This window comes from Trachinotus anak, unplaced genomic scaffold, assembly GCF_046630095.1.
Source record: "Trachinotus anak isolate AG129_WGS33_773 ecotype Australia unplaced genomic scaffold, CSIRO_AGI_Tana_v1 ptg000028l, whole genome shotgun sequence".
Taxonomy (NCBI): Eukaryota; Metazoa; Chordata; class Actinopteri; order Carangiformes; family Carangidae; genus Trachinotus; species Trachinotus anak.
Genome location: NW_027273879.1, coordinates 6570914 through 6641545, shown reverse-complemented (window position 1 = coordinate 6641545; position 70632 = coordinate 6570914). Strand labels below are relative to the sequence as shown.

The 70632-nt window shown below is 40.0% G+C and overlaps 5 protein-coding genes across 9 annotated transcripts in view; 1 reads left to right on the top strand and 4 right to left on the bottom strand.

Annotated features, from left to right (window-relative positions):
- aff1 (AF4/FMR2 family, member 1) overlaps positions 1 to 13500 on the bottom strand; it is an 18680-nt gene extending 5180 nt beyond the window's left edge. For both annotated transcript variants that reach the window (XM_071465454.1, XM_071465455.1), the window contains exons 1-9: positions 13300 to 13500; positions 9577 to 9697; positions 7594 to 8445; positions 5281 to 5322; positions 3400 to 3486; positions 2689 to 2722; positions 944 to 1037; positions 596 to 737; positions 1 to 464 (exon numbers count right to left, since the gene is read on the bottom strand). The exon at positions 1 to 464 is cut by the window's left edge and continues 550 nt beyond it. In XM_071465454.1, coding sequence (XP_071321555.1) covers positions 1 to 464; positions 596 to 737; positions 944 to 1037; positions 2689 to 2722; positions 3400 to 3486; positions 5281 to 5322; positions 7594 to 8445; positions 9577 to 9697; positions 13300 to 13352 — 1889 coding nt within the window. In that variant the 5' untranslated portion in view covers positions 13353 to 13500. The remainder of the gene's footprint in view (positions 465 to 595; positions 738 to 943; positions 1038 to 2688; positions 2723 to 3399; positions 3487 to 5280; positions 5323 to 7593; positions 8446 to 9576; positions 9698 to 13299) is intronic.
- A 6190-nt stretch (positions 13501 to 19690) lies between these two features.
- gsdf (gonadal somatic cell derived factor) lies at positions 19691 to 22181 on the bottom strand. Of its 2 annotated transcripts, none has more exons than XM_071465456.1 (5): positions 21966 to 22181; positions 21281 to 21438; positions 21040 to 21117; positions 20806 to 20936; positions 19691 to 19975 (listed from the first exon to the last, which is right to left on the bottom strand). In XM_071465456.1, the coding sequence occupies exons 1-5, from the start codon at positions 22061 to 22063 to the stop codon at positions 19832 to 19834; spliced, it is 609 nt and encodes a 202-aa protein (XP_071321557.1). In that variant the 5' UTR covers positions 22064 to 22181; the 3' UTR covers positions 19691 to 19831. The 2 variants fall into 2 exon arrangements, with proteins under 2 accessions (XP_071321557.1, XP_071321558.1); XM_071465457.1 differs by having other exon boundaries at positions 21040 to 21114.
- Positions 22182 to 26044: 3863 nt separating this feature from the next.
- LOC139611598 (serine/threonine-protein phosphatase with EF-hands 2-like) lies at positions 26045 to 33522 on the top strand. Its single transcript, XM_071466392.1, has 18 exons — positions 26045 to 26523; positions 26898 to 26967; positions 27070 to 27087; positions 27328 to 27455; positions 28518 to 28572; positions 28749 to 28924; positions 29057 to 29171; positions 29266 to 29312; positions 29393 to 29559; positions 29662 to 29698; positions 30605 to 30754; positions 30833 to 31216; positions 31310 to 31495; positions 31706 to 31848; positions 31965 to 32071; positions 32223 to 32386; positions 32504 to 32591; positions 32857 to 33522. The coding sequence occupies exons 2-18, from the start codon at positions 26916 to 26918 to the stop codon at positions 33039 to 33041; spliced, it is 2202 nt and encodes a 733-aa protein (XP_071322493.1). The 5' UTR covers positions 26045 to 26523; positions 26898 to 26915; the 3' UTR covers positions 33042 to 33522.
- Positions 33523 to 34807: 1285 nt separating this feature from the next.
- Positions 34808 to 42257, bottom strand: nup54 (nucleoporin 54). Of its 2 annotated transcripts, XM_071466393.1 has the most exons (15): positions 42154 to 42257; positions 41590 to 41697; positions 40639 to 40722; positions 40448 to 40483; positions 39816 to 39902; positions 39248 to 39406; positions 38413 to 38639; positions 38102 to 38289; positions 37788 to 37984; positions 37623 to 37677; positions 37373 to 37466; positions 36668 to 36775; positions 36325 to 36444; positions 36043 to 36153; positions 34808 to 35433 (listed from the first exon to the last, which is right to left on the bottom strand). In XM_071466393.1, exons 1-15 carry the CDS (start codon positions 42194 to 42196, stop codon positions 35305 to 35307), a joined length of 1746 nt encoding a protein of 581 aa, XP_071322494.1. In that variant the 5' UTR covers positions 42197 to 42257; the 3' UTR covers positions 34808 to 35304. The 2 variants fall into 2 exon arrangements, with proteins under 2 accessions (XP_071322494.1, XP_071322495.1); XM_071466394.1 differs by lacking the exon at positions 40448 to 40483.
- A 915-nt stretch (positions 42258 to 43172) lies between these two features.
- LOC139611279 (lysosome membrane protein 2-like) lies at positions 43173 to 62297 on the bottom strand. Of its 2 annotated transcripts, XM_071465798.1 has the most exons (13): positions 61795 to 62297; positions 55726 to 55883; positions 54876 to 55023; positions 54489 to 54680; positions 54271 to 54362; positions 53589 to 53708; positions 50097 to 50275; positions 47715 to 47833; positions 46704 to 46777; positions 46521 to 46572; positions 46064 to 46216; positions 45855 to 45896; positions 45292 to 45537 (listed from the first exon to the last, which is right to left on the bottom strand). In XM_071465798.1, the coding sequence occupies exons 1-13, from the start codon at positions 61915 to 61917 to the stop codon at positions 45427 to 45429; spliced, it is 1563 nt and encodes a 520-aa protein (XP_071321899.1). In that variant the 5' UTR covers positions 61918 to 62297; the 3' UTR covers positions 45292 to 45426. The 2 variants fall into 2 exon arrangements, with proteins under 2 accessions (XP_071321900.1, XP_071321899.1); XM_071465799.1 differs by lacking the exon at positions 45855 to 45896 and having other exon boundaries at positions 43173 to 45537; positions 61795 to 62228.
- Positions 62298 to 70632: the final 8335 nt, after the last annotated feature.

The window sequence follows — 70632 nt, the reverse complement described above, 5'->3', positions numbered from 1 at the left end:
GTCTTTACCTTGGGCCTATCTGTGAAACACGGGTCTTTGTCTCTTGTGGCTACAACTTCCTCACACTTAACACTAACAGCTGCTTCAATGTGATCTGGGCAACTTTCCTTTGCTGGTTTTGAAGAGTGCGTGTTGCAAGACAGTTTCCTGAAATCAGCGGAAGGTGATTTTTGGCTACTCTGTTGGTAACAGTCATTCTGATGGCTTTCTCTGCGCTGCTGGGGTTTGGAAAGGTTGTCACCTTGCTCTTTTTGGTGAGAAGAAAGCTGAGGCTTGGACTCCCGGGTGGGGTCAACCACCTCTACACTGGAGTGCTTGGAGCTTTGAGTGGGCAGGAGTTGTTTCTGAGTGGGGCTCCCGGAGACATGAGTACCGCCTTGACTCTCAGAGATCCAGTTCGGTTGGTTGGACCTGATCCAGTTCCCCAACTGCCAATCACCATGGCTCACTGCTGGAGTTTCAGGCTATGAGAAGACACAAACATTGTGATTCAAAGAAATAAGGAAGAACAAAATCAAACAGTTCAGAAAATGTATGACCATGATGCCCTTACGCAATATGTATAGATATACAAAGGGGACAAGCAGCAAATTACCTCAGTTTTAACTGAGCAGCTCGCTGTGGGCTCAGGTGGCTCCTCTGTGGTGCTTTCACCATCCGACTCTGATCTCGAGCTACTCTCTGAGTCGCTGGAGCTGCCAGACTCCACCCCGCTGGAATGTGCTGCTTCAAATGAACTACAGTGCGTGCGCACACATACATACACATACACACACACACACACACACACACACACACACACATTAAACTATAGGTATGCAACAGTCTCTCTCAAGTTCAGTAACTGTCAGTGGTCCTTGTGGCTCCAACTCAAGGTTCAGTTGTGCATCTTCTGTAATGTTTTGAAATGACAGCAAACAAAATATGTCCTTTAGTCACTTACGATGAGGACCCCTGCTGGTTGAGCTGGGATGGATCTGGAGGAGATGGATCTGGAGGAGGAGGATGAGGAGGAGGAGGAGAGGAGTCATAGCTTTCTGGAAAAACATTAACAAACACATGCATGTTACTCAACACTACAGAGATCTGGCACCAATACACAAACTAATCTGTGGTCAAAAGCCATGCTTCCTAATGAAGCACATGCTTTATTTGAACTAGAAGTAATACAGCTCAGTCTATTTGAATATAAAATGTAATTTATCACTGTTGTTAAAAGAAAAAAAAATGTAAACAGCTGTTGCTGCATCTTATTTAGTTGCTGAAGTCTTTAATTAAATCACATTTCCCACATCACTCATGTCAAAAAGATCAGACTGCTGCTTCATTTCAGTAGAACACAGTAACCTGCTCCTAAAATATCTTGTTAGCATTTCCCAAACGCCACACGTCCCTAAATTCCACACTTACACAAAAACTGCTTTTCGTGCTCAATGCAATTTTAAACAGAATACACAGCAGACACACACCATTTTTGTCATGCATTAGATTAGCCAGTGCAGCTACAAAAACTTACTGTTTAAACATTGGCCCGACTGTAAAAACTGGTCCAGCAGACAGTGTCTTGCTATGTAGTGAATTTACTTTCTGAAAGTGTAATATTGCACTGACTGACTGACCTAAGTTTGGCTTTTAAAGCTCACTTCTTACACTGTCCCATTTACACTTATGGTGGCCAATAAATTAATAAAACATGATCTTTTGTATTGCATTACACATCATGCACTATTTTTCTGGTCTCTGAGGATTAGCTTTTTGTTTATGTTGGTAAAGTACAGCACAACCTTATTTGAACTTACTTTCTGGCAGGCACTTAAGCAGCTGAGTGACTAATACCAGCAGTCCTGGCTCATTTTCTAATGCCAGACGCACTTAAAGGAGCTACTTGTAAGTTTTGCTAATGCTACACAGCCAACATTAGCAGCTATTTACTTATCAGTCTAGAGGAAATGTTCTGAGTTCAGCATCAAACTTGCCAAGAGCTGTCTCCAGCGGTAGAGAGCAACCCTTTCGTTTTGCTTCTATTTGATAAATATTACTTCTTTTCTTCTACTGTAGTTAGCATGCTAACCAGCTAGCCCCAGCAGAGTCGGCCTGTCTACGCTGGCTATTTGGCAATAACAAAACTTAGAAATAGCTCCCATAAAGTCAATGGATAAATAAGATAACATGGGACAGAAACTAATGAGCTAAAATAGGTTCATTTAGTGATGGATGAAAACAAGATACTGGTGAAAGAAAAAAAAACTGAACATGAAGGAGAGTAAAATACACTCTTCTCTGCTACATGTCTGTCTCTTTCCCTCTGCTGAGGTTAATTTGAGATAAAATTGTAGGGTTGTTTCTCTCCTCTGACATTTTGTGGTCAGTTCACAGAATAGGGCACACTGGTTGTACAAGTTGCCATAGAAACATTGCCTTGAAGAAGAAAAATACACAGGACTAGAGACTAGGATGAGAGGTGCTGCTTTCATTCAATGAATATTAAAAAATGAAGAGGAGAGAGAAAACAGAGAAGAGGAGAAGGTGATGTTTAGGTCAAACCAACTTTCACTGATGATGATGATCAAACTTCCAAGTTTATCTACAGGCTGTAGATATTTCATAACAGCTCAATCTGCCTGCTACCAACACCTACAGACATAACAGAGTCTGACCCTGGTTTGCATTCAGTGTTCATTTACTCACTTTGTCCCGGACATGAAGAGACATGCTCCGCTTCCTGTGAAGACAAAAAAGGTCCTTTGAGTTACAGCTTTATACCTTGGCAGTAGTGGGTTGATGAAACATTTGAACTGCGGGTGGTGAGGGAAAAAAAAAGACATGAGGTCATTCAAATCAACCCCCCCATGAGGGTCCCAATCAAACTACATGTTAATCTGCATGTGAGATAAGGAGACATCTTTTACAGTTGAGTAACTTAACCTCACTTATTTTAACTGATATTTCTCCACCCTGAAGTCAGCAGCTGACAAGTTAAGTTGAGAGAGACATAGGTGGAAGAGCTCACTATGGGACCAACACTGGAAAGGGTTCATCCTTGTGCTCAGTATATTTTCTGATAATGGAGAAGGCTGCAGTGTTTCCAGCACACTGGTTCTGGCACCAAAACCTACAGGCAACTATAAGAATATTCCTCCACCACATCACAAAAAACAGAATAAGAGAGGGACTTACGTGCTAAAGAACTGTTAAAAAATAAAGTTTTCCATGGACTTAATTGAAGCATGTAGCTATATCTAAAATTACAATAGTATTTTTTCGTGTTTCAGAAGAAATGTGATGTAGCTCTCTGTCATCTCTTACAATGTATTTAAAAAGTTTCCTCCTATGTGCATTTGGATAATGGGCATAAAATCAAGATAGATAGATAACAATTCTCAACCTTTAAGTTCTTACCTTGGCTGAGAATGGGGACTTGGGGGGTTCATCTGTGCAAGGTGTGTGAATAGCCGTCAGAAGAGGGGGCCATGAGTGGGTCATCTCCTGTGGAGGGGAATAAACAGTTATGCACTAGGAGCCTACCAGCATAGCCCAACTACAGCAAAACTACAGCAAAAAACTACAGCAAAAGGTGCCACTCTGTATGAAATGAACATTAATGCATGCAGGTGCACTCTCCAGTCACACAGTCCCCATATTTACTTCAGATATAGTATGGAGCACATAATATATCCTTTTCTTTGCAACTTGAAGACCCAGAGGCTACCAAATGAGAACCTCATATTTTACATTTAAATCAAAACTTATCATAATGGTTGCTCTAAGAAATAATCACTTCATTTTCTTATTACTTTATTGTAATAAGATAATTTCATAGCTCAGCAAAAACTCAAGGAAAGTAGAAACATTTATGTTACTTTCATGTAAAATGAGCTGAAAAAATACAAAACTGGCGTTTCATCTGACTGTGCAAATGTAACCCATATATTATGCATTATAAATGTATGGTATACATACAGACACAACTAGCTTCTCAGAACATCAACTGGTGAGTCTGCAACTAAATACAAGAAGTTCAGCTCCTATTTGAACTACACAACCCAATCAACAAGATGCACACTCTGAGGCGACTCTCTGTTAATACCGACTGGGATTTTCATTCAGCATCATCACTTTAAAAGGAAAACTATAAACAAGATGCAGTCAGGGGCATTTCTATGGATGAAAACACCTTGTCAATGAGAATGCCCAAACTTTTTCATACTAATGACAAGAGGAAAAATTACACAAGGCATGAGTTCTCTGAATGCACCTCACATCAGACCATTAGGTCGATGGACTACAGCAGCAGAACATCATGCTATGTTCCACTATTCTCAGCTACAAACAAGATAGAGAGTGGGAAGGATCACCAAAACTTTTCATTGATGTGTGGGGAAACCTGGTCTTGTGAATCTTGACTTCTGGTGCATAGTTCTAGACATGTTCATAGACATGGCAGAAGGTTTCTATACAGTGTAATATATTGTTTAACTGTCATGTTGGTCAAACAAAACAGTAAAAACAACAAGCCAAACGGGCAAAAGAAGGGGCATTACTGAACAGTCTTATTCATTCCTTCCCCAGCGCTGATCAGTGGCCCACAGCTGATCTATGGAAACTCAGTGGAGTCGTATGAGGAGGATAAACACACAGAGAAGCACTGATAAAGAAGATACTGTGGAACCGAGCAGAAAACTATTGTGAGAAAGCTAAAGAAAAGTTGGTTTATCAGCAGTTGCTCAAGCCCACAGAAACATGTTGCTCAAGAATTTGAATTTCAATGCAAAGCAAACTACAGCAGTCTAAACCTCTACCTAGTGTAACAAATCAATGCAGAATTAGGTTTTTTTAAGAGTCAAATATTTTGTGTATGCAATTATTTTGGCAAACAAAATCTGTTCAGCTGGTAATTGATGTAACTTTAATATCTGCATAAGTTTTATGTGAATGGCTACTTCTGTAAAATTGATCTGTGCACTAGTAATATTTGCATATGCATTGCATTTAAATAGATTTTTTATTTTTTAAATATGCCATAATATGGGCATCCAGGATATAGAAAATATTTTGAAAAAAATATCTTACATAGAAATATAATAAGTCCATACTTAACAGCCATTAATTGTGTGCACATGTAAATGTGAATGCTACTTGGGTGGGCTAAAAATCAGTAGTCATGTATATTTGTGTTAATAACAAACAGTTTTGAACAGAAATGTGAGATATAAATAAGCCCATAACAGCATTATATGACAACAGTCAGCTGTAAATGAAAATGTTAACAGTCAGACTTACCCTCAAAATATCCTCGACGCACTGAGCTTCATCTGTCCTTGTCTGTAGAAAAGAAAGGAATTAGTTTCTGAAATGACAGCGTAAAAAACCTGTATGCATTTATAAAATGAAGACATAGGAGAGAAACTTTAAAACAAAACTTAAACAGATTTCTCACTTTGTGTTGTGCAATGCCAATTATACCTCACTCCCTCACTACTTTATCTATCCCGGGTAAATGGCACTGCCAGTTGTCATTTATCCTCAATCCCGCCACATCATCTGTAGGTATAATTTGTAGGGAATTGAAAATATGTAGATCACAGTAAAACCCCAGATTGCCATAAGACGTTGAGACAACTTTTTTTTCTTCTGGCAAATATCAAAAAAGCCCACTTTCATCTTTGTCTTACAGGCCTAAACCCACTGAAACAGTCGCCTTCAACAGTTGAGAAAAAGAACAGACCAACCTTAATAAAATGGAGTGGACAAAACACTAGAAACATCTGTCAATATATTGCAGTCCTATACTAAATCTCTACTCGCTACAACCTCAAACAAATGAGTGACGCAACAACCCGTATCAGGCAGCAACATAGGCCAACGCCAACATCAGATAAATAGTGTGTGTGAATGAGTCAACAGCCTGCATTTCAGTTTGTTTTCAGACCTCTCTTTCAGTTTTTCCTTCTGAATGGACAGTGTTTGAGATAAGGTCAGAGTGAATGGGCCCCCAGAGCAGTTATGTAAGTTGGTGACAAAGCTCATTTATTGTTCTGCTGAGCCCAGGGGTGAAGGTATCAGAGGCAGCTGAGGTCACATATAAAAACATAAACCACAGGCTGCTTGCCACACACACCATGTCATGCACCTGAGTGAAACATGAGACTATGTGCTCAGATATGCATGTTGGATTATAATGTTTTTGCAGGAAATGCAACAAATAGTGCAGTTCCGTGGCTCTACAGTGTAAAAGTATAAAACTACAAAACTTGCCCACATACAACCCAGTGCACATGTAGAACTTAACTCAGGGGCCGAGGTTCAGTGAGAAATAGGGGAATGAGTCAGGGCCTAGCTATCCTGCACTGGATTAGTCCCAGCAGTGAAAACAGCAGCACATTCAACACTGCTGTACTGCTGTACTGCTGCTGCTGCTGCTGCTGCTGGAGGGTAGAGGGGGAGGGGGCTGGAGAGCTGCAGGTGCATGGATTGTGTGTGAGTGTGTGTTTGTGTGTGACAGAGAACAGATGAATAGAGTTGAACTGGAGTTCAGCCAAATACTCCAAAACAAAGACAGTCCAAGGCCTTTTTCGACGCCTGAACAGGTCGAGCAGAAACATCAAAACTAGGTTTCAGAGAACATCCTGAGATCAGCAGACACACAATCCTCTTAGCCCATAGCACAGAATATTCAAACCTGAGACAAGAGTGCTGAGAAATGATCAGTATGTCCTATCATCTGCATCACAGTCACTGGAAGCACGACACAAGAAGCTCAGAAGTACATCACAGTCATGTACACTACATCACAATATCTATGTTACTCAATGGCTAAGTTTACTCCTACAACAGCGGAATCAGTTTCGTCAAGTATAGTAAATAATACTTCAGGTCCTACCTTTATATTTCACAGTGTAATAGTGTTTAAATAGTTGATTGTATCTGAACTAAAAGCCAAAGTAAAACTGGAACTTCCAGGTTCATAACTATAAAAAAAAAAAAAAAAAAAAAAAAAAAAAAATCCAGCCCTGCAACAATTTCTCAGACCATTGCGGGTTTAATGTCATCAGTCTGACAGAAACAGGCCTGTCGAGTGGTCATGGCTGGCCCAGGAGTGAACATTTCAATAAAAGGAGCAGTTCAATACTTTTGTAAAACACTCATATTCACTTTCTTGCTGAAAGATCAAAATTACTCTCATGTCTGTATACTAAACATGAAGCTGTAACCAGTCAGCAGTTAGCTTAGCTTTGCATACAGACTGGCAACAGGTAGAAACCGCTAACATGGCTCTGTCCAAAGTTAACAAAATACACCTCCCAGCACCTCTAAAGCTCACTAAGTAATACTGTTGCTCTGTTTCCCGTCTTTATGTTAAGCTAAGCTAACCGGCTGCTGGTGGCATTTTCATATTTACTGTACAGATATCGAGCTTCTAAACTAATTCACAGCAAGAAAGTGAATAATCTTAAAACTAGTCCTCTAAAATATTTCTTCCATTAGTGTATCATTTTATAATTAAGTACTGTTGTCTTACCTTATATTATAGATTACATTTTATAATAATATGACATTATATGACAGTTATGATATCTAAGATAATACACGCACCTCCAAAAATTGTGGCAGCATCTTCATTTTGCCCAGATTAGACTTGCTGATTAACTCTGGTAGCGGGACATATGGCTCTGGTGAAGGCTTAAGCTCAGGTGACTCACTGACCACCTGATCCTGACCATCCATGGGCCGCACATAGGCTGTTGGCTTCTGGGTCATGACTACGCTGGGCTGCTTAGACGACAGGAGAGGAGGGAAGGTCTGGGAGGGTAGTGCGTTCGTCTTGGTGGTTTGGGGCAGAGATGGATCTTTAGGGGATTGCTTAATGTTCAGTGTGGAAACATCCATGGTGCTGGAAGACTCAGAGGGGTGGTCTGAGGCCTTTTGAAGCTGATGTCTATCAAAGGTGTCCTTAGTGTCCATGTCAGTGTTGTCATGGTTCGTGGAATGTAGGAAGGCTAGTGGCTTAGCATCAGGAGACTGAGCAGACATTTCCTGGGGAAGACTGACGCGCTCCCTGAGATCTGAGAAGGCCTCGCTCTTCTTTTGTTGATGTGCTGAGTGTCCAGGCTGACTGCCCTGACTGTGGTTCAAGGAAGCCTTTGAGAAAGTGGATGAATGTCCATGTTGGTTAGGAGAAGAAGCAGCCGACGCCCTCATGTGCTGAGAGGAGTAACTGTTATTAGGGGGGCATTTCTGGTTTTGCGTTGACACGTAATGGACCTGGTTGTGGAATGGAGCTTTGGTTGATTTATCTGTGTTTGGCTGACCCTGATCTGACTGTGAAAAGGTTACATTAGTAGGAATGGGTAAAGGCTCAGTGGTAAGGGGATAGGGGTTATTCACATCTTCGTAACTGCCCAGCATCCTCTGGATTCGATTGGAAAGCTCATCCCCTTTGTTTGTCTAGAAAAAGAAGAAGTAAACATTTTACTGTGTCAAAAATGGACAAATATCACGGCTTTCAAAACCTTCTTTTTTAAACATAATTACACAGAACCAATTTAACTATTGGTAATAAGGAAACAAGTAACGCTAGCGATAACAACAGTACATTATAACAAAGCAAATAAACACTCAAGCATCAAGCCCTAATGATGTTTTCTTTCTCTAAAATTCTTCCAGTCAAAAAGATTTGATCAGTATTTGAAGTCTCTGAACACTTTTTCCCTGACTGACTGTACATAATCTATAAGCACCATACAGATCATAATCAAACACGGTATTCTTAACAGATATATATCAGGAGAAAGCATTTTCTAAGCAAAGATTTGGGTGTTATCGAGAAACAATGACGTAATCTCCACTGGGGATGATACCTGCATGTTCCCCTCACTTTTCAAAAATCATTTTCATGTGCCCTTTTTACAGTTCCAGGTAGATTTTCTTCATAAAAATATCTCCAAAATCCAGACGAGAGAAGAGAGGAGTTGATAAAAATGTTCATAAGTTCATCTGAGTCTCCTTCATTATTATTGTGCACTTTATGAGCAGCAGCTAGTGATTCTGTGACCTTGTTTGCCCCAGGTCTTGCCTCACAGGCTACATACATGCTTCCCTTTAGAAGTGTAGACACTACTCAAGGCTGGAAAAGAAAGGCCTGCAATCCCCTCTGCATGTTTTTTTCAGGTAAAAATATCATATAATCTTTCTTTTTATTAACAGCTAAGATGCAACACAACATTATCTATCATGGTCTCTATCAAGGAAACTATTAGAGTTGTGCATTAGGAGTGCATTTATTTACATTACATTTAAATTAGCAAATTAAACTACCATTATTAGCACAATAACAAATTTCATAATTTGATAGAAAGATATAAAAGTGAATAAATCAAGCAAATATAATTTTCTTTTACTGACCTCATCTTCATTCATCATTGTATAAGCTGTAGGACAGTAAATATAACTAATGTACTGGACTGACAATCATGAGACTAAGCAGCTTAAAACTGTTATGTAAAACTGTACTGTTCTGGTTTTGAACCTTTACAACAACAAAAAAAAACAAACAAATCCAAAATAGGTTTGACTTACCTTGTATGGTTCTCCAAAGAGTGGCACATTCTCAGGGTTGAGTTCTTTGGCTTGGCTGGTTTCTTGGTTCCTCTGTTCCCACGCTCGGAGGCGAAGAAGGTTCCTTTCTTCATTGTATACACTGTAAGACATGACAGAGAAAGAAAGCTCTTAGATGAAATTGCATTTGTTAGTGCATCGTTTCCGCTTTAACACTAAACATGACTACCCAGTTAAATGCCTGTGGCAGCGATACAGTAAGTTCCCAAGTATTAAAATGGAAATCCCCCCATCATGCAAAGATTAATTACGTGCTCCACTGCTCTGTTGCTGAGTTTTCAACACAATCTGTTTCTTACATCTGTATGTTTTTGATTTTCTATGATTTTACACGTTTACGAACTCCAGAATAATTAATGTGCCTGATCATTATGATAAAATCAGTTTTGGCTGAAGACACCGGAAAATTCAGAGACCTCACTTTTATGGCATCTCTATCACAGACTGATCTACCCCAGGGGCAGAGCAGCAGTGTCCAGTGGGAGAAGATGGTGCCAATCATATCTACAGACAAGCACAATTAGAATCACAGATGCCGTGAGGATTCACCACAACATTCACATCTGTTCTCTCTAGTCCCTAAAGATGACACGCAACCCATACAGACATCAAATGGATAATTATGACTACTAGTCCTGATATGGTGCCAATGGCAAAAATAATTTGTTTACTCTGGTAAATTATATTGTGGAGCAACAGCTGGCCCTCTGGGCTCAGGCCCTGTTTAATACTTTAAATATACTAAAGTGAACTGATTACTCATCTATGTTTTGAAATTTTGTGGGTTTTTTTTTTTCTAAAACAAAGTGTTGATCATCCTCACTGACAGCAACCCCAACGGGATGCTACCATAGCAACAAGTGTAGCAACACAAATTTGGGACCAAGCCAAACAGATGAGCACTCACTCATTAATGTAGCAGAGAGCTGGACAGACTACTGGCACTGCCCAGTCACAGGCTGTACACCAGTATTACCCAGGAGGAAAGCCTCATACTGTGTCTGTATTAAACTTACACACACTTACTCTTCCAAAACATGAAACAAAGGCTTCGTTGCTAACTGTAAATGTTGATTCTGGATAAGTGACACAGAACAAGCACCATTCATAAATAATTACATACAGCTCCTGAGAACAATATGACGGGTTGAGTTATTCATGAGGCTGAAACATAAACTATCAGAATTAGTGCTCACATCCACCAGTGATTTGATCTTAGATTTGGTCAACATATAATCATTTAATAATAGTTAGAGCACAACATAAACACCTTTGGACCACTGTCAACTATTGTGAGCAGTAGAACTAGAGCTATTGGCAGTTTGGCAGACAATTTTTAAAATCTTTAAAACAAGTCATTACTTGCTGTACTCTGTGTACTATCCAGGGTTTCTACAGTATTCTCCCAGTTGCCACCTTTTTTTCATAAGGTGGTCAGGAACCCAGTAAGGACAATAAGGCGTACAATTATTTTGAATTATGAATTTATTGAGCTTACTAGCTAACTAATGTTATTCTATAAAACAGGCAAAAAAAAGAGGCAAAAAAGTTAAAGACCTTGGTAAATGAAATTTAAGACCTTTTTTGACAGAAGTGAAAAAAAAACAATGCTTTACAGGACTTTAAGACCTGCAGATACCCTGACTATCTTCAACTATGGTGATCAAAATAGCTGTGGGCATGCAAAGTTGTCTGCTGCAGATGACCATCAGAAACCACCAGAAACTGATCTACTGAGAAATAAAAATGTGACATGACAACCTGTCCACATCACAGAATAATCCAGACAAAGCAGCTCTGATACTGAAACAGCCAAACCCAAACAGAAGAGAAGTAGAAACTCCCATCGCTGGGAGGCAAAGTATTCCTGCATTTTTGACAGAGGTGTAAATCAAACAGAAAATCCTGCACAGTGTAATTCCATCAGTGGAAAAATAAGTGCTTGTTCAAAAAAGCTCAACATTTAAAAAACCAACTTGTTATATTCAGAACAGCATCAGATGGCAGCCACAACATCTGAAGAGACAAAGCAGCACGGGCACACCCATAAAAGGGCAGACTGTAACCCAGCTATCACAGATATATGACCCAAGTCAATTAAGACATTTGACATAATTTTCTGATTTTAAAAGAAGCCATTACAGCCGATGTGAAAGCACCTCTGAGAGAGGAACACCAAAATTAACTTCAAGATTCTGTTAGTGGGATTTAACAAAAATTTAGATTTCATGTAAAGCAACCCTGTCACTCTTGGTTTTTGAGGTTTTCAGGTATAAGCGAAACTGCCACTCAACAACAGTAAGTTTTATTTGTCGCATGCCAAGGTGTGTGTGTGTGTGCATACACACACACACACTCATATATATATATATATTTTTTTTTTAAAAACAGGACTGCCATTAACATTTGCTCAGCTTGTTTCTTCGATTTGACTTAAAAACAAGATGTCTGATGACTAAAATCCTATTTAAAAACAACCAAGATCTAAAGAGTCTATAGTAAAAATGCGGCTTAAAAATAAAGAAATAAATTCCTATCTCTTGCTGAAAACATTTGGGATAACGCAAGTGCACAACTCATCAACATCGATCTATTCATTTTTAGACATTTAATGCAAAAAGGAACATATTATACCCACATGTAGAATTTGTCCTTTCAAAATCTTCCTTCACTAACATGCTTTGCATGATGTTCTCCTTTCAAAAACTGATGCCAATCAGTCCACAGAAATTTAATCTGCTTCCATTTTTGCAATCAATTTTTCAGCTAAATTTGCTGATTAAAACCAAAATGTGAGGGTTCAATCCATTTTTTGTTTTACGACTATTTTTACATCACTATTTCTGGATTTTGAACTGTTTGGTAAATTAAAAAAAAAAGAACACATCACCCTGGGCAGCAGTAAATAATAATGGGTATTTGTCACTCTTTCATAGACCAAAATGATTAATCTAGTAAATAACTTGTAGCTTAATCAATTGTGTTGAGCACAAAAACAACTTTAAGGCAGACAGAAAGTTTTAACTGTCAACAAACTGGAGATATAAATTATATTTAATATCTCCAGCTCAGATTGTTTTTAATCACAACTTGTATGTCGATATTACAGAGTGAGTGATTTGTGACTGCTCCTCAGTCACCATCTCCTGTCTTTCTCAGTCGTTTGACAGGAATATAGGTTTAAATCAAAGTAATCCGGACACCAAGGACTGAGCCTAACCCTGAGTACCGCTGCTATCCAACTAAATCCAACTTGGTCCAACACGACGGATGAGGCTTGTCAGGAATTATTATGTGCGGAGTCGTAACGTTTACTCCAAAACTAACCATGTAAACCTTAACTTACACAAAGTAGCTGTTGTAAACACAGCAGCCCCGATGACCAGCTGGTAAAAATCACACCAGCCTGCTTTTTCCAGCTGATTCCACCTCTTCCTCGAACTGCTTATCGAGCTAAAGCCCTGCCAGTCAGTTTTCCATTAACCACAGAAAACCACCACACCCAGATGACCTTCCTTCTGATACTTTTACAGAGTTTCAAACTAAAACTTTACACCGAGACGGTGTCAAGTGCACGGCTAGTTTGCAGGCTAACCACATCGGACTAATTACCGTCAGTTACCCAGACGGGCTGAGACGCTAGCGCCCAGCTGCTAGCAGCTAGCTGCGGCTGTGTCTTCCTACCTTGGCTGAGATGCCATGGTGCGCCCCTCACAACAACCAAAGTTGGCTGTCATGTGTTTCTGACAGTCCTCAGCAAGGTGTTCTTCTCACTCGGTCACATTGTTTGACGGCGAAGATCATTTGTTCATTTAAATCACTGTCAGGCCGCCGTTGTTTGATAGTTGTCTGCTAACCGTGCTTGTTTGGGTCGTCCACTCTCTGCCTACTGGATTGTTCTACTCTATTCAGCCATCCGGGGACCAGGCTCAATTTTATACACTCAATGCAGCACAAACTTGTTAGACAACGCAACTAAAGCAGTTCTGTTACACCGAAAGCGTAAATTTAGCATACATATAACCAATAAGTCCATTAAAACTTCAGTTATTTACTGTTTTTATTTTATCGCTGCAGTTTGACCAAACTTTACACCATTACCCCTGCGTCACAGACATGGTACAGTCATCTGTGTTTACATGTGTGTGTACCGCAGAGTGGTGTTGTGAGTCCTGGCTGAAGTTTTGGCTGTTTGGTGCATGACCGCCTATTTAAGGCGTGTTTGCAAATCATTTTATCATTTTAATCACATGAAGAAAGAAAAATAGATAGATAGATAGATAGATAGATAGATAGATAGATAGATAGATAGATAGATAGATAGATGGATAAGTTCATTCAGACTGTCTCTCTCTCTATCTCTCTCTCTCACACACACACATAGACACACACTTTCAATAGCCCCAAAAAGATGGAAAATTCATTAAAATGCCATCAGAAAGTTAATGAAATCAGCTGTTTAGTTTTAAGCAATAACTACTTATCTATTGGGATTCCTTCCAGAGAGAATTTGTCTGGTACGTGACAGGGTTCATTTTAAAGCCAGTGTATGTTCATCTGCACAGTTTGCTTGATGGGCAAGATTATTTTATTCCACAAGAAATCAGAACACCAGTCTTTACTGTGATAACATCTGTCATGCATTGTTGCCACCTGGTATCCAGTGGTAACCTACTTGACGATGATGGCGCCAGTTTGGTGCCAGTTTTGATGGCTGAGTTCAGATTTGATGCAGCAGACAACAGAGAAATCATTTAATACATTTCAACAAGAACTTGAGGATAATACATCAGAAAAGACTTCTGCCTGGGTCGAAAAATCAAGTAGCTTCTATGTCTATGTCTATGTCTATGTCTATGTCTGTTGCTGTGCTTGGAGCACAGGCTATGGAGAAAGGTCTGTTACTGGACACTCACCCTGGGTGGTTACGTTACACTGCTACTGGTCGTCTGCCAACAGAGCACACCAACACCACCTTCCCTCATTTAGATCTAAGTGGAGGCTCTGGACAGCTGAATGAATCATGAGACAGTAATAAGCATGATATAAAATTTATAATACTATATAATTGTTAAACCCCAACAGAGTATCAAATAAAATGTGACTTCAGTGACTTTTCCAAACTTGTTTTATATCCAAATATATGTTTACATGCAAATTAGTGTCCCAGTTCTGACTCTTATCCTGGTTTTGATCACATTTGTGATATATCATTTACATGGAACATGAAAACCTGGTTATTCATATTCCTGTATACAAGAAGTATCCAGGTTCCTGATCAACTGTTTGCAGCTGTGTCTTGGTTTCACACCATCTCAGTCACTATATTCTTTACCAACAAAGAAAGTTCAGAGAGCTGGATAATACGTTTACATGCTACAGCATCCTGGTATCTATCGGCGTACTTTAGATAGCATATCAAGGTTTCTCAAAACCTGAATAAGGCCTTAACGAGAATACTAGTGTGCATTTTAACACACTCAGTGTACGTTGACAATTTCAGCACTGTAAGTTCGCTCGCTCACTCGGATGTATATATTCTTGATATTCAGGTTTAATAATTGTGCAGGCTAATAATTATAGAGCCTGGCATTTATTATAAAATATCAAAACAATTCCTCAAAACAAATTAAGAGTTTCATTTGGCTTTATTGAGCACATCACAAGTTGTGATTATCCACTGTGTACACTTCTCAGTCATAGAGTCTGTTAAGGAAACTGCGCCCATCTAGTGTTTGACACACCTCTTTGGTGGTATGAAGTGACTCAGTTATTGTAATATACAAATATTTAGTAAATGTTGCAACTGTTTCTAATTTGAACACATCACTCCAACAATGAGGAATTTCATTTTCCATAACACACTCACACACACACACGCACTCACACACTACCCTGTGGCTAGTTTGCCATCCAGTGGTTGGATGCTGTAGAGGACAATATTCTTGTATTTCCATTAATTTCCATGACAACCAGTAGGTGGCACTATATCATTTCTTGTGTAGTAACAGAATAAAAAAGAAAACAAAAACATAGACTACACATACATCATTTTGACCTCACAATCAGTGGCAGACAAAATGTGTCCTTGGTAAATAATGGAAACTTCATATTATATAATAACCAGATGAATACATATTGACACATGAGCACAGGAATCAGACAAGCACACACAGGATGCACGCTGTATGCTACATATGGTATATATTAGTAGAATTCTAAATATGATATTACTCTGTATCTCCAACAATCCTTGCACAATTTGTCCAAACAAACTTGTCCTTAAGGTTTGCAGTTTAGGTAGCGCACATAGTTTATGCTTATTCTGTTTTGCATTCATTGTAATGAGAACTGGGTTTGCATTAGTAATAGTGATGCCTGTTAAAACGAAAACAAAATGTTTTAATATTGCCATAAACACTTACAACCATTAACATGTAATAGCTATACTCTTCTTTTAAAAGAGAACTTTTTCATCTACATTAATTCAACAACAAGCCAGTGGTAAATAATCATGAACTAGTTACACACTATTGAATGTATTATGGTTATGAAATGAGCAGGACTTACAAATTCAGATGCAGCTTTAATTATGGTAACAACTTATATAAACCATGTAGAATCAACCACACTGAACCATCTTTGTCACTAAACCTCAAAGGTTTTACAGAGGTGGAATACCACTAAGTACATTTACTCAAGTGCTTATGTACAAATTTAAGGTATTTGTGCTTGAGAATTCCCACTTTATGATACTTTATACTTCACTATATTTCAGAAGGAAATGTTGTGCGTGTACCCCTGTACATTTACCTGACAGCTATAGTTACTTTACAGATTAAGATTTTTGCATAGAAAACATTCTGATGGGCTTTTCTCACTATTTTTTTTTCCTGCTTTCTATTTTTAAGCAAATCATCAAAAAATGAATCAATTAATTTAGAGAAGAATCAGGTGATTAATGCATGATGAAAATCATCGTTTACACCTCAATGAAAGAAGTGGCGACTTACACATTACTGCATGAGTAATAATAAGATATATACAAGATATTATATGAGTTAGTATAACAATCTTAGAGGCCATTTTTCTGCAGGGAGTACTTTTACCTCTTGTACTTTTAGTACATTTTCCTGATTATGCTTCCTTATGTTTACTGAAGTAACATGTTAATGCAGGACTTTTACTTTTAATGAAGTATTTTTACTGAGTGGTAGTAGCACTTGTTCTTAAGTAAAAGGTCTGAATACCTATTCCACCTCTGATATTTTATCCACCACCTTGTTGGTTGGACTGATTTGGATTTCTCTGCCAGAAGGTGACCAGATAGGGAGGACATTTAAGAATGCTGTCACCCAGGATGTCCTCCTGGGTGACAACCTGAACACAGAACGACGTCCCTGAATTCTGCGTGCTGAAGTGCTCTGTGACGTCATAACGGAGGCCGCAGCTCTCTGCGATTGTGGTCGGGCTGCTGTGCACATGCAGTGTGGTGGCAGTGGGGACAGTGGCTTTGACTTTCAGTTGCACGACAGATATATCCACAGGCAACACCACATAAGCATGCCGAAAGCTCTCCCCAGTGGTGCACTTGAGCTCCATAGACCAACAGTATTCCCCAAGGTCTCCTGGGAAGAGAAATTAGTTTATGAAGGCCTATACACAGCTGATCATTATACATACAGCATAACATGAACAGGGCTTGGTCAGTGATGGGCTGGCATAGGAGAAGCAACATTTAGTTCAAGTATTGTTTTTAGAACAAGCACAGCTTGAGAAATTTCATTTTGCAGCAAAGCCTCCTTGAGCTGAAAATGCCACTCTGTGGCTCCTTACCTTCTGTTGAGTCTTTAAACCGTATATTATGCTGGTCCTGCAGTTGCAGCTTTTTGATGAACGTCATCCCGGTGCAGTCCATTAAACAGTCAGTCAGTTGTGTCACCATGCTGGGGATCGGTCTCGGTCTCAGCAACATTTCCTTCTCTGAACATTCAACTGCCCCTACAGCCAGCAGGAGTGGGGGCAGTACAGCAAAAGAGATCCATACAATGAAATACTTAAACATTCTGTTCAGTATTAATAAAACATCAGATTGCTGGCAGTGCTGAGCTGCAGGCCCCAGTCTTGCTGAACTCTTGTGGAGTTGTTGTTTCAATGTCGTCCTGGATTGATATCTTTCTTGCACAACTTGAGAATCATCAGTTAAAGCTCAACTGCTGCCCGAAAAGATTTATAAAAGCCCCGAGTCCAAATGCATGCACAGCAAAAATGATGAAGGCTCGTCAGAACATGTTGCTCATACCCTGACTAGCGCCTGTTTTCTGAAGTACAGTGCCAACATTTCTTCCTCTGCTATTTTCCTCCCTCTAGAGTTAGCATGTCACATTCTGGCAGGGATGAAATCCTAAAAAACTCTCATAAGGAACTGCTTTAACAAAATCATACTAACCTTTGTCCAAAATAAAACTTCCCAAAGCACAAAGCTGTATATTTCAATCATTTTTATTCAAACAATTGTGAGGATGAAAACATTACATTTGTACAAATGATTAAGACGGTATCATGAGTACAATAAAATACTCTGCATTTGATGCAAGTGTATTCATGGAGTTTAGCTGATATATCATTCTGCTATATCGCATTCCACTTGTGAAAAGTACTTGAAAAGTAAATGGCGAGGTAACTTGGTAAAGTGAGTGTGAACATACAACCAAACAGACATAATGATTGTTAAAATATAAAAAAAGAATCACAACTGAGAACTGTAACTGATAATAAGTAATGTTCAGAGACACAGAGGAAGAACTGTGCTGCCAAAAAAATCAAAAATCAAAAATCACACATTATGTAAATGTTTTGGATTAATACATGACCTAACTAAAATAATAACAGAACAAACCCTGAAATGCAAAAAGTGAAAAAAGTAAAAATCTGAATCTAAAATATGAAAGTAAACAATCAACTGGCCATTTTTATGTCAATGTTTTAAATCACAATTTTATATTATATTATATATATTTTATATTTTGTCTCCCAGGCTTTGAGCTTTCTAATTAGATCTTTAATCAAATGAATTTAGTGGCTGTAAAGTACTACAATGTGGTATAACAAAATATGTAGAGAGAAAGTGGGTCTGCTATGATTTTTCTTTCTTTATTTTACTTATACTTATTATGTTTTTTTATGCCCACAGCATGATACCAAACTATGCTTTTTTTTTTTCGTAGAAAAGCATGTGTTTCATTTAAGCAATAAACAGTTTAATTGTCCACTACAGAGTTATTTGGGTTTGCAGGGCGGAAGTGTCCCCTTTATCTTTTCTGCCAGTGGAAACATGAAAATGGAGCCTGGCCAATGGAAGTTTGTGGAAAAGCACAGCACAGATGTTGTTGTAACTTTTAGGTGCAGGGAGTTTAGCTGGTTAACACAATATTCTCTTATTAATCTCCCTACAAAAAATGTTAATGCTCAAAGCAATTTTACCACATTAAATGAATTTTGATGTGACCTCATTTTGCCTTTTGGAATTAAAGTGAATTCTTTTTCCATAAGAGGAAACAGTCGTTTCACAAATCAGACAAGAGACAACTGGCCTGTGAGAGGATTTGGCTCTCAACAGTCTCACATTTTTGAAGGGAACACTTAGTAACACTTAGTAACTTTAAATAGCACTCTGTCCTCATGAGATTTATTTGAAGATAAACTGGCAGCATTTATCACACACGTGTCAGCTGCACTTCGCTTTGCTGTTTCTAAGCCTTGTTGCTTGGATTTATCAACAGAATTGCAATTTTCTTTTTTTTGTTTTTGTTTTGTACAAACTTGATTGGCAGTAACAGTAGCAATAGCACACAAATCGAGATTGTAATTTGAGAACAGTAATGTGTGACTGAGCCCAATAATCCCCCCCGAAATAAGAAAAATGCTAATAATTGATCAGTTTTATGGTTGGTTGCTTCAACAAATCTGTGCTGCCGCTTGTATCATTCTTTCTGGTGACAGTAGAGAAACAGAAATGCAAAATTGAGCCTTTGTTTAGGTTCCCACGCTCAGTGTTGAATACACATTGTAATGGTCTAAGATAACACCTAAAACCCAAGAGAAATAGTCTACAGAAGCAGCATAAGTGTTTGTGAGAGAAGATAGGCCTGCATATAATGATCTGTGTGCCAGGTGGCTCACAGGTCACACATACTCAGGGTGGTATAGCAAACTTTTACTCTCTGCTTGGCTGCTGGATGTCTCCAGGTCCACAGCCACAGCTGCGGGTCAGCTGCACAGAGGAAATGACAACAGTGGTGGATTCATCCACATAGACGACAGGCACCGTTTCCTGGGAATTGGGCTGACAACATGGCACCTGCAGAACGAGAGGAGGAGTTTGATACTTCCATTGCAGAAACTGTCCCACAGGACTGAACAAATTACTGAACTGAGTTTACTTTTACTTCTAAAATACGAAGTCCAGTTTATAGAAGCAAAATTTTTAGGCAAGATGAAGTAATAGACATTTACGCTGGCTGCAAAAAAGAAAGCAGGGTATTACTTAACAAATAAAGAAAGACAAAAAATGAAAAAATAAAAAAAAAGAATAACAAAAACACAAATCCTTCATAAGACTGCTTACATATATCAACAGATTATTATTTTTTAATGTAATTTTATGCAAACCTTTCATAAGACTGCTTACATGTTTCAACAGATTATTATGGAATATTATGCAGTCAATAACATAAGGATGGACATATGATATGAAATATTTGTGTAAAAATTAATTAGAAATAAACCACAAACTCCCTCACAGTTCACAGTGAGTTCTTATGCTTCAGTTATACACTTATACCAACTTCTGTTTTCCATAATACAGTTCTGCCACAACGTTTTGGTTTTCTGGTTGACCAGTTCTGGGAAGTGCATTGGCTTGTATTTATGTGCATTAAGTGCATTTATGTTGGCAGTGAGAAGGAGAAAACAGGCTTATTTATTGTCAGCTCTTTCACCTCCATGCTACCTGCAAGCATGTAGCTCCACTGAAATTCAGAGTGGTTGAAAATAACCAAGTATTTCTATTTAATGCAACTTTGTGCTAAAATTTACTATAAATTCAGAAATGTAAATAGACACAATATTAAAAAAATATTTGGTTTGCAGACATTCAGGGCACTATTTAAACATCCTAGAGAATTATACCTGAGAGTCGGCATCCTGCGCATTGGTGTGGGACGATGGACATTGCACAGGGTTCACATCAGGGTTGCAGAGCGCACACTGAACGATGGTGAGACTGGAAGGATGGATCACCCAGGAGTCCCAGCCCAGATCTAGAAATCATTAAAAAGGATATTTACGACATTTTCCATGCATAATTGCATGTCTGTATGGATACATATACACTGCACACAAACATCCACACATGTTGCGTACCTTTCACGGAGATCTCAAAGGCCATTGAGCAGCACCTCAGACTTGTACTGTTTCCACCATCAGGTGACACAGAGACTGCTGCAGATGGAATTAAAATTAGAAGAAAGCAGTAAAAGTGATACAAGAAGAGTGATTTAGACTCTTGGCTGGGCTTCACTTACAAAAAGCCACAAAGGATTAGGCTTAGATTGGCAAAATGAGGGATCTATAGGTGTTTCTAGGAATTTGGTATTCCACTAACCTGCCGTGTGCTTGGCTCTGTGAGAAGTGGGGCTGAAAGTCCTCTGCCACTTTTCTCTGACAGTGTCCAGCCCACCAGCAGGCAGCCATGGCTCAGCCTGCAAGTTGAGAGCTCTGAGGAGACCCTTCCTGATGGACTGCAGTGACTCGGCATGGCACCTGAACATCACATACAGAATCACATTGAAATATAATGTTAAGAAATAATTAAACAGAAACAAAACAGCAATCTTTTCAAATACGTGTCAGATACAGTTGCTAAATCTTAACAACACACTCTCTCACTATCCTCAATTATGTGTGGGAGCAGTTTAGAGACACTGGCTGAGCCAAAAGAGGTGATTGATGACACTGCTGAGCAGTGTGTTACATCTTTGCACATTTTCTTAGAAAACCAAATCACACACAGAGTCTAGTTCATACCTTTTACCCCTGTGAAAAGGCCTCAGCACACATGCATCCACACAGATCTCATGATATGTAACCTGATAGGCACGTCTGGGGGAGTGAGGTTATTTAAACTATAGTAACCTCTTTGACCTAATAAAGATGTTTCACAATTCTTTTGGACAATATTAAGAAAGATGGTTTTAAAAGTCGCTACTAACAAAAGCAAAACACTGCATAGGCACACAAAAGTGTTAGAATCTGCCAGTGAAGGCTTGTGTAAACAAATTGATACTGACCTGTGATGGGAAATTGGGTGATTGGATGGCTGCAAGACAAATGCAATCACCACTGAAGAGCCCAGAAGCATCGTCAAAACAATGAATGCAAAGGACATGGTGGATGAGCCGGGTGGTCTAGCTGAACAGGCTGCTGTTGGTTCTGTGCGTCTGGTGTGTGGAGGATTCAGGAGTGATGAGACAGGGATGCTGTTCTAGGTATTGTTTGTCAGGGCCTGGGAACCTGGGTTTTTATCTTCCTGTACCCCAGCTTGTCCTTGAGATACTTAACATTGTTGTCTTCTCCCCTGTTCTGTGTGAAAGAGTAAGAGGAGGATGATCCAGCGGAGGGCAAACAGCCAGGATTGAGAGGTGGGAAGGAGGCAAAAAACAAAAACAAAACAAACAACAACAAAAAAAAACCAAAACAAAACTGTATGGTATATAGGCTTACCACATTATGACATACTGTACATATCTGATCATTTTCTAGTGGTGGTTAGTCACAACACTGGTGAAAACAACTGACTGATAAAACTTGTATACTTGTACTTATAGATTTTTAATGAGTTCCTTTTAACATACAGTTTCTCAATTCTGATGCCATTTATGTACTGAAGCTTTAAGGTTGCCAAAACTTTATTACTTACCACCACTATCATATATTCTCATATATACATCTAGAGCATTATGATGTTTATTCTGAGCAAAACCAGGACATGTGTGCTACAGTGATCAATCAAATAAAACTACTCTAGATGTCTTGTGCATCGTTTTTTGCACCTTTCCCTAAAATCTACCCTGACATATTTGGTAAGTTTGGAAACTTAAATTCTCCTCAAGAATTTAAAGCAAAGCAGTGTTGGTTTGAACAATGTTTGACCCTCCAGTGGGCCGCTATCAGCATTCAGAGAGGGCACAGGCTACAAAAGCAGCATCTGAAGCATCTGAAATGGTAGCTGAGAGGTTTTTTTCTTTGCTTTTTTATCAGCAAATCCAGAGGAGTCTGTGCATATTTCTTTTCTTTTCTTTTTTTTTTTTTTTTTTTTACATGTTTTCACTTGCAGACCTCAAAACTATAAAACACAAGCTGTCTGCATATGGGTAGTTATCAGTTTCTATTACAGCTCCCATTTTTGGCCTGACATGAAAGGCAGTAGTCTTTCCCCTAATAGACATTATAACAATAGTATTCCCTTACAGTTGTCATTCAAGGATGGGACCTGGAATGAAGAAAGCAATAGTGGGTGCAAGAGATGCTAATATCTGGATGTGCAGAGCAAAAAAACTTGGAAGAGTTGACAGCTGTGGGAGCCAGGGAGGGTCAGAGACATGCAAAGAATGGTAACTTCAAGTCCTGAGTTGCCCTCTCCTCTCCTCTCCTCTCCTCACCTCTCCTCTCCTCTCCTCTCCTCTCCTCTCCTCTCCACTCCTCTCCTCTCCTCACCTCTCCTCTCCTCTCCTCTCCTCTCCTCAATGAGGCCTATAGTGGGTGTCAGTGAAACATTCCCATTTGCTGCAGCTGATATTAAACCATAATTAAATTTCTTAGTACAAGCTGATACAAGACTTGCAATGCTCTCTTTTGCAGTGAATATAAAATGACAGGAGGATTCTGAAGTGAAGATCATGTTCATTACTGTACGTTTGCATCTTATATCTGAGAAACAGACCTGCAGAAACTAAAACTGCCTTTCTCAGCGAATGCATTGATTCACAAGTGCACTTGGCATAGTCTCTGCAGGTAGAGAGCAAATAAGAAAGACAAGTATAGTCCAAATATTTCCATCTCAGCTCCCTCAAATACTGTACTTGAGTACAGTTTTATACTTGCACTTTACTTGAGTACTTTTTTTCTCCTACTTTTATAAGCTTATAAAATATAAGATTTTGATTAAAAGCAAAACAGTAGTTGCCAGCCTTTTTGGTTGCACAATCCGTGACATGCTCCTTGTCTTGTTTCAGATGTCTGTGAGCTGTTACCCAGTCGACCAAGGAGACATATTTCCTCTAAATTTGCTTAGATGGGTTCATTTTAATGATCCGCTGCTGTCTTTCAAAACCCCAAAACACTTTGTGTCCTTTATAACCTATCTTGTATCATAACACAAATATGTGATATGAGATCTTGCCAAAGTTGTTTAACAGGTCTCAACAACAGTATGATGATCTCCATCACATTCAGTTAATGTCAGGTCTCAACTTCTCAGTGCTGGAGCACTTCCAGACATGAAAACCACGACTGATGCAGAATCTTTTTTGAAAAGTTTCTTTGTAGAAATAATGACTGTTACAACATATGTAATACAAAAATGGTTCCTGTGGCCGATTCATTAGTAGATTGTCAATGCATCAATGTGTAAATAGCATTTGAGTGTTTTTTGTTATTTTGTATTTTATATATATGGCTTTCCTGAAGTTGAGTACAGGTACCTTAAAACTGTACTTAAGTACAGTACTTGAGCAAATGCACTTCGTTATAGTCCACCACAGCTAGAAAGCCACATTATTTCACTTTTCCTTCATTATGAAGAACACAGACTCTGTCCTGCTGCTGGAAATAATCACTAGTGCACCAAATGTGTATTCATGCACTGCTTAAAATAGTCCCCAACAAATACACTATGTATTCATGTTTGAGTAATGTTTCCTAAATACTACAGTGTCCAGATGTTTTAGGAGATTTTTAGGAATGTTTTTGTCTTTAAATCTAAGTATATATCAGTAATTTACTTTTTTTTTTACATGTGCATTTTCAGTGGGAACAGATGCTTTGGGTTGTAAAAGTTTGGTCATTTAACTAACACTAACAAAAATAAACAGTATCTTCAGTCATATTGTTTATAAGCACACACACGTGCACACACACCTGAGGTCACTGTGGGATACTACAGCATTAATCCTCCTAACCCATGCATGAATGAGCACAGTCCTTGAGTACCAGACATCTCCCACCATTTCCTTGTTGCTGTTCGGCTGGGAGTCACACTGCTCCTGGCTGGGATTCACAAAGAGCCTTTATACACAGATGAAGGATTGCGGAGGATGCATGATGCAGATGTTCCACAAGCAGACAACAGAGATCACATTCTTGAAATGTATTTCAATGCACAAAAACACAAGGGGAGTTTTACGGGCTATTTTTGAAAGCTGGTTACTTTTCATTATTAAAAATGTAGCAGGATTAAATGTAGCAAGATAGAGAAGCTACATCAACAGAGAGTCATCTGTAGGAAATATTACCATAGTGATGCATGTCTGCACACCAAGACATAAGTATGATTGGTGCATTCCCATTGTCCTGCTAAGAATACTACCTTTGTAAAAGGTAAAACGTTTTGCTTTCAAAACTGAGAGAAAGATTTGTATTTGTTCATTTCTTTTGAAGCTGAAGATGAAGATGTGGGTTTGTTGTATTGGATTACACTGTATTGCAGGTTGTCAGCAGGATTATGCAAAAGGTACTGCATCGATTTGATTTGATGTGTTTCCTGAATGCCCGTCTAGTTATATGTATATTTTCAAACACAGTATTTAAAGAAACGTGTATAACGATGTATAACTATCCATGTATAACTTTTATAGTGCATATATTGCTTGTCTTCATCAAATATTTGTTCTATCAATATCTTATTTTTCTTAATGTCTTTATATGCACAGAATGAGCACAATTACAGGCATCCTTCCGCAGGACACAGGTCTCTAAATTCTCTCACTTATTGCATTCAACAGCTGTCCTGTTTTTTTCTAAATATTATCTTGGGATGCCTTTTTCCCCACTGTTTATTGTGGATACATATTTATGTGCACCACCTGTTGAGATGTGTGAAATGTTCAAAATCTCACAGTCGAAAATGTTATCAGTAGGGTCAAACTGAGTATCAAGGTCAAGCAGAACCAGACCAGGACACCACCATCAGCATCTGCTGCTAAAGCATCTGAAGCTTAAGATACAGTAAACTGAGCTTCTGCTATGTTTAGAAAGAAGGAGTCAATTAAACTGTAATATCAGGTAATTGTAATTAAATAATATTCTCTGCTACTTAACTTTTATATTAATTTCGAAATACATCTGCATTTATTGAGAATAGTATGGTCAGATTAACCAGTGGGGGGTTAACTGTTAATAGAGACAGTGAGGGTCTATTGAAGGTAACAGCTGTCATATTAGTCACAACGGTGACAAAGAACTTGAGCCGAGGCCAGAACCTCCTTTCAGAAACAGTTGCTGCCCTTTATCAGAGCCCTCATCCGTTGATTCAGCGGAGATGCTGGCCGTAGTAAGGGTTTAATCCTAATCCACTTGCATCTTGTTTTGTTTAAGTGATCACGAGGTCTGTCCAAGACACTCGGCTCTGCTGCTCACAAGCCTTTTATTGAGAGTGTGTAGTTGCAGAGAAGGGACATCCAGGTACAACATTAGAGACACTGGGACATGTGCTGCTGTGCCTGGGAAATGGAAAAGTCTAAGAGATAATGTGTGGCTGCAAAATTTGTAGCCAAAAAAAGAAATGACATGGTGTCTCTAAAGCTGCTGAAGAAGTGAGAGGAGGTGATGAAAAGAACGTAGCGTGGCCAGGTAAGGTTACTTTGGGCCATCCAAGTGCTTTGTTTTTATTTGGCTATGGATTGTTCTATTTTGGTTCAGCAACATTTATGTTTTTTGACATTAAATGGAGTACTTATTCTATGCATTCTTTTCAGTAATTATACGTATAATATTTCTAATTATAGTTCTCCAAATTATTTAGATTTGTTTATGTTGTTGTAGTTGTTTATGATTAATTATTATTTATAATCAACACATTTTCGAACATCAAAATGTGCGGTGAAATTGATAAAATAATGAAAAAAAGGTGTGTAGAGAGATCTATTATTGCATTACTCCCAGGTTGCAAACCACAAGGTCAGATATCTCAGACTCACACATGAAAGTATCTTTGTCTCTGACAGTGAAAACAGCAAAGGGTCATGGGATGTGGCATGGGAAAATCAGAACAAAAGCTGAAGAAATGTGACAGAGGTGCAGCCTTTATCAAATAATTTAGTGACTAGTCAAGCTTTTCACAGAAATGTTCCAAATTACTACAATAATTTGATGTCTGTCGTTTTTTGTCATTTTCAGTGAGAATCTCAGTTCCAGGTAAATACCTGTTTTATTGCATTGTGTCTTTACACTTAATGACTCGTGTTCAAAAATGTCGGTGAAAAAAAGTCTCAGTTACCTCAAATAACTTTTATTTTTTATGCACCCTGTGAAGCTGCCACTGGTGAGTCTTTCGCTCTAGATCTGACATAGTGAATTAATGTGCTGGTGGTGAAAGAGGAAGATTACCTCAGCAGTTAAGAGTACTTTCTCTTACCCTCCTCTTTTCCCTCTCAGCAATCAGAGCAGCTCTGTTGATCCAGCGCTGGTACCGTCAGTATGTGGCCCGGCTGGAGATGAGACGCAGGTGTACGTGGAACATCTTCCAATCTATTGAGTATGCAGGAGAGCAAGACCAGATTAAGGTGAGGTTACACAGTTTGCACAGAATGAATATGAACTGATCTTAAATGTGACCACAGTGACACAACAGGCTTTTTTAGCCACGCTAGACGGCAATGTCTGTAAGTCCACTACTTTGCCAAGAAATATGGTACAGATATCCATGGTCCCCAGAGGATGAACAACAATGACTTTGGTGGGCCCCTGATTTCTCCTCTGGCATAACCTATGTTGACATGTGTGGTTCAGAATAAAATGTTTGACAGCTATTGGTACAGTCATTTAAAGTCCATAGTGAATAAGTCTTGATGACTTTGCTGATACCCTTGACTTTTCATCTCAACATCCACTAAAACAACTGGCTCAAAATGTTGTATTTCACACATTCACGGCTCACAGATGGTAATTTCACTTGAGATGGCTAAGTCTAACTTTTCTTCTCAAGCCACCAGCTGGTTGAAGGTTCATGGATGGACTCACAAGACATTTGGTGCAAACATTCATGGACCCCAGGGGAGGAATTGTGTTTACTTTAGCGGCATCTAGAGCTGCAGTGATTGACTGATTAATCAATTACTTCATCAAAAGAGTATCAATCAGCAACTATTTTTGATCAGTCCAGGTTCTCTTAGCTGCTTTTCTTGGTCTTACACTGTAATTTGAGTTTTGGGTTGTTTGAGCATGTCGCCTTGTGCTCTAGGATATTTCGATCAGCATTTTTCATTGTTTTCATGCATTTTATAAACCAAAAAATTCGATTTATTTCAGAAAATCATCGGTTAATTGATAATGACAGTAATTGCTAGTTGCAGTCTTAGCACCGTCAATACTTTGGTTTTATTTACCAAATAAATTAATAACATTCCCATCAGCATCAGCTGTACCTCCTGCTCAGTGCTCTTTAGTATCAAATGTGAACATGGTATCCATCATATCTGCGAAACATCAACGTGCTCACATTGTCTTTGGGCATAATGTAGCCTGCTAATGTGTTCATCTAGCATGCTCACATCCACATGGCCGTAGCTTCACATGAATGTTTTCTTAATTTTCAATTTTCAAATACTCTCTCTTTCTTCCTGCAGCTGTATAATTTCTTCGGCTTCCTGATGGACCACTTCACTCCAGCCAGCAGTGAAAGTAAGAGATTGACTCTCAACTCCAGTTTTAATTCACTGACTTGTAGATTTCATTAGATTACTGACAGTGAGATAATCTGAGCTCACCCGCTCCACTCCCTGCTGGGAAACGTAAAGTGGCTCTCTCTTACCGCACTGATCCACTTCCCTTTCTTTCCCTCTCTGGCTTTAACGCAGGAAACCTAATATCTCACATCTTTCGTGAGAATGAAATCTGTCGTGACACAGAGTGGGAGAGATACTTCTGCTACAAGAGCATCGAGGTACCCGACAGCTACAACGGCCCCCATCTGACCTTCCCCATGACCTTCTGTGGGGTGTCGAAGCTGGTGGAGGCCTTCAGGCACAAACAAGTAGGCACGCAAGCACATAAAGCACACTCGTGGAAGATTTGAAAAACAGACAGGGCAGCAGAAAGTTTCTAATGGTTGCCTTTACCTTCAGCACTCATCAGTTTATTCATAGTTGTTTTTTTTTCCCAGTAGCAGCTCCACGCTCGATATGTTCTGCAGCTTCTTGGAGAAACTTGGAGATGTCTAAGAATTCACCAAAATATCAATCATGTCTCCACCTGCCATACAAAGGAGATTACCATATGCGGTACACAACAGCAGCCTCTTTTCATTGCCATTGAAACATCCAGCACGCACTGACAACTGCCTCAAATGTTAACTCTTTATCTATTCCTCCCCAGGTGACTTACATGGGCACCTTGAAGACCTGCTGCTGATATTCTATAAGGTATTCACAACATGCAAATCAACATATTGCCAGTGAGTGATGTCCGTGTTAATTAACAGCTTGAACTTAAATCTGTCCAGAATGGTTTGCCATCCTCTGAGAAGCCATACGTCTTCAATGGAGACTTTGTGGATCGTGGTAAAAACTCCTTGGAGATCCTGCTCATCCTGTTCGGGTTCCTGCTAGTCTATCCCAATGACGTCCATCTGAACCGAGGGAACCATGAAGACCACATTGTGAACCTGAGGTGCACTAGGCTTGGCTCACAGTATGCATGCTGCTTGCTTATTCTTAAACCCCTGTTGCTATGGGTAAACTAACCTACTTCTTCATTTGGTGTTTTCTCTAGATATGGTTTCACTAAAGAAGTTCTGGGAAAATACAGGGTAGGTCTTGTGTATTTTGCTTTAACTTTAGTATTACAGTATGTTGCTCTCAGCCAAACTTATCCTCAGTGGTTGAAGTATTCTTGTCCATTATTTAAATAAAAGTAGCAATACTATAATTAAAAAGTACTACATTGTAAATACGTTATTCATTCAAAATATTAAACCAATCATGTAAATTGCTCCTGTCAGTATTATATTGACATTACTTTGTTGTATTATCATTATTGATGCATAAATATCTTAAAGACAAAGCTGGTTGAGATGCAGCAAATGAATTGTTTATATACCTGTATATAAACAATTATATACTGTTCAATAATCCAGTAACATCACTGATGTTACTGGATTATTTAACCAAGTGCAAGTCATCATATTTTAAAAGCTCAGCACATGTTTTGTACCAAAAATCATAATGTGCAAAGTTACTAGTAACTATAGCTGTCAAATAAATGTAGTGGAGTAGAATAAAGTACAAGTCAAGTAAAGTACAAAGCACACGCACTTCTATTTTCATCTCATTCAAACCTGTATGTGTAAAAGTAACCTTCAGACTGTAACTTCTTCAGTTTGTGAAATTGTGACATTTCACACTTTTTGATAATAAGTTTGTCTGTCAGCAGCAATTTGATACATGTCTGTCTCCCATCACGGGCTTTATGGGGGCAGTACATGCTAATTAACTGGCACAAATAGCTGAGGGTTAAAGGTTACTCTGTATTTTTCTTATTATCAGCAGATGCTATGAAAAGACCAAAATCAAATGAATGGATCTTACTGTCTTTGTATTCAAAGCCTGATGTAGTGTTTTGCTCTGTGCTGTGTAAGAATTGCCCACATGAATAAGATATGGAGTTTATAATAATAACTGAATATAAGTCATCATAAGCTTGACTTGGTGTGCAGTTACACGGGAAGAAGATCCTAAAGCTTCTCCAGAAGATCTTCAGCTGGCTGCCTCTGGCCACAGTGATCGATCACAAGGTGCTGATTGTGCACGGAGGGATCTCTGACGCGACAGACCTCGACACACTAGCCCGGGTGGACAGACACAGAGTAAGAGGGGCTTTCAGCATCAATGACATGAGTGAATTTTGTGCACCAAATCTAGACATATTATCATAAATGATACAGTGTGCGTGTGTTTTTGAATGTGTGCAGTACGTGTCAGCCCTCAGGCCTCCTAAGCCGACCCATCACCCATCAGTCAACGGCAGCAAGACCCAGACCATGAACAACAATAACAGGGGGTCTGGTGGACCAGCGGAAGGCCGGCGTCGAGTGTGTTCTCTGACTCACAACAGCTCGGCACCGGCTCAAAGCCACAACCTACCCCGCCGCTCGCTGCACAACCTGCCCATGAGCAGTCACATCAACTGGTCAGTGGAGGAGGAGCTAAAGCGGAGGCGCAGGCTGGCTGGGTTTGACCAGTGCTATGGAGAGCTGCAGAAATCTGACTCGGACTCGGACCCGGAGCCTGGAGAGACAGTGGAGACGGATGAGCGCGAGTGGAAACAGGTGAGTGATGGAAAAGCACCTCTTGGCAGAGTAGAGGGCACACGTTTGAATATTTTTTATATTGTTTTTACTATAACCGCTTCATCCACCCAGATAGTGGATGTGCTGTGGAGTGACCCCATGCCTCAAAACGGCTGCCTTCCCAATGAGGTGCGAGGTGGAGGCTGCTACTGGGGCCCAGATGTCACCGAGAAGGTGCTGGGAAGACACAACCTGCAGCTCCTCATCCGCTCCCATGAGTGCAAACAGGACGGCTACGAGTTCTGCCACAACCGCAGGGTGAACACAAAGGGCCACATAAGGCACAGATTTAGGAGGGAAAGTGGAGTTTAAGGTGGAATGCAGAATGGAGAAGCGAGTACTTGCAGCTTTTGACTGGTCTTGTTAAGAAAGACTGTAAGAGAGGGAAGAGCATGACTCATCTCATTTAGCTCAGTCCGTCAGCTTTTAGTTTTAGAGAATTTACCAACTGTCTTCTGCTGCATTCAGGTGCTGACTATATTTTCAGCGTCTAACTACTATGAGGTGGGCAGCAACAGAGGGGCCTACATCAGAATGGGCCCCGATCTGGTCCCACACTTCATTCAGTATCAGGCCAGCCGGACGAGCAGAGAGCTCACCCTGAGACAAAGGTAAATAATGTAAAAAGAAAAAAATTAAAAAGGAAACGTGAACACTTTCAGTGAGGTGATTGGGGTTTGTGTGAAGAGCGATGCTTTTGATAACAAAGTGATCTACTTTTCGTCAGTGTTGGGTGGACGGAGAGATCAGCCCTGCTTGCGCTGAGGGAACAGCTGTTCGTACATAAGTCAGGTCTCATCAGTGCCTTCCAGGAGTTTGATCCTAACAACACAGGTACTGCTGTACAGTTCGCTGAGCAGCAATAATGAGCTTTAACACTCATACAACAGAGGATTGCTATTTCCCCTTCTTGTTGCAGTGTATCAGAGTGTGAATTTCTGTTCAATCACAAGAACCCCACCGTGTCTTCCTGTCTGTGTCTCAGGGATGATCAGTCTCAGGCACTGGGCCAGCGCCACCGAGAGTGTACTGAAGCTGGGTCTGCCCTGGAGGGTGCTACGCCCTCAGCTTGTCAGCAGCACCCAGTACGGCATGGTGAACTACCAGCAGTGGATAAGGGAGCTGTCCATCACAGAGCCCAAACTAGAGGTGGGCCCTATCCCACCAGCATCAGTGTGTTGTCTTTGTTTGCTTCTCATCCTGCCTCCCAATCTCAGACACACAGAGATTTGCAAAATCATTATGGATTTGTTTTTCCCATTACAGATATCTGACACCAGCATCCTAGAGACTATATACAAAAACCACTCCAACCTGGAAACCATCTTCCGAATCATAGACACAGATCACTCTGGTCAGTAAGCAGCTTAGCCTAATTCTTTTGCTCCCTTTTCCTACCTATACACTGAGCTCTATTTCTTTCACTGGCTGGGAATATAACACCCCCACATGTGAAGTACATTGTAGAGGTATAAGTGGTTGACATGCTCAATTTCTCAATTAAAAGCCCTTTAAGACTTGGTTAAAGTGAATCCACAAAACACGCAGCACTTGACACAGCACAGACTTTCTACCGGCCAGATTAAAACTATGGCTTCTTCCTCTGTGTTGCTGTCCAGGTTTGATCTCTTTCGAGGAGTTTCACCAGACCTGGAAACTCCTGTGCTCTCACCTGAAGACAGAGATCAGCGACGAGGCCATCGCAGACCTGGCCCACAGCATTGATTTCAACAAGGACGGGAGCATCGATATCAATGAGTTCATGGAGGCGTTCCGGTTGGTAGACCTCTCTGCACATACCTGAGAGCCTGGACCAGGAACCGAAGCTGCTGTAGTTGCCGATCTGCTGCATAGAGAACACCAAGACCTGTCTGGATACTCATTTGAGGATATTAGAACGATCAGTAGTATCTTGTCCACATGACCTGGGAGGACTGACAGACAGCACCGTTGTTTATCAGGTGCAAACTAGATCTTTTCTACCTCTTAGACTTTTGGCTGTTTTTTTTTTTACCATATAAATTTTTCATTCGAGTTTATTCAAGAAGTGTAAGGTGTATTTTTAAGATTGCGTATAACTTAATGACCACCTGGTTAATAATGTATTAAAAAGATGTCAAACATATGTGATGCTGTCTTTGCCTTTTGATCCTGAGTGAGCTATTTATCATGTCTGCCTCAGACAAGTTAGGAATTAAAGGAACTGCACCGATCTTACACATCAAAGTGTGCTAACAGGTCCTTCAGAGTAACACTGCATATGTGATAAAGTTTCATAAACATTTTGTTGTTGTTTATCACTTCCTGGATAAATTGCCTTAACTCAGTGCGAGTTGAGCCATCGGAGGCTGCATCTGAAGACTGCCAGTTTTGAAAATGAAAAAAATCTTGGGGTGTGGAGTTATCTAATCTCTGTAGTCCACACAGAACCGTGTATAGTCAGGTTGTCCTCTGGGTAATGTGGGCACCAGGTTTTGAGAAGGTAGAAGAATGTATGGGATGAAAAAGAATTATATCTCTGGTTCTGCTGCATTGATTTTTATCCCTTCTTTCCCCCAGCTGTCCATCATGAGTCCGACAATGTTACAGGAGTGCAAACCGACCAAGCAACAATTTTAAAGCTGAAGCGTTTTAAAGACACACAACAGCACAGTTAGACTGAATTAATTGTTAATATCCTCATGAATATGGGGCCCACATCATGTAGCTTGACAGATATTTGATTAAGGATTCAAAGTCAAAATAGAATTCTACAGCCTGCAACAGAATGTACAAATATCACAAACATTATTGGTGCTGAAATGATTAGGTGATCAATAATCAATTGACGGGGGAAAAAAACTGAAAAAATGATATTTGTTGACTTCATAGATCTGGAGTACTCACTCATTTCTAACATTTCATGGACTAAACAATCAATTTCAAACAATCAAAAGATGAATTAATAATGAAAATAATTATTAGTTGCAGCCCTAAACATTAGAAATAAAATATATTACCGAAAGCAAAAGTAGGTAATTCTGAACACTGCATCCTCCCAGGGTTTAATCAATCCATTACTGTGATTTGTGTGATTATAGAGGTATTAGCAATTAATCTATTACTGTGAGTGTTTTTCATTTTGTGGTCTACATTAAGCATTTTGGTTGTTTCAAGTAACAATCACGCATCATGTTATTCTGCAGAACTAGCGACTTCAGTCATCAGTCACTACTTCCACAAAGGTGTAAGCAAGTACATGCATACTTCTTTATTTCTACCTGTGCTCTCAAAACCATTGTGTAATTCAGGCCCTTGGGATATGGGTGAGCCTTCTGCACGAGGGGATATAATCTTTCTGAAAGCTGCTTAATCAGTTCAACTGCCAATCAGTCTTTCATCCTTGTCAGGATGTGAATCCAGGACATGAATCCTATCAACTCAAGCCCTGCTTTGATGAGATGTTGGAAAAGTCTGAAGAGGTAAACACAGGGACCACAACAACGCTCCTGTATGTAACCTCCTCAGATTTAAAAAAAAAAAAAAAAAAAAAAAAAGTACGTCCATGAGGAAAGAGATGCAGTATAAAACTTGTTTTCAATTTAAATGAAATTTTATTTATATTCTAACAGCATAAAAAAAGAAATACAAAGATGTATTTACAATGTATTCAATCACGACACACTCAATCCCATGACTTGTTTACATGCCAGTCACACATCTATAATCTGCTGTGACATGAGGGAAACCAGCTATTATTAGATGATGTTGAGTCTTTCCATTAAGCTGTCTATATCAGTCCAGAAAGATTAACCAGTCATTGTGCTGCTGGTATAGATAATGGGAAAAGTCCTGATAAACCTGCCAAACTGATGATAAAAAGAGTAATTACACCATATTGATCTTTCTAACAAATATGTTCAGATGTCCTCCTGTGATCAAACCTAAAAAAATGTTGTTTCAAGATGAAACCAATACCATGACAAAACGGACATGTTGACTTTGTTTTCTGAGTGACAGGTGTGTCTCTTTTCAGGACATTGACCGTGACAATAAAAGAGTCAGAGCACATGTGTGTACTGGTAGACTCAGCTCAGGATGCCTCCTCTCATGTGTCCACTGTCGCTCAGCCCGTGCTCTATAAGTTTGATGTCCTCCAAGTCGTCTTTGATGACACTGATCAAATGACTTAAACCCTCCTGCTGCTGCTTCAAGTGCTGAAAGAGAGAGACAAGTAAACAGTGGTTCAGTAGATGCCAAAACATTGGTCTAGAAGTCCTCAATTATGCACTCAGAGGTCTGGGCCTTCATTTATCAAGCGCCTCAGAGCTGGAAGGGTCCAGAGCTAAGGGGCCGAACATTCTCAATATGACACATTTTTTAGGAGCGTTTGAGAAGTGCCAACAAGTTAGGAGTCACTAAGAGATGGCTTTTGGCAGATATCCCGTGACAGGAGAGATGCTTTTGCAATGCTTGATGACAGTGAGCTTATTAAAACATCGTTTTGACAAAATTCTTTTTATGGAGTGTGTGGGAGACACACAGGAGAACACGTCTCTTCAGAATCTACGTCCTCACAATGTAACATGGGAAACGCACCTGAGCCACAGTGATTATTCTGTCAGGAACTTTGATCACGCTCACAGCACCTCATAGAGCAAACAAAAACTTGACTGCATGTCACCTGCTCAAGTACACTTCAAGTACACTTTGAGTACTGTTCCTCTGATCGATCTTGAGACACTTAATAAATAAAGGCCCTGGACAAGAATTACAGGAGATGGATGTGAAAATAAGATGCGTTGTGTAAATTTTCTGACTCTCACCTGTTTGATTTCTCTGAGAAGGTCTGCGTCGACACTGTAGCGCTCTTCTGATCTCACAGCTCCAAAGTGGTTCTGCATCCGGATTTGGGACATTAATTCATTCAACCGACCCTGAAAGATTCGACAACACAAATACTATAAACAATGATATCATACAATTTTAAAATAGGCACTGAAGCCACTTCACCCTGATTTTAAGTCGAATAATGTGGCTACATGAATGAAGGAATGAGCAACTTTGGCAGCGTGCACTTGCAACATCTACGGTTTAGACACACTTGCCTTGAACTGCGTGGGGGCATTGAGTTCAGACTGAATTGTGTCCAGCTGCACCCTGAGATGCTCCTCATCCACTTGGATAGCATAACCACTTTTCCTCTGAATCTCCTGTTTAATCAGCACCTGCCAGGAGAAAGAGGAGGAGGAGGACGAGGAGGAGTGATAAATATAAAAGAATTACTGAAGCAGGAAAGATAAAGCATGGAAAACTACAGTGGGTGTTAGGGCATTCATTCAAACTCCATGAAATATTCAGATGGTTGTCATTTCACTATTCTTGGAAAAGGAGAGCTAGAAAACAATAACACATTTTCACAAAAAGCAGTTAGAGAAACGAGGCTGCTACCTGCAGCACTCTGTGAGAGAGATCCATCAGTTTCCTCTTGTACTGGGCAATCTTTGCCACTGTGGTCGCCTGGTTCTTCTGCAGTTCACTGATGTCATTGGAGATTATCTGCAGGGCCAAATATGTGTGAGAGTGAAAACAGAGGAGGAAAATTGTTCCCATGTTTAGCATTTCTCACAGATTTCAAGTTTTATTTTAGCCCCATGAAGCTGTAAACAACCCCTGCTCTGAGGCCCTACCTTAGAAATATTTTATGTTTTGTTTTTGTTTTTTTTCATTTTGCTAAACAACGTACTAAGACAGAACAGATATACAGCATAATTTCAAATAAACTTGAAGTTGCATTTTCGGGTAATATTAGCTATCTGCTGTGGTAAATATCCTCACATCCAAACTGAGCTTACCAGAGAAAAAATAATTATGTGACTGTAACTGAAGGGGATTTTCCCCCCCCCACCTCATTTATTGTACTTATATTGTCCTAATATATTGGCTTTCTGTTATATAAGACAGAATTACTTTTCAAATATCTCTGAATTCTGCCACTTGCAGCTGCATGAAGTGGACATCTGTGTACTCTGTCCTTGACACCACTAAATCTGCCTCAAAATTCCTTTGTTGCTAATCAGGAGGCACTGCGCCCATGTCAAAAGATTTTTTTTTTTTTTAGAGACTAGAAACAAGAGCAGCAGTGTTTTCACTTACATCCACTCTGGTCTGATGCTGTTTGGTCATCTGCTCCTGTATCTGCAGCCTGCAAAGGAGCTCCTTGAAACCCACCATAGGCACTGGGATTAACCTGAAGAAAAACATTAAAAGACACTAATGACAACAAGCAGTTGCAACCAGAGCCAGGAAAATTTGTGGTGTAATGTCCATTGGCCAGGAGACACGCAGGGTCATATTTGTTCTTTTGTTAAAGTGTCATGTTGTCATATGATCTTAACAAACTTACTTCTCTGGGTCAGGGTTGTCTACCTTGGCCTGCTCCCAAATGATAGGGTCCACTCCTAGTAAGGGGAGACATCATCTCAGTTACAGCTGAAGATTGTTAAATCACAGACCAACAATCTGTTGAATTCAGAATGAAGATGACACAAACATGAAGACACACATGTACCTGCGGGAGCATTTTGCAGCAGCTGCTTGAGCTGTGCTGGAGACAGCTCCGTGCGAGTGACAGACATGGCCACTCCAATCTGTGTGAGCTGGACCTTGATGTTTGCCTGCTCCAGGTAACTGAAGAGCGTGGTGGCAGGAATCCGCTTGCAGGTGCCATTAGCAGAACGCTCCACCACGTAAATGATCACCTCCGTCCTGAGAGACAGGAGACACATGAAGAAGACCCCTTGTTTGTTCATGATGAATTTGTCTGTTATCTACATTAGGAAGTAGTAAACTGTGTATATAGTAGTGGTATTGTATGACACTTACTGGTCACTAGGCAGGGCTTTGACGCCATCTACATTGACAGTGATTGTTTGGTTGCTTCCCAGGACCTTATGGAGAGACTCCACCAGCTGCTGCTGCTGCGCTCTCACATCAGCTTCCTTTTTATTGAAAACCAAGACCACTAAGCCATCCTCATCCTTAGTCACTGGGACGCAGCTATAGCCCACTGCCTAGAAAACACAAGACGCAAATATATTATTTGATATATAATATTCATTGGATTTTATATATTTACAACATCAAATGAACCAAAAAAACACTTCAAACCTCTCTAATAAACTTTGCCTTTTTACCTTGAACCTGCAGAATGGGTTCTCCTGTGTAAAGTCCACAGGTGGGTTGTTGTTGCTGTAGTAGCCCTTCCCTGTGCCCCAGTAAGCCTGCAGCTGGTTCCATTTAGCTAAGATGGAGTCGCGCTCATCACCCAACAAGGTGGGAGCTGACAGAGCAGTGACCTGCTGGTAAAGCTGGGTGGGCTGAGCCTGACCCTGCTGCTGGGCCTGCTGGCTGAACAAGCCTCCTGGTATGGGGAGGGAGAGGTAAAATTACTTTTTCTGAGACAACTTAAATGTTAATGTTATAGGGCAAATCTACTCATTTAAATCATTGTTATTTTTACAATTTGTGGAAGGTCGTCAATCCTTTTCCCCAACTTTATTCTCTCTGTAACTCCAGTCTTATATTTCAGCCTGTTAGATTGCTGATTAAGTTTAAGCTCAAATCTGTTGCTTTCTGCTTGTTATCGCCCTCTGCAGCAGTGAGAGGTGTACAGCACAGTTGGTAAGGTTGTTGTGGAGGATGCTGGTGGAGCTTGCTGTATTTCTGAATTTGTGCAAAAATGCTGCAAAAATACAGCTAACACTTGAAAAAAAAAAGTGATATTTATGAACCTTAACTTGATTTTGAAATGGGAAAATTACAAACATGGTGTGAAATGAATTGTTTCCTGTGTTTAAAACAGACTTTTCAGGCAAAATCAACCTGGACAGACTGATGAACATTTCTGCAACTACAGTAAACGTGCTTTTAAATGTGATTTTTGATGGTCCTACAACCCTCTACAAGTCACGATTTTCTAATCTTCCCACAGAAACAATAAAACTGTTATTTGGAACTTTGGAGTCTTACCTTGCTGCTGCTGAGTTGACTGGATATTAAAGCCTCCAAACCCACCCAGGCCAGTTGTTCCTAATCCAGCCCCAAATCCTGCTGTCCCAGCAGCGGTCCCAGCGCCAAGCGCAGAAGAGAACCCAAACCCTTTGTTCTGTGTGTTACCAAACAGGCCTCCTAACATAGAAGAGTGAGAAAATATTATCTACAATAATGCTACTGAATACACAGAAATATGCTGCCAGCTTTACAAAAGGATCACTGCAGGAATGGAAGGACAGATTCATGTTGTGGTAGAGTGAGCGAGACATCTTGTGGAAGCTACTGTCAGTGTCAGCATTTAAACACAAAGCTGAGTGTGAGGCTGTAGCAACAGCAGTTTTAGGAGGACAGTCTAGAAAGACTGACAGATGTGGCAACGCTTTGTCTGAGTGGAGCAAAATGGCCGAATTCTGTTTTTTTAAAAACAAAGTGATGTGTATATGCATATTTTCTGTCTTGCACACAAACATTAAAAATAACAAAAAGATGGGAAAGGTCTTTTTTTTTTTGTTAAAACTGAACAGAAACTGAAACTACTACTGACCTGTGGTGTTGGTTGGAGCAGCAAAGCTAAAAGTGGACCCTGTTCCAGCAGCAGTTGTTGTGGTCGTCCCAAAGCCACCAAATGCGCCTGAAAAAAAAGCAAATGATGTTCACATCATTGACAGAAGATGGGACAAAAAAAAAGGTGAGAGAATGAAAGGATGAAATCGCTGGGTACTAATTGACATATAGTAGAAGCGAAAAATCATGACTAAGCCTAAGATTAATAGTAAGGAAAATTTAATTTTCTTTCCATCTAGAATTGGTTCTTTTGTTTACATGTAAGGTGAAAATGTACTGACTTTCAACAGGAATCAAATGAATGAGTGCATAATTTAACATTTTGTCTCCTCATGCAAATGGAAACAACAACGCATCACGTGTTATAAGATAAATCACTGGGTGGGATGAAAAAGCATTGCACCACATAGATGTGAAAATGGATGAAAATGTGTGTTTACAGACACAGACTGTACTGAGTAATCAATCACAAAGGTCATCTACCTGTGCTAGCCAGGCTATTACCAAAATTGAAAACAGTGCCAGTGGTGGTTGCTGTACCAAAGCACCCCACATTAAAGCTGACTGCTGCTGGGTTGGCATTTAAACCAAACCCCCCAAAACTAAACCCACCAGCCGTGGTGTTTCCAGCTCCCAGCCCCCCAAATCCTGCAGCCAGTGAAGGCAGGTGGCAAGAAGGAGAGAATGACATGGAGGAGTTAAATGACAGGAAATCAGTCTTAGTATGGACGCATTAATTATAAAAAGAAACAGTCCTCAAGTGCCTTAAAAATGATACAAAAACAACATGCTTTGTATCTTACCAGTGTTGGTGGAGCCAAAACCAAATCCTGTGGCTGATGCAGCAGCAGTGGTGGTGGGTGCCCCAAAACCAGAGGCTGTAAGAGCTACAGAGAAAAGTAGAAACAAAGTAGACTGTCAGTTGATCTGGCACACAATTAGATTTGTGTAGAGCAACAAGTATACCAAAAAATAGTCAACATAATTTAAATGCATGACTTTGCATTGGGGAGTACAACAAAACAGAAGTATCTAATACAGAAAGCAGCCCCTCTTCAGAGTCTGCTTTCAATGTAACTGATAGGTGGAAAAAAGGGCCTTGTTCTGTGCAAAAATGTATTGATAAAAGTATCTGAAGCCAACATGAGGTTTCAGTTGGCCATAATAAACAAATCAAGTGAATATCTTTAAAGGTACAGTATTATCTAACAAAAAAATAATCAGTTTTTGTTTCTATGCACTCAAGAAGCAAATTTTAGTCTCAAAAGACTAAAGCTGAAGACTCATGTTAGCCTCAAATAAATTTCTGAATGCACTTTGCACAGAGCAAGACTGTGGATTTATCTGCTCTCACATACATTGATAGCACATTTAAAATGCCAGTGGGACCAGGAGGAATGATTAAAGCAGGCAAAACCAGTTTTAGTGTTCATAAAATATAGCACTGGTTAAGGACAGACTTGAAAAATGAATGAACCCATCCTTTAAAACTCGTCGATAAGGCAGATACACATCTGGTCAATTCCCCTGGGGGTTCCATATAGGTAGAGGGATAGCTGGCCAGATGTTGACCAGTATTAAGACGCAGTAGATTAGACAGTCCCAAACGGGCTGAACAAGCGCATCTCTCCAGTGACCACTTGTCAACACCAGAGCTGAGCAGCTGAGAGTACTACGGGTCATGAGTGAGCAGAGGGGCCCTTGTCAGTGAGGATCGGGGCCCTTGTCAGTGAGGATCGGGGCCCTGGACTTACTGCCGAATCCGGATGAGGCAGTGGTGGTGGTGGCTGCGGGGGCAAAGCCAAAAGATGTAGACGCTGTGGTCTTGGCACCAAACGAACCGAAAGAAAACCCGGGGGCACCTTCACAAGAACACAGAGACAGCTGTGGGTGTTGGGACAGTGCAGCTAAAACATTTTTTAAAATTTTTTTATCGGAAACAACCGTTAGCTCACATTGATAAACACCAGCTGGTGCGGACCGGTCATTAGCCTCAACAGCTAGCCAAAGCAGCACATACTGACAGTACACATACAGTAATGGCAGTTATCTAGCCTACTTAAAAAAGGAGTCACATCATTTCTGGCTCAAAAGTTTGCGGCATGACTTTACTTTACTGCGAGTATTTCTCATTGAGGATATCATTAGCCGGTAGATGTCATGCTTTCATGCTACGGCAGCTTCCTGTGAGCTATCAGCCGACTATTTACAATTATCCTTAATGTGTGCAAACCGAAATAACACTGCCTTTACACCAAATATGCGACATATTTCCAGCTTCATTAAAATATTCTGAAATTGAACAAAAACACCCATACTTGCCGCTGTGTTACCCGTGGCGCCGCCAAAACTGAACGCCATGTTGACTGTCACCGGAAACTGTTCTTCTTCTTCTTCTTCTTTTTGAGATGAGGCGGATATCATCCAGCACAACGGCGCTTTGCCGCCACCTAGAGTCAGGACAAGAGATGACCACTAGCTACCGCAGGGGTCAGACTGGATGTGTTAAAGTATATTTCCACTTTGTGTCAACTCTGAACATAATTTCTGCCCGGAGATAGGCTTGAAAGGCAAATGCCAAATAGTAGCATGTTAATGGTAATAAATTTATGATTAAATCTTATTAATGAAAGAGGAAATCATGAAATATTAAAAATAAATAATAGATCTCCTCAGTGCCCAATAATGTGTTCTAACCAAAAGTGCTTTATTAGAAAAATGGAATTACGAAACTATTTAAGATGTTCAACTAGTCTCTAAATCATGACAAATATTTGTAAAAAGCAAATCCAGGGAAATACTTGTCTGTCGGTTTGTTTGCTCTTTATTCTTAAAAATCTTTTCTGTAGTGTAACTCATGGCATTCTGCAACCTTTTAAAATCTCTCCTCACAAATACCAGTAGGATTTACTCTAAACCCAAAAACAGGCTGTAATCCTAAAAAAAGCACCTAAGCAGGCAGACTGTTAACAGTCCGTGTATCCAGAATCAGGCTTCTGCAGCAGCATGTCTTTGTTTTTTCCTTCACCCAGCTGGTTGTACTGTTGCCATATTTTCACTCAACTCCTTGTGTAGACTTGGGGCGACAGATTTAAAGCCAAGTAGATTAAGGTTTAGTTTTTCCTATGTCCGAACATGTCAGCTCTTCAAACAGCCATGTTCAGTCAGGTGAGGTGGTGCAATTTGAGAAATCGAAAATTACTTGATAAATGACAGGCTGGAAACAAATGTTTTCCTCTTTTTTCTCCAACTAGGCATGAAATTGCATGGATTTCTAACACGTCCTTAAAATGAGAACCAAATGCTGACAAAAAGACTTAAATGATGAAAAGGCACATTAACTGAAACTACTTTTTATTTTTTGTGTACACAATAAAATCAGCATTAACAGTAAACACTTCAAAACAAGCTGACGATTAGAAGAAGATGCAGTTTTACAATAATTTCTGAAAGTAATCAAAGCATGGCACAAAACAGCCCTGTGCACAATCCACGTTGTGCTTTCTGTGTTTTGGTTTTATCAGTGTAACAAAATAATTCATCCTCTTAGCTACCAGATTCATATTGTGTAATACTGCGTTTTCTTTTTTATCAACAAAATGACGATGATGATTCATCCACTCTCTCAAGAATTTATAACACTATTTTATGCACTCTTCAAAAATCTTTTCTATTCTCACTGAGTTTTATTATGAACTAAAGTTTACATACAAACACAAAAAGTAAACTCAGAAAAAAATAAAAATCTCAAAGTGAAATATGTTACTGCTTCTCCACTATTGTCTGATATAGTCAGTGCTGATTATTACATGTGCGTGTAATAAAGAAGTAGTGTGAAGTAACTCATTCATCCTTACAATGTTACAACGAACAGCAAGAGCAGTAATAAAAGCTGGGCTCATCACAGTTCAGTTTTAGTAATTCTGCAGCATTACATGGCACCTGAAATCTATTTTTACCAGCCTGTAGCTCTGTACAGCCATTGACCATTCAAAGTGCAGTGTGACCCTGCTGGCTATAAAAAAAATAAAAAAAACTCTAAAAACTTCTAACACTTCCAGGCCCCATTTTTGTTTGGTAGCTGGAAGAAAACGATTCGCACTTGAGAGTAGATTTGTTGGTGTGACATAGCGTTCTTTTCACAAAATATGTGAAAACTATAAAGGCAAAAAAAAAAAAAAATGCGGTAAAGATTGATTGTTTTAAAGGCACAACTACAGCATTTCTTCATATTGAACAATCATGAGTTATGAGTTGCAATGGCTGGACACCTGACAAGTCTGTCATACACAGGGTAGGGTAGGGTGTCATATTCAGCACCAAAGATGCTACTAAGGCAATCAACAACAGCATCATAAAAGCACATTTTGAATTGATAATAAGTTGAATTACATTTTGACATGGCAATGTCAGTTAGTATAAGCAGTTATACAGGGCAAAAATACTGTCAACTGTACTGTATGAATCACTGTTTCAACCATAACTTCCTGTCACATTCAGGGCTTTAGATGGTTGATTAAAGTGTCACTCATTATGGCACTAGAGGACATTTGTGAAGTTCTAACTTAAGATGTTCTTCATTCAAACATTTCTATATTTCTAACATTTACAAAAAAAAAAGAGAGAAGGACTTATTATTTTACAAAAATCTAAGTATCCAAAATATACAGCGTTTTTATCTGATATTCATTCCCATCATACACTGAGAGGAATGTAAGCAGTTCAACACATCTTTCACTGTATATACACCCAAACACATGCCGTACTCTGAAGGTTTTTCAGGTACGGTGACAATGATGTGCACAGATTATAGCAATAGAAAATAATAATGAGCCATTATTTTTAGCCATTATTATCTACTTTAGGATGAAATGCAAATCAAACATTGTAATAGTGAGTTGATTTAAATGCTGTATGTTGTGCTCCTTTCTCTTGCTTTGATAATATCTAAGCAGAGGCCCCCTGAGAGTGAGGTATGTTATCCAAAAAACTCACATTGTATGGATTTCATCACCCTGGTCCCAAATCACCCTCTATGCCCTGTTCTATAACAGTCAGTCGCTAAAATCTGAGAGTACTGAGTTTAAAGCACGACAAGAATCTAATGTAGGCAAAGAGAGACTGAGGTGAGGCCACATCCCACACCTCGGGTTGGAAGGGTGGGTTTTGATCATTTACCACCGCCACAACTTGTGCTCTCCATCAGACCTGCAGCCTGTCGGCAACTGAGGAGAATCAAACAGCAAAATAAGCCCTTCACACACACACACACAGACACACACAGACACAAACTTTTTTTCTGGGAATACTGTGCCCTACATTTGGAGTCTCGGTAACTCTCCATGAGTAAAACTAAGAACAAACGGCACAGGATGTTTGAGACTAAAAACATGTCCCCGTCCTCTACCCCTCAGCCCACCCCCCACCCCCACCAGGGTAAAACTTTAAAAAACAGACAGATTTACAATTATAAAGGATATTGGCAATTTTTTTTCTTTTTTCTTTCTCTTCAGAAAATCCCAATCTCTCTTTGTTATTCTGAAGGTTGCGGATGTACAAAGCTTCTTTCTCAACCATCCTCTCCCTTCTTCTCAAGCCTGTGGATCGGCTTTAGGTGTCAAACCAATATAGGTTCCGTTTTGGGGATCATCCTTTTCCTTGTCATTGACTGGAGAGTAAGAGGTGTCGTCTTCAGCAGAGGTCTGTAAGCGGGAGGTTGAGGTTTAAAAAAAAAAAAAAAAAAAAAAAAAAAGAAACAGTATTAGACAGATTGAGGATAAAAAACAGTATCAAAATCATCTCATTTTACTTACATCATCTTACTTATGTTAATGTGTTAAAACCAGACACAATACGTTTACTGTACAGCACCAGAATTATTTCAGAGAGGGTGAAAGTCATCTAGCTGCATACTGAAAATGCAATTAAAGATGCATATAGACAATATGTAATACATAAAGTAAGACAGAGGTTTGAATTAAGCACAAATAAAAACGATAATCAAAGCATAAAAACTTACAACATAGGCAGGCTTGGTAAACACAATGCGCTTAACTTCATTCTGCACAGAGACAAACGGCGATAAATACACATGCACAGTGACATTAGTGTGCGGTTAAGCAACTGAATGAATTACACGAAAATGAACACCAATTACTTATTAGAACAAAGCAAGCAAAAACTGTGAGTTGCTTATGAGTGAAATGATGCCCGGACGTGGTGTCGTACCTTCTGCCTGCGGGCCCGCACCAGCAGGATGATGAAGACTACGAGCATGATGACACCCAGCCCCACGATGATGAGCGGGAAGTTGGACACTACAGTGGCAATCAGCAGCAGCTTCTGCACTCGCGCCGCAGACGCATCATCGATCACCACACTCTGTTTATCAAAAAGACAATTTAAAAATTTACATTATGGCAGGAAAATTCACAGCATCTTGTATATAAAAAAAAAATCGTGGCTTAGTCCTGATTAGTGTTGTTAAAAGTTCTTTTCCGATGCATAAATATTTTGTATGTATATGTCTTTTTTTATACACATATATATCTATATATATTGAAAGATTTTCATCAAGAAAATTGTGAAAAACATAAATGATTTTCTGTACAACAACTTCATGATGATGCGCTAACTGATGTTCAAGCCTACAGCCTGCAGTTAGAGGATACAGGTGTGTTCTTACCTCATTGAGGAACATAACAGGAAAGACTGTATCATTCAGGGTTCTTGTTTTCCTGTTGTGAGAACAATGAGAAGAATGTGAAGCAGCCATATACTCTACAGTACACACACACACACACACACACTCACACATCAGGACTACAGAATAACAGTGTTCAGCTTGTGTTTGGATGCAGACACTCACGGGAATCCAGTAACTCTGTTGAGCAAGACGTTAATCTGTGCTCTCTTGTTTGCTCGTACGATCACTCCAGTGGTCTGGGAGCAAAAAATAAAACTTAGTGTTAAAAATATTATATAAAAAGTGTTTCACCACACAGACAACAAAATGAAGTCTGGTACCAGTGTCGCACGTATTCAGATCCTTTATTTAAGTACTAGTGTAAAAAAAAATCTATTACAAGTAATAATCCTGTATTTAAGAAAAAGTTCAAAAGTATGTGAGAGAGGTAAAAATTTCTTTTGAATACAATTTTTGTACATGACCTGTTTTATTTTTTTTTTTACATATTATTATTTATTGTGTCCTTAAAATCAAAATAAACCAAATCACAAGAAATGAGAAAAGTAGAGAAAATTAAAGAAAATGACCACGAGGAGTTCTCACATTTGACCTTTCTAACTCTCAGGAAAAAAAAAAAAAGAAGCAACCTGATAAATGTAATAATTACAGTAGCCGTCGTTATTATCATCATTGAATAATTCTACAAACTTATTTGGTAGTTTAGCATATCACAATGTATGACTTTCATCATGATGGTCGTTATACAGTAGGTTTTGTATGTAAAGCTTAGTTTACATAAAAACCTTACTTATCTTTATTGTAACTACTGCAGTAAAAAGTTCAATATTTCCCTCTGAAATGTAGAGGAAGTATAAGGTGGCATTAAATGAAAATACTCAAGTAAAGGACAAATACCTCAAAACTGCACTCAAGAACAGTATTGGTGTAAATGTACTTGGATATTATTGGTGACACCAATGCAGGTGATAAACATCTGCACTGCTACTAATGCGCCACTAGGTGGTGCGGCAGTACATCTCAATGTCCCATGGTGCTCCTCCTCACCACACAGTGCCACACATGCTGCGCTTTGCTCCTACGTGAGCATGAGTCACAGAATTAATGTCACTAATCATAGCTGCAGAATGAAAAGAGCGTTTAAGGCCGATGACCTGCGGCCTGGTGGCTTACCGGGTTAAGGTCGAGGAACGTTTGGTGATGCTCTCTTCGAGGGGACATTCCTCCAATGGCAGCCGGGTACATATCATCTGCCAGGTAGAAATGAGGGAAGGAGGCGACCACTGGGGCACCTGTGTGAGGGGAGGAGCATTGAGGGCAGAAACAATGAGCAAAGTGCCCCCCTTAAACTGAAGAAAAAAATCAATCAAAGCTGTACATCTGTCACAACAAGAGTCCTCCCTTTTCTGCTTTATTAAGTGACATAAATGTCAACCATGACAAATTGTGCGCTTCGTCCTCTGTGACAACGTCGCCCCATTATGGTTTAATGAGACGTGAATCATAATTATGACAGGAGGGACTGTCAAATGTCTCCATAACATGGAATTGCTCATTCATTTGGCTAATTCCCACATTAATTAGTGATTATTATGTTTTCAAGAATTTTCCTAACTAGAAGTCGGATCAGAGCATCTGTTCTGTGCAGGGAACCGTTAGAACAAGTCTATAGTTTCTATAATGATCATTCTTGTTCATGGTAGTGCATCTACACACAGGTTGACCGGGACACAACACAGCGACAGCGCGACATAAATACCTCCATCATGCCTGATACAAAGGTTGATTACGTGATCAAAGTAGGCGCACAGAGAACAACAACATTTTTCATCCAATGTCACATTTCCTGCTGTTTGATGTATGATCTTATCAGAACCCAAGGGAGTCCCTAAGATAGGATGATGAGATATAATCTGACCTCCATTGTAGGACAAAGTGCATGTTGCAAAGGGTCAAGCTTCCAAAGAAAATAAACAACAAGTACATAAATGGACCACAGCCCCACTTGTTGACCTACTTGATGACAGTGTCTGTTATCCAGATATAGAATCATGTTAATCTTGCTAAGTTTCCTTCCCTATATTGTCAACAGGAGACATATCGTTCCTAAAACCTTGATCCGGATAAGGAACAGGAGACATTCTTGGTTTGGTTGCACCTGTGCATTTTTTTTTTTTTTTGGGCCTAAGTAATTCTGGACGTCTGTGGTTAAGCATAAAAACAAAAGTGGCTCAGCTCTGCGAGAAGCACATGTGTCTCAGCAGCAGCAACAAAGTCAGATGGTGGCGCAGTCGGACGTGCTGATGAAGTGGGGCAGAGGTGACAGTTTTCCTGCTCTTATGTTTGGCGACAGACGTTTGACAAAAACATTGGACGCCCGCAGTCGCCTGAGAGGCTTTTCCCGTTACGACGCACAAGGTCAATGTAGTGCAAACACACACAAACACAGTCACACACACATATTATTATATTTATAAACACCATTAATCCTTGTGTTTATTCCTGAACAACAGATCCCAAACTTAACCCTCTGCACACTCTTGAAACCCAACTAATTTCTGTTGCTACTAAACACAACATGTGTGCTTCATCATCTGAATGTGCTTAAGATTTTTTTTTTAATGAAACTTACCAATGTTTCAGCCAGTTTGCGACAGTTGCAGCCTTTTGTTTCTGTTTACTTCAGCACACTATGAAAATCCTCTTCCACTCATCTTGCAAAAACTCATCCTGTCCATTTTAAACTTTGTCAGCATTTTTCCTATTGTTCTGCAATAAGCAGTGTGCCCTCTCACATCGAAATTTGGCACAAGAAAATGAGACATGATTCTTGTTGGAAAACTAAAGCAAGTTACAGGTTTTTCTGAAATAAATACAAAGTAATAGTTGCTGCAAATGTGTTGAAAACCTACGACATGTAAAATATGTTACAACACTGGTATTGTTCTTTCACAGGGAATGAGATATGAAGGACAATTGGACAGCGAACACAGGCACTAAGCTCATGCCTGGTCATATTCAAGGCCAGAATCAGGTGACAGGGCTTACTCCCCCCTCAGCTACTGGGCCAGTCATGGTCAGATGGCGCCTGAGGTGTGGAGAGGGCTAGAGAGCTGCGTCACATGGGTCATTTAAGGGGTATTACCAGTAGAGGTGATAGCAGGAGAGAAAACAAAAGGAGGGCTTGACTGATGTGAGAATCACTTGTGTTGTGTATTATTTGTTAAAATAAAAAAAAAAAAAAGTGTACCGAACACAAAGAACAGAGGACAGAGCACAGAGGATTTGTGTGGGATGCACAGAACAAATATTGATGATGTGGCAGAAATCTTAAGTTGTATCAGCAGAACTGTGAACTGTTGCGTGACAGTGCCAAGTGCCAAGTGTGTGTGCGATATATATATCTCGCTGTGTCTGCAGTAAACAAATGACGTTGAAAAGTCATTACTTAACACAATAGAAGTTTGCTGAAAAGAAGCTATGAATAAAAACACACACACACACACACTGTGTGTGTGTATGTGAGAAAATACCCTGCACAAAGCTGACATGTACCTTTCCGACAGGGGCTGACTTTAAGAAGGCCAGTTCCCAGGCACTCCTCTGGGGTGACGCAGAAACCCGCGTTGTCTGGGTTCTCCTCTTTGCTGGCCAGAACAGAGCGCGGCGGTGTGAAGCGGTAGGCTGGGATTCCGTTCACCTCCACATCTTTTTCAAACTCCATGTAGATCGTCCTGGAGAGAGGAAGAAGCATGAACGTCACATGACACAATAAAGTTTTTCCAGCATCGTATTTTTTTTTTCATATCTAGTCACACTGCCCATAAAATAGGAATATAACGGAAACATTACAGTGGTTTCTCCACAGGGCTGGTGTGGTAAAAACACATATGGCTCTGTACAGTTAGTGCACTAATACAGTATTTTGTGTATGGGTCTATTCTGTTTATACTCAGGTGGGCACACACACTTGTTTCGCTGTGTCTGTAGTAAACAAATGCTGTTGAAAAGTCATTACTTTACACAATAGAAGTTTGCTGAACAGAAGCTATGAATAAAAACTAAAAACATAAAAACACATCAGCACGCACTTCGCAGGTTTGGGGTCCATTATTCTGAAATCCTGTTGGGAGGACTTTTTAAATCTGAAACACATAGCGGAATCAATACTGTAGTGTGTAGCTGACCTCTGTTTGTACTGGGAGTGGAGAAGATGTATCTGATTATATTTCAATGTTTGTTGCCGTTTTGCAGCTTCTGGGGGAATTACATGACTTTGAGAAGTTTCATCCTTGTTCTGCGTATCTGCAGTTCTGTCCTGTTTAGGGAATCCTGACGATTCTCAGTGAGAACAAAGGGGCCTATATAGTGTCTGCCAACTGGCCTGGAGGACGCAGCATTTAGCTACGCAGCCCACCAATTGTGCAACAATACTGTACAGACCTTTCCCTTGACCTTCGTGAGAGAAGCCAAGTAAAAAGCCTGATGTTTCTTCACTAGAACTAGGCTGAAAGCCACTGCCTTGTACTGCAAGGCATTTGGGACTCGCAATATAAATTATTATCAGAGAAACTACGTGAAAACTTCTGGATCTTTTGGATCAAAATCCTTTTAGCATGTAAAGGGTAAGATGATGTGAGATACTTCTGTCACACTGAAGCTGCAAAAGGTTTTTATTAAAGGGAAAAGGGAAAATGTACAGCAGTCTTTGTTGTTATTGTGTTTTTAATTTTATGCATAAAACCTTGTTTGTGTTATATGCCGTTTATAGTTGATTTTGTTTTATTTTATATTGAATGATCTGGTTGTTCATGACAGAAGAAAATCAAATAAAATGATCTCTTTTAAACTAACGATCACGCCTACAGGAAAGATGAATGTGTGGCAAAAGGCAAGCTGGTATCTGAACAATGACACCTGTCTGCAATTCGTCAAAATCTTGTGGTTTTTGTGGCTCAGATGTCAGTCACTGGACCAAAGGGTCACAACCCTGTTGGGTCACAGATGGGAATTCTAGGACTTTTTCTGTCCTGCAGATCAGTCCCAGATGTCATTAAACTAAACACATGTTTTAATATTACTCATGACCCATCCTGCCCCCTTACCACAGGAGCACGGGGGCTGAAAATCCCCAAGTCAAGCTTTGTGTGTTAAAGGTGACGATACATGACTTAATTGAACATTTCCTCTTCAGATTATGTAAAAAGTACAGGAAACAGGGAGGGTGCCTTTTCTTTAGTCACAATAACAAAGACCCTGATGGGGCCACCAGGCCATGAATAAGTAGGTGAAAGTGTTCAGTAAACATTTGGGACAAGGGTTTTTGACACGTGTCCAATCAGAGTCAAAGGTACAACCATGCCACTCCAACAGATTCTTTCCACACTCAACAAAAAGGGGAAGATGCAGGGGCTTGTGTCTTTTTAGGTCAAGGTTATTTCTAAATTAGAAGCCCTCATCATGAGCAAGAGCGAGGACACATTTCATCATTAAAGCCACATTTTGCAACAGCTAAGGCTCAGCCTTTACAAAATAAAACCCCAAGGAACAATCATCAGTTAGTCACTGTGTGAGAGGTTGTTCTTTTTTAAAATTTATCACAGAGGACATCCTGATGCTGAAACTTTATATCTGAATGTCCTCATGAGCATTAGGGCTGAACATGTCTGGCAGAAGAAAAAGCCTGTTGGACGCACACAGGCCATTTTGCATGGACATATAATTAAAACTATTTGTTCCTGCTGGTCCAGAAGAGAATCTTCCCACAGATGTGACTTATGTACTTAGTAAGAATCAACACTTGTCAACAACCATAAAACTGTTCTCAGCCCTACAGTTTTCATTCAACTCCCTCACTCCCTGTCCTTCCGTCTCCATTATGCTCCAGACCAACTGTGTTTTTTAAGTGAGGCTTTCCACTCAGCCTTTACAGGAAAGTGGCATGTTAGTCTTTCAAAAAGCCTTCATAATATAGGCAGTAAAACTTTGGTGAGAAACCAGAGGTCACCTGCGGTGCTGTTTGTAACTGAGCAGGATGTTATGCTAAGAATCCGTGGGATTCAAGGCCTGTGAACATACCATGATATGCCACGTGAAAGAACTGAAAGCCCCCACCCCGCTCTGTGGCAAGCCGAGCCCAACATGTCCAGGTCATGCACCAGAATAGACGTCACTTCATAACCTTTCATAACAACACCATCCTCAGGTAAAATACAAATGGGGCACTAGGCAACAGTGGGACAAATGGGAGGATGCTAACCCTTGCTGTCGCTATAACCACAGATATGACTGGAAACTCCTTTGACTTCTGACAACACATCGTACGTGCAAGTTCTATTCGAGCCTTGCCTGACCCTTAAAGTGATAGCTCGCGTGGGAATACAGTAGTCCAGTTGAACAGTGGAAAAAATGTAATTCCAAAGGAAATTGCTGTTTGAAAATGAAGCAGTGAAAACATTGAAAATAAAGTGAACACTCTAACTGGTATAAGCTTTTTTTTCTGTGGGCATTTGTTAAAGAGGTTAAAGCACATTTTTGCAGATTACCCCATCTGCAGCAGCAGCACATCGCTCATCTTCTTTGCCAGGTGCTTCCGGCTGCTTCTCTTAACTGAGAGCGCGCTGACCTGAATCTACTGCAGGTAATGCACTGACTATAGATAACTACCTCACACTAACCCATGCAAAATAACCCGAACTATCGCTTTAAACTGGTGAGAATGTGACTCATTTTTGCAGGTATTTAGTCATAAACCAGTATTGGAAAATTTTTTTAACACAACCTGCTGGTGGCGCTAGAGAAAACGTTACAGGAGGTTATTAGAATTCATTCAAATCATGGACATTTGCACCAAATTTTATGACAATCCATCCCATGGTTGTTGAAATATTTCAGTCTAGACCAAAGTGGTGGACCAACCCACTGATCGGCCAACCTACCAACATTTAGCAATCCTTAGGGCCATGCCAAGTGTGATGATTTGCAGATCTTAAAGTGATGCCAGATAGGAAACAGGCGGCAGGAAGGCACTGCGGTGCTAAACTGTACCTGCAGAGGTCTGGGGTGAAGATGTAAATGCGTTCGTTCTTGTTCAGCAAGGGATGGAAAGCGCTTCCATCTGATCCATTGATGACGTTGCTGTGTTCAGACGTCCAGAACTTCAGCTTACTGCAAAACAACACATTTCATAAACACCAGCATTTGACGTCTTTTTAAAAACTGAAGCGAGAGGATTTTTATGCAATTGAATAAGCACAATGTTCTAAGGAATTTATGCTGCCTGCTTTGGTTCTTCTTGGCTGGATTTGTCTTGAAAAACCACACTTTTGATGTCAGCATCATTATCAACTCCATCTTAATAACGGTAAATTACAATTAAACGTTTTGGTGATTATTTATCTCAAAGTCACAGTTGAAAAAAAAGCAGTTTCCCAAGAGTAAGAAGGATAATTACTGCAGGGGAACTGAGAGTAAGACGGGCCACCAAAGGTCACTTAGAAACCATTACTAAAGCATTCCCATATCAGGATGTCCTGCCCTGTGCTCTGTGCTACCAGCCCAGACCAACAGGCAAACAAACAGCCAGACAAAGCCAGCCAGTACTTCACTATTATTGACAAAAAGCAGTAGATTTGAGAAACTTTTTAATCCAAAGGTTACACAGTGAGTTTCATCACTGTGGAGAAAGACAGAGAGGGAGTGTGTTTGCATGAGGCTGCATCAGTCCTACCTTTGGCCTTTCCATGTTTCCACCCGTCCGTAATCCATGTAGTTCTGAACCCCGCTGTGGTAGACAAACTCGCCGTCGTTACTTCCATTTTTCTAAATAGATCCGAACATTAAAGTCAGTAAAATCTCTTCATATTTTCAAACACGCTCAAATTTCTTATCATAAAAAATATCCTGCTGTGGTTCATCAGTTTTTATTATTTGTAGCACTTTACACACCTTGTACATGAGGCCAAACATCTTCTCCACTTCAGGGGAGCTGGAAGCGACACGGGCCAGCAAGGGATCTTCGTAACCCCACAGCAACTCATCCACGGTGCGAGTGGTGAAGAGCTCGCTCTTAGCACTGTTGATCATAAAGTTTGCCATGGTGGTCTTAAAGAAACTTCCTTTCACCTTGTTCATTACAGCCTAGAGACGGGAGGTAGAGCAGATTGGAGAGGAGATGTTAAAGAATGCAGGGTGACATGGCGGCCATTGAGGTCGGACTGAGGACACAAAATGCAGAAGGAGATCATGCAGGTCACAGAGCACACTCTCCACTTTCCCCTCACTTGGATCTCCACTTTCCTCTACTCGTTTAAGACATTTAGTCCCCTGACTCACCCAAATAGGAATGTTGACAGTGGTGATGTTATCCATGGCTGGGTCACCCACTGACTTCTCCCTCAGGAAGACAAAGCTTTTGACGTTGTATGCGGACACCATTGTGTCATTTTCCAACATGCTCACATTATCCTTGTACCTGTACTCCCTACACACACACAAAAAAGACATAAGATCATCATCATCAACAGTTAACCATAGGGTTACGCAGCAGGGCTAGATCATCTTGACACGCACTGCGGCTGTTGCAGGGTTCCAGTGAGCGTTTCATAAGTCAAATCCACATCAAAAAGTGTTCTCGTCAGGACTAAACATGACAGACTGAACAGGATATGAGACAACTGTCTGATCTGATAACATGGGCCCTTCTGTTCATCTGGTTTCATGCTTTTTAATATTCAATTAAAAATCGGAGTAACCTCACAGATAGTAAGGGCAGAGAAACAGAAACCGAGAAGCAGAAGAGCAATGTCGCTTTTTCATTGATGCTCAGCAAATAACAGCGTGACAAAATCATCTGATCTCAGCTGTTGTCTGCACTGCAAAAACTGAACTTTGCGGTGTGCAGTGTGGTTGATGTAGACTAAAGAGAAACTGAACAGTCTGGTGTACACTTAGTCTCTAATATGTGTTGTTTATGTATCAAGACTAAAATAGGCATCTAAAGTAGGAGGGCATTGTGTAGGAACACTTGTATACTGTGTGTTTTTTTTTTTTTTTTGCTTTTACAGTGACCCCGGAGGAAACAGTGTTACTGGTGGCTGATCTACAGAGATCGCCTCCCACACACACACAACATCAACCTTTTTTGTTGCACCCCTGAGCACTTCTGTGTGCAGTGACTTCCTACCTGTATGTGTAGGGTCCAACCTGGTTGACCACTGGCTTGGCCCCTTGAAGGAAGTCGTCCACATTGGTCATGTTGAAGAAGAAGAACTCCATGTAGACAGGAGGGGGGGGGGCTTTCCACGACGCAAACACACGGCTCCCCTCTACCAAAACAATCTCCTGTGGAGACATAAAGGGCATATCTCCGTTTAAATCCCTGCAGAGCTCAGACACACTTATGTTTGTAAAAAGCAAATTCTCAGTTTCAAACTACTGCATAAACATTATTACACAGACTTTATTGTACAGGGTTTCTCAGTAATTCTGAGCAGTATCTAACAATAATTCCTAATAATAATTATTGTATAATAATAATAATTAATGTTGTCAATAGATAATTTAACATGACCTGAAACTGGATAAGCAGCAACAACAAACACACGTCTTGAAATTGGACGTTTCACAATCTCTTCCTAGTAAAAACAACCCCGAGAACAAAAACATCCTTGGGGGTTCATGGAGGGGAGTTGCTGTCTGAGTGTAAGACAAGGCCGCACACATGAATGGTATTAGGGGGGAAACCCCATTGTCAGCGGTTGCCACTGACAATGGGCTACACTTTGGGTGGGGTGCCATGGGGGGGGGGGGGGCTGACAGACCATGTGATGCAAAGAGCTGGATGCCCACTGGTTGTGCAGGACTGCGACCTTAATCATCTGAGCCACATTCCTCAGGACCAAGCCTTATGGGGCCCGATCTGTACTGTTTCATTATACGTTACGCAAGAAAATTCAGATATCACTGCCTCTGAAGGTACTGGAAAACATAGGGAGTGGGAGAAAATGGCAGGAGCAAGAGGATTAGTATTTCTTTTAAAGACTCATCAAGAGGAAATCTCACTTTGGCCTAGTTGTGTCAGATTTGAGTTCAAGTTAAAAGCAACAGTTCAGCATGAAATAAGCCCCTAAAACACAGCCGAACACACCCCAAGTCCCATTATTTACAGGGGAGTACAGACCCCCTCCTCTACTGGGGTCCCTTCTCGTTCAGAGACAAAAGTTTAGCTGAGTAGCCAAGGACAATAAAGCTGTCACCTTAGATTGAGGAAGGGAGAGCATGGTCTTTCTGTGTCATCCTTTCATGCTTCCAACAAGCAATATGGCAAACCCTCTGCCCCCCAGCATGCTACATGAAATACCGCATGGAAAACAGGAACACAGTAACCCTCTTATCTCAGTGCTTACCCACAGCCACTATCACACCACTCCCTACATGAAAACACATGCACCAGGTGAATACACAAATACACTATCTGCTACTGCTTTGATGTGGACACAGGCAAATACATAGATGTGAATAACACTGGGCACAGCAAGAAGCTATTCAGCAAATCCTCCAGCCGTGGTGCACAGGCTTTGCATACTCTAAATGGGCTTGTCTCAGTAGTGGCTGAACACCTAACAAAGCTCTACCAGCTGAACTGTAGCCCTGCCCTGCTGCTACTGAACCCATCAACATCATATTAAGATCCATTTAGTTTTACACGGACCATAACGCCATAACTAGTGCAGTGTTGCAGATTCCTAGATTTCACTAACACACTCAAGGAACACACAAAAGGAAGGCAATGTGAGATCTTACAGCATAATTTACATCAATTAAAAGATATGATTAAGATGTGTTTCTCATATTCATTTGTATCTGTGTGGACGGTGATGTCGCCTAACTGTTGAAGAATGAGTGAATTAATGACTAACAACGACTATTTAATGAACTGCTTTGAAATTTGGGGGAAACCAGATATCTTAACAGCTACTGGCCATGACTTCGTCCCCAGAGCATGAATACAAATGGTTGAGGGTATTCTGTTGCTTCAATCATAAAAAGGATACCATGATATTTGGTGCTGATATTTATGCTTCCAAGGGTATATAGCCGCCATGGCTTTTCCTCATGTGACACTGTCAAGATAAACCACATTTGCGTTTCCACAACTGGTAGGGCTCCAGGAACGCAACCAAATCATCCATATGGTGTAAATGTATGTAAATTACCTTCAAGAGGTGACCTGAATTTAGCGGCTTAATACTTTTACAATAAAGTCTTAAAAATGTTTTAAAGTTTGTCAAAGCTAAAACTGTGGAAACCTAGCAGACAATCAGCAAGGGGCTGCTTGCTGCTATGTCTAATCTCGTCTATGTAAAATTACCAAATTCCTATTCAGGGACAAGTCATTTTTCACCATCAGCCCATCAGCAGGTCATTGCATACTGACCCTCACGTGGAAGCTGAGTGGCTGCCAGTCCACTTTCCCAATAAACCTAGCAGTGTGAAAGAGGCTTAGCACACAAAGAGAGTCTGCTGCTGGGAGGGTATCCATGGAATGAGATCCTTCACGCTGGTGCAACTGGGGTAAGGGGGGGGGGGGGGGTGTTACTCGATACTGCTGAAATAAATCATCCTGCCAGGCTAGCAGATAACTATGTGTAACTACGTGTGAGCTGCAACGCCCACGCAGCTCACACCCACACACACACTTCACTGCCTTTTTCTTTAAGTTGAAAATGAACTTTGACAAGATCAGTCCAAAATCAGTGCTTGGCTACTGTATGAGACCAAAAGATCTTTTAATAAGCTGAGCAGCTTTGGTTTTAAAGATTCAGCATTGTCTAGTTTGCAACTGGCCCAAAGACCACACTTTAAAAATGGTCCTGTGTGAATGGAAGTAGTAATGGTGGTAGCTCTATGTGTAAATGTAAGCACTGTATGACTGTGTGCGTGACTGGGTGAATGTGGCTTTCATTGCAAAGCGCTTTGAGCGGTCGATAAGAAAAGTGCTACAAAAGCAGTCTCACTTTTGTCTCGCTTGTCTGTGAATTTCATTCCAGGGTCATCGATATATAAATTACTCACACTGGGTAACTGCGGAATAAATTTACCGTAGGATAAATTTACTGCGCCTTTACTGCCTCAACCCGTGCTGCCATCTTTTCTGAACACTGTAAACTCTGCAGCATAAGATATTTAAACGCTGTAATTTAGGACAACAAGATCACGCTTTTGGTAGTATTTTCCAAATTTGAGCGTACGTGGAAATTACACCAGTTGAAATGGTTTCTCATGTAAACCACTAAATTCAAGCTAAAAAAATGTTTTTTTTTAAATACAGCTTCACTCAACCCTCCCCTGAGCCTCTTGACTTCAGTAGTTCTATGTACTTGTTACACCTCTACACATCATTGTTTGTGCTTGAGAGACAACTGATTACACTTACCTGAGGGGTCGATACAAGTATCTTCTACTCACTCACTGTTACTAAGCCAAACACCTGTAGAGCCCCATCAGACTGTCCTAAGGCTAAAGACTTTAAGTCTTTAGCAGTCTAACAGTATTTTTTTTCTTTGACTGTAACTGACTAGCCTAGGGGTACATGTAAACATATGTGTAAATGTGGTTGTTAAACAAGGCTAAACTGCCAGTATCTCCAACGACAGGTTAATCCACTTTGCGTTTATTGTTTTGTTGGCTTTAAAGATTCTCCAATTCGGGGACATGAAATACTGAAATGGTGCAGTGACTTCATCCACTGATCAAAAATGTTAACAAAATACAAGACAAACATCATCCCTGCATAACCTTATCTGTAGCCAGTGATTTACTCCTTATTCAATATTTGGGAGCTTTTCTCCACTTCCTGCAGCCATTTGCCTTAGAAACCTTGATAAAAGTCAAGGTTTTCTTTAAGTTGTACAATTCTCATCATTAGGACCAACTCCCAGAACTAGAAGGCCTTGCAAATATGTCGCCTTATCTCTAAAGTCAATGCTAACCCTCTCGGATGAAAGCCATTTGACACCTGGAGAAAAAGGTTTGATATGAAAATAAGGATGAAGGTGTGCCATATGATAATACTAACTGTGGGCCAACAGTGCTTTCCAGCCTCCACTGCTATCAAAGTAAGGTGAACCTTCTGGAAGCGCGTTAAAATATTGTAAATCCAGGAACTCTGTGGATTGAAACGCACATTGATTTAAGGTATGGAGTACATCCCCGTTAATGAAAAACTAGAAAAATGAAGTGTCCACGGCGTGTTTACTGATGCTGAGCAAATGCTTACGCTGATGCAACCAAACAGAACTGCTGCAGATGTTTGTGTTTGATGCTTGAAAGTGTGTTTTTGTGGTGAGAAAAGCTGCAGAATTGAACAAGCTGAGCTGAATGTGAGGAGAGCGTGAAGTGCATGAGGTTACTGATGTTTACATAACTTCAAATATGCATTTCCCATCAGTCACATGCACCGCCCTCCTAAGGAGTTGTGATTCACCTTTTAAAACTGAGCATCACAACTCTCTCACAAAGTCCCACGTCATCACATCAAACTTAGGATACGCCCTATTAACATCTAAAGTAAAAAATAAAAGGAGGAATTTATTAAAGATGAAACAATTTGTTGTTTAAAATGCACAATATGTAATTTTACGCCCAGCTTGGATTCATTCAGTGTCATCGTTCAGGGGGTTTCTACCAGGAGCCAAATTATCTGCACAGGTCACCTCCTTGAACTGTTAAATTAGTCATTTAAAGAGTAAACGTGGGCTCAAAGAAGTTCTAACAGACATTTTTCACTATTTTCTGACATTCAACTGACTAAACAATTCATTGAGAATGAGAGCGCTCATTAGTTGCAGCCCTATCCAATCGGATGCGGAGTCGTTCACAATGTGCTATCAGTTCATCTTTATTCAATCTTTGCCAACTGGATTGATAATAACAGTGACGCAGACAAAACTACCCACTGAGTTCAGAAATTCATACATTTTCTTCTTATGTACTGATCCAGCGGTTTCTCTGACATGTGTTAAAAATACCAACCAATACCAAGAACAAGCAATGCCAGCCAAGCCCTTACTTATTCTTAGCTGTGGAATTTGCCTTTCAACCACCTCCTGCCTTAATGACTGGTATTGGAGGAAGAAACATACATCAGTGGACCATTAGCAATCCCGTCTGCTGGAGAGAGTTCTTCTGATAAAACCTTTCAACGCTGTGCACCCCAATGACGCACCAACTGCATCTACACTTGTGATCTGCGTAACTGTGGGGAAAAAGAAAGGGTTGATTTCACAGTAGGAGCTACTTATCAGAGGCTCAAAACCAAACAAAACCAAGTAATTTAGCTCAAAATTGTTTTTACTGCTTAATCGTAATGCCAAGTACGGATGAATCAATTTGTTGTTTAAACAATCTCCACAAAAATAATTGGCAACCGCTATGATAATCCATTAATCGTTTCAGTTATTCTTTGAGCAAAGGTAGGGGAAAAAATACCAAGGATTGCAGCTTCTCAAATGAGAGGATTTGCTTATTTTCTTTGTGGATCATTATAAACTCAATAACTTTTGAGTGGACAAGTTACAGACTGAACATCAATTAATCGATTGACCGATTGTTTGATTGACTGGTAATGAAAATGATCTTTAGACAGTGCTAGTCCCAAATTTCTGGCATGATATAATGATTTGGTAATCTAGTGAGTGTTGGTGGCCTGCACTGAACACAGCCAAAATAAATACATAAAATAATGAACCTTCAACCTAAGCATCTAGTTTGCAAACAGTACAAGGTCTCAAACCACCGCAGTAACCTATTTTAGTACCACTGTCTGATAACGCACCATTCATAAATGGTTCATAAGATATAATTAATGGCTTTATAATGGTTAATAATTCATTTACTAGCGCTTTATAGGTCAGTTGTGCGGCGTTCATGAGCACAGCGTTTGGGGTGGCAGGTTGTCGGGAAGTCCTCCTCCAGCATGCCACCTCTGTTCTCATCAAATTCATGAGGGATTCCCCTCCAAGGGACCGTTGCAGCACTCATCTGTAAGAAAACCACCGCAGGGCTTTGTGGATAACCCGCAGCTCAGCTTCTTTCACTCTCAACAGGCTCCACTTGTTGCTCACTCTTACTTGCTCTCGCTTCATTCAATGAGGAAATGCATGAGATTAGTCATTCACACTGCCCTGCATACACATACACCTGCTTTGAGCGGTGATGAGAATGAACTTGAATTTTTTTTTTTTTTTTTTACCTTTTTGAGGCGGTTGTGCATAAGAGTGCGGAAAGTCTGAGCCACGAATAAGCCAATCCCGACGACCAGCAGGAGGGCGCAGATGACCCCGACCACATACACCGAGTAAGATCTTCGTGTCATTTTTGGAGGATGGATGGGGATTTCTAGTCTTCCTGGAAAAAAAAAAAAGGCTTCCTAACTGCACAGAAGCTGTGCAATGAAGAGCTCCGACCTTGACGTCCTCTGTTGTTGTTGAAAAGTTGTAATAAAAGTTTGCAAACTGCTGCAAGCAAGTAACTGCGGGAGATGTTTGGTTTGTCCTCCCGAGTTTCCGAGTTACGCGGAACTCCGGGGACGTCTGTTTACTCGTGGTTAATAATGAAGCGGTTCACTTTGACAACCATGAGGTCCCTTCAGTCACCGTGAGCGGAGACCTAACAGCGCCCACAATTTAAAAAAAAAATAATAATGTGCCACGGCGTATTTGTAGCGGTCCGCGAAGACGGTCCCTCCCTCCGAGCAAGGGCTGCGCTGATTGGCCGTGGCCGTGTGTGCGCTCTCAAGCAGCCGGCGAGGAGGGGGGTGGAGTGGGGTGGAGGAGGAGGAGGAGGTGAATGGGAGAGAGAGAGTTGGGGGGGGGGGTTTCTCCTATTGTGACAACACCACAGTGGAGAAACACTACAGCACAACTCGGGTTAAAAGTATTAGCACCAAAAATACACTCAGACAAGTGCTTATTATGCAGAATGGCCTGTTTCAGAATAATATATATGATGGCGATGGGTGGCCATTACTTTTAATAAAGTAAAAGTGGAAAATATCACAGGGCAGAAATAGTTAAAAATAAATAAATAAATAAATAAATAAATAAATAAATAAATAAATAAATAAATAAATAAAAATCCCGCACTCAAAGTTTACTTCTGTGTACGGACAAAACTATTAGCCTCAAAATATACTTTAAGTAAACACTCACAGATGTCAGGCACTAGCAGTGAAGCGAGGATGCGCTCAAAAATAATGCTATGAATAGTTCCTGCTGATCGATTAACGTCATACAAAGTGCAGTAAAACTATTGGCTGTGTCAGGGTCTTCTGTTGCATCATGTGATCCCAGGCTGACTGATGATGAGATCAGAGCTCTGTGGGGGTGGGGGGTATGACTGTGTGTGTTTGGGGGGGGGGGGGTTCCAACACACTGAGAAACATGTGGTACTGTTAACATTATGCGTTTCCGTTGCAGCATGCACTAATCTCTAGCAACTGCTGACAAGGCAACCAGGATGTCAACAAGCAACACAAGTTGTACATCTCTCTTACTTGGTGGAGACTTTGACGTCTTAATGCAAACCCAAAACCTCTGTCTGCTGCTTCACGTCAAAAACCTTTCACCTTCAGCCACAACCAGTCAGAAACCACTTTGCTTTCTGAACTCCTGTGGTGTAAGCACTATGCACATTTACTCACGTACTATACTTAAGCCCAGTTTTGAGACCATTTCCATTTTCTGCTACTTTATACTTCAGCTCCACTGCATTTCAAAAGGGAAATTACATATTTACTTACATACTCCACACTCATTTATGCTTTAGTATTTTTACAACAACTTGTAATCGAGTATTTTAAAACTTTGAACCTATAAACTTACATGCAATTCAATATACACTCAAATGCCACTTTATTAGGCACACCTACTTAAAACTAATGTTTACCCATCACCAACTCATCATCTGCTGACACATCACAGGCATTTAATGCTTTAATAGCAAGAAAGATAAAAAAAAAAATGCCATGCTGTTCCATGTGGCCTATGATAAACTACATCTCTGTCCAGAGGGCAGAAGCACAAATGCTTCATTTGGACAATGTAGATGATGATGTAGGATGACACAAGCCTTTGACATTGCTTTCTTGTGGCAAATAAGACAAAGATCAGGCAGCTGGACACTTTCTTTAACTTTATGTGATGCAATTTCCCGTCATATGCAAACTAAGTAATAATAGGAAGTGCACTCATTCTCTCTCTGAGTGTGGCTTCTTCTTTTTAAGAGGCAGTTATTACATTCGTGTCAAACACAAGACTGTGACAACGATTACTTCCCTGTAAAGACTGAATCATGTTGACACTTTGGACTTCAGCATTTGTTAGTGTACAGGGTGTATAAAGATGAAAGGACACCACCCTGATGTGATTCTGTGGGAGAGCACAATATCAACCCTGACACAGTGGGATCTGCCCACAGTCAATAGCCAGAAAGGATAGGTTCATACTCTTGCACACCACATTTTGTCTGTCTTTACACATGAACATTTTTGTTTGTTGTAATTATTTCTCTTGTCCATACTGGCTGTGAAGAGATCCCTTCCTAACACAACTGTAAAAATGACTTTTAAAGTTCAGCCAAAGCTAATGAGTCTTCAGCAATCTGAGTTAAACAAATGAAGCCAGTATATTTTAAAGTTGCAGCCTTTTTAGTTAAGATTCCCCTTTTTGTGTTTCTATCCTCCTGCTATAGCTGAGAAATCAAACATCAGACAACACAAAGGGGACTTTTATACTATAGCACAAGGACTGTAACACTGGAAAAATATAATCTAGATTTGATTAACTTTGACGTTTGAGACCTCATATTAGCTCCAGCTTGAACCTGCAAAGACTGATATTTTTGGCCACTTGCAGCCAGCAGACACAAATTATAAATGCGACACTGACATATCATCACCTTGTCAGTTGACATTGCAAAATTGTTAGCAAACAGTTGCTTAATTACAAATCCATCAGTTACGGCACAACAGTATAATTTATTTGGAGTTGTGTTTCTGACCACAGGGCAGATGAATGTACAATATTCACTCTTCTTTTATCTCTGTTTTTGGTCTCTACCAACTCCTGGGGGAATAATCTAAATCTTTTAGTCCTAAATACACGACTAACTGTATCTGTCTACTGTTTGGTGTTGTGCAAGTTGTGCACAGTGGGCCTTTTTTGCTGAAAACAGCTCCCTGTTATACCCAAAAATTACAATGAAAGCAGTGAGAATTAACCAAATCAGTAAAGTTGTGGGGCAGCAGCTTAACAAAGCTGAGGCAATTTGCATATTTGGGTGATCATTTTACTTTGTCATTGTCATTGATTGAACATAGATTGCAGCCTCTTCAGTTTTAGATGCATTTTTTATGTTCACAAAGAGTGATGAGCGTCGATTTTGCCCTTCATCTTTTACACTGGAATGCCTTTAGGAAAGGATATCTTTGTGGCCTGTGTGGACGGGAGGAATGGTTACAGTGACAAAAACACAGTTGTGTCATTTATGGTCATTTTGTGTTGCTTTGAAGATGTTTTGCATCTCTCTGTGGTAGCTTTGCGTTGTCTCTGTAGTTTTGTAGTTCTATGTTTTTGTGTCTCTTCTTTTTCATTTTGCGCTTCTTTGTAGTTGTTTATAATCATTTTCCATCTCTTTGTACTTATTATATATCTGTTTGTAGTTTGTAGTTTTCTGTCTTTCTGTAGCTGCTTTTAAATTTCAAAAAAAACTTTCAATTTGGCTTTTATAACAATTGATGAGGAGTTGGAATGTGTTTTCAAGTTCTCAAGAGTGACTGGTCCAGTACGATAAGGAGTATACGCTGTAAGGATGTGATAAGGAGGACTGGGTGATGCTTTTTTATTCACTTACATGGTTGATGATCCGAGAAAGCTTGGATTTGTTTTTGACATAAAACGTCTTTCTTAATATTAAAAATCTAGTGTTTCCTTTGCAAAATTCAGATAGGATTCTGTCTGTTTCAATGCCCACATATCTGTAGACCCCCACCTGCCCCACCATCTGCCCTTTTAATTCCACATTTTCAAAAAGTAGATGGATGTTGGTCTCCTTGCACAGCATAACTCTTTGGTCATTGCTGTTGGAGATCACCCTCATCAATCAGGGTGATCAGAGTTAACAATAATTTTCAGAACCACAAATTATGCTGTTAGGCCTCTGACTGGCATCTCTCACTGACCTCACTTCATAGGTTCTCAAATTATGGAAGTGCTTTCAATGATTTATGGTTGATGATGTTTTACATCTCTGAGGACATTTCACATCAAATTTGTAGATATAACCCAAATAGTGGATAGCTATTTATATGCCATCCCATCACATCACGTAGCAATGTTTGAGGTGTTCTCTATTGATTTCACTACCCTGTCCCACATTCATAGATTAACACACCCAATAACTGCCAATACTAGTTTGTTTTGCCACTGAACACTTTGAAAGGACCGCGGGCACCTTGAAGAGTTTACTCATTCACTTTATACGGCCTTGAAGGTCACATGCCTTTGCCACCAACTTAATCTACAACTTTCCTGTGTAAGCCAGAGGGTGTTCTATCTAATAGCCACAGCAGCTTTGAGAATGCAAATAATAAAGCTAGAAACCAAGAGCAAATGCCAACACAGACAAAATATCCTGTTACTTCAAAGAATATCCCTATTGAAGAACAAAATCAAGAGCTCTTTTGATCTTCCGTCCTATTTTTTATAAATAAGTATAGGAAATATATCTATTGTCTCATGGTGTCCCCCTGTAGTTTGCATTGTATAGGTTGCGGTAGCCCAAAAGTCCTAGAAACAGCTGTCTGCAAACATCAAGCTTATGTTATACATAACAGGAAAATGTAATCAGTAGTGCTCTCAATTTCAATAGGACGTTCCTCCTTTGAATAGCCATTGTGTGAGGAAACAATGACCAGTGTAATGGGATATAAATGTACAGCTTAACCGCAGGAGAATGACAGCCTCAAGTTATTAGACAGTAGTTATTTAAACAGGTCTTTTGTGTCTGATTACAGTGTGACAACATATTCACTGGTGATATATGCTTCACGTTGCCATACTCTTCTACAATGTGATGGTGTGCAAAACCAAATGTGTGAAAATCAAGCAACTACATGTTGGGTTAAGTAGGCACGGTGCACCATCTGTTTATCATATGTTTGCACTCAAGCTTAGTATGCGCTAATGCAAAAACCTGATGGAACATTCATACAGCAAAAATATAACATATAACAGAAAAATATTTATACATACAATACAAATACATACACTACCACCCAAAAGTTGTTTTTTTCCAGCTGTTATTTAAAATTAACATAATAAGTATTTTTTAAATTAAAGCAAAGAAAAAATAAACAAGTACATAGAGTGTTCTTAAGTGTTCAGGGTTCTGTCTGTTTCAGTATCTGAAAGCCCCAACCTGCTCTATCATCTGCCCCTTGAGAGGGAGTGATCAGAGAGTTAACAACAATGTTTAGATCCACATATTATGCTGTTAGGCTTCTGACTGGCATCCAGAAATAGGAGTACACCTTGCACTGCCCTCACTTCATTGGCTCTCCAGTTATGGAGCTGCTTTCAATCAATGATTTATGGTAGAGGGCTCTGAATGGGTTGGCATCTCCTTATATCCCTGAACTCTTCTGCCCCCGTTTTGCCCCCTCGGTCACTGAGGTCCTCTTAGCAGATGCTTTTGGTTGTTGCATGTGTTCAGCAGCAAAGCACAAAACCTCACAGTGGCTTTTGCCAAGTACCATATTTTCTTCTTGGCCTTTGAAGATAATTGAAGCGCCAATTAGCATTGGCCTGATTTTTGTGCATCATTTCTACATCCTTTTCTTGTGTGTTTAATAATATTCCTAAGATGCGTTGTTTTATCCCTTGATGGTGCTGAATACAGATTGTGGTTTTCTGTTGGATATCTGGATCAAAAGTCTATCTGGTCCACCACTTTTCATTGACCTCATCATCATCATCATCATCATCATCATCATCATCATCATCATTCCTCTATGTTGTGGATAAGATCCAGAAGGAAAGTTAACAGTGCAAGCTAATTACAGTCTGAAAAACTTTTAGCCTGAGGGTGTCCGAAAGGACTGCTCACTCAAATGGACACTCAAAGACACACTAATGCCTGCAGAAGTTTGTATTTATTTATTTTACTTTAATCTTGAACCACATGCAAAGACAACATTCCACCATAATCAGCATGAAATATTTAGTTTCCCAACGAGTGAACTTCTCTGGCCTCTCTGACAGGGCCTGTTTTTTACATTAACATTCTTGGAAAACAATGTCCTGATGGCACCATCTGACCTAAGAGAGCACAACCAGAGGACATCTGAAAGACAAGGCTGTAAAAATCTTAATTATAAGATTTTTTGGGGCTCTCTACTGCTTATTGTATCCCACTTCCGGATGAGTTGTGTGCACGCAGACATTTAGGCTTTGGTTGTCACTGGAGCTGAACCTGTTAATTTAAGCCCACAGTAAAGTTAAGTGTCAGGGTGTGATGCCAAGGTAAGAATGTCTTACTCATGGGGGAGGGTCCAGGGAAAAGCTGTTTATAACATATGACTTTACTTGTATACGCATTAGCTGCTGCTAGTAACATGCTACTCTCTCTCTCATGTCACGACAACTCAACTTCATAATTCTTCTCTCACTGTGATTTCCTACTCTGTTCCTTGTTAACTGTTGTATGACTCACCTCAAACCTGTGTCAGAAAATGCTTAAGACCTTGATGATGCCTTATACTGAAAGCTGTGAGTGTTAATGGAACGGCCTGCCTGTGACGACGTGGCGAATTTCGATGAATCACCATGAAAAATCTACTCACAATATATCTCCAGCACGCATCGTCCAAATTGCCCCAAACTTTATTGGCTTGATAGGAGTCTCAGCCTGAACACATCTACATGCCTATATTTAGTGATACTCATAGCGCCACCTAGTGGCAACACAAAACATCCTCTTTTACTCTTTGACATACTCCTCCTAGCACTCCACTCCTCCTCAAATGTTTAGACAAAATACTTCACACCTTGAAGATGCTTAATTGCAAAAGTTATGAGTTTCCATATAGGGGCGTGGCCCTGGCGATGTGGCGAATCTTGCAAAAGGAAGTTCATTGAACTCTGTTATACTTTGTACAATCAGCCCCAAACTTTAGGTTTGACAAGAATCCCGGCCTGAACGCATCCATATGCTCAATTTAAGTCATACTCATAGCGCCACCTAGTGGTGACAGAAAATGTAATTTGCAGGAAATACTGATGCGTGTGGCAGTCACTGTGATGCATGGCTGCTTCTTCTGACCTGCTGCCCCCCTCCCCCCCGCGATGCACAGGGGTGTGAGGGCCCGTTTATTTACTGATGTTATGTTCGCAAACAATCCAGTTCTTTTCAACGGCTCTTTGCTAATGGCTGTGAGATTGTACTTACTTACTTTTTGAGCTAAATGCTAACATCAGCATGCTAATGTGCCAGTGTTTAACAGGTATATAGTTTTCCATGTTCACCACCTTAGTTTAGCTTGTTAGCATGCTAACTTTTGCCAGTTAGCACTAAACACAAAGTCCAGCTGACGCTGATGGGAATGTCAACAGTTTTGCAGGTATTTGATTTTAAAGGAAAAGAATCGGACAAATTATTTGTTTGACCTGAGAATGGCACAAGATAAAAAGTCAAAGGATCACAAAAACCTATCCAGAGAGAAATATGAATTTACAAAACTTCTATTAGTCAGGCTATTAAAACCTATACTACACTGGATTTAGGAACAATCTGTAAGGATTAGCTTTGCAGAATTAATGCTGCACATTTGATAATACTGTTACAATATCTGAAATGTTTGAACATCCACAAATGTGAACGTGATTGAAGAAATACTAAGAAGAAAAACGTGTGTGTTGTGATTCCTCATTCTTCTCTGTTCTGTTGGAGGCATTTGCTTCACACACTATCCTGAGCACTTCTGGTGTTTAGACTATGGGAAAACATCTGTAGTGTGACAGTCAAAATATCCTAAATAAGTTTTTATTGGCCTTCGAAAAGGACTTGGCAGTCACAGCCCTCTTTTAGTGACAGCTTCTCCCATTATCACTCTAGACCATTCTAGGGAAGCATGTTTCCCAAGGAAGGTGAAAATTCAGAATTGTGCTTTCACATTGTTAATTTTTCTTATACAAACAGCTAGAGTGTAATTTCCACTGCTGTCTAACAGTCTGATATACTACTGGGTAACCATCACCCAGGTTTAGACAGATTTTTAAGTGAATGGCTGCATTGAGTGTTTTGCTAAAATAATGACAATAAACATCACATCACATTTGACTGTAAAAATTAAAATCTGTTGGTATTTTGTTTTATACTGTTGTTTCTCCTTAAGGAGGAGACATATTTGTTGGAGCATAATCTCTGAGCAGTCTCATAGTTGTATTAATGGGTGTAAATTTGAGTCTCACCTTAACACAGGCACTTCACCTCTATTCAACTTCAGGACCCTGATTGCCCACTGTACAGGATGTATCATAGCGTGTATGTTTATCGCACTTCCCTATGTTTTTCCACGCAGTGTGAGGATACAGGATAGGAAACATTGAAGGGGCTACAGAACACCACACCCATCCCAAACAAAGGGGACAGTTGTTTGACAGGTTTATACTGACACGAGTGACTCTTGTGTGATCCTTTGATGGAGATTCAGTTGTTTTTATAAAATTGGGGGAAAATATAAATAATAATTTTATTGATCTATTACAATATTATCATATTCATATTTGTAATTCAATTCTATTTAGGTGATTATTTGGTTATTTATTACAACATATTCTGTGATATTTTCTCCAGGTGACCTTTGTCCAAACTTGGCTGAGATGATCGGATGATTGGAACGCCTCTGGCACCATCTGTATTTCCAGTTAAATATGTTTTAGGGCTTGTGCTTTATTTATTGCATGTATGACCGATTGTTTTCTGTCTGCTCAAAACAATAACTTATCAAAGCTGTTATCAGTTGATGTAATAG

Coding starts and splice junctions, on each gene's coding strand:
- LOC139611598 (XM_071466392.1), top strand. CDS start 26,916: ATGGGATGTGGCATGGGAAAATCAGAACAAAAGCTGAAGAAATGTGAC. Junction 30,755..30,832: donor CCCGGGTGGACAGACACAGA/GTAAGAGGGGCT, acceptor TAAATGATACAG/TGTGCGTGTGTTTTTGAATG. Junction 31,496..31,705: donor AGTTCTGCCACAACCGCAGG/GTGAACACAAAG, acceptor TGCTGCATTCAG/GTGCTGACTATATTTTCAGC.
- LOC139611279 (XM_071465798.1), bottom strand. CDS start 61,917: ATGACACGAAGATCTTACTCGGTGTATGTGGTCGGGGTCATCTGCGCC. Junction 55,884..61,794: donor TGCACAACCGCCTCAAAAAG/GTAAAAAAAAAA, acceptor ATGTCTCCACAG/GAGATTGTTTTGGTAGAGGG. Junction 45,897..46,063: donor TGCGGGCCCGCAGGCAGAAG/GTACGACACCAC, acceptor GTCTCTGTGCAG/AATGAAGTTAAGCGCATTGT.
- nup54 (XM_071466393.1), bottom strand. CDS start 42,196: ATGGCGTTCAGTTTTGGCGGCGCCACGGGTAACACAGCGGCAA. Junction 40,723..41,589: donor TGCCTCATCCGGATTCGGCA/GTAAGTCCAGGG, acceptor TTTTCTCTGTAG/CTCTTACAGCCTCTGGTTTT. Junction 39,903..40,447: donor AGCTGGAAACACCACGGCTG/GTGGGTTTAGTT, acceptor CTTTTTTTTCAG/GCGCATTTGGTGGCTTTGGG.
- gsdf (XM_071465456.1), bottom strand. CDS start 22,063: ATGTCCTTTGCATTCATTGTTTTGACGATGCTTCTGGGCTCTTCAGTG. Junction 21,439..21,965: donor CACCCAATTTCCCATCACAG/GTCAGTATCAAT, acceptor TGTGATGTTCAG/GTGCCATGCCGAGTCACTGC. Junction 19,976..20,805: donor CGCAGGATGCCGACTCTCAG/GTATAATTCTCT, acceptor CTCGTTCTGCAG/GTGCCATGTTGTCAGCCCAA.